This window comes from Sphaerodactylus townsendi, linkage group LG14 (assembly GCF_021028975.2).
Source record: "Sphaerodactylus townsendi isolate TG3544 linkage group LG14, MPM_Stown_v2.3, whole genome shotgun sequence".
Lineage (NCBI taxonomy): Eukaryota > Metazoa > Chordata > Lepidosauria > Squamata > Sphaerodactylidae > Sphaerodactylus > Sphaerodactylus townsendi.
Window position 1 is genome coordinate 9047057 of NC_059438.1, and position 71890 is coordinate 9118946.

The following is a 71890-nucleotide window of genomic DNA, read 5'->3' on the forward strand; positions in this document are numbered from 1 at the left end:
TGCTTCTTCTCAGAAGCTGAGACTTAGCTTCTCCCTAGCTAGCAAGGTAGTGGCAAGCTATCTCTGTTCCTCCTCTTTCCTATCTGAAATGTAGTTCCCTAATAAACATTTACCTTTAAACCTTTTCAGCAGAGTCTTACTGCTTCTCTAGGCAGTAATTGGCCAACACTGGGCAGTAATTTGCCAACACTTAGTCATTTATAAGAAATAGCTGGTGGGTATGACCATCAAAGTTGTCATACTAACTTGGAAGTCTTAAAGGAGGAACCTGTGCTTGCACAAGAGACTGTGAAAACAAAAGTACACTATCTAATTTACCATATTTTATTTCTTTGTACAAAAATATTTCATTTATTCATTTATTCATTCAATTTAATAGACTGCTCTCCCCTACAGAAGAAGAGTTTGGAATTATATCCCCCCTTTCTCTCCTGCAGGAGACTCAAAGGGGCTTACAATCTCCTTGCCCTTCCCCCCTCACAACAAACACCCTGTAAGGTGGGTGGGGCTGAGAGAGCTCCGAAGAACCATGACTAGCTCAAGGTCACCCAGTTGGCGTTTGTGGGAGTGCACAGGCTAATCTGAATTCCCCAGATAAGCCTCCACAGCTCAAGTGGCAGAGCAGGGAATCAAACCCGGTTCCTCCAAATTAGAATGCACCTGCTCTTAACCACTATGCCACTGCTGCTCAGAATATAACACAAGAAGCCTGACATCATGTGACTGTCACAAGCTTGGCTCCTAGATCTTTTCTGCAATCCATCTCATTGATTTCAGGGGGTCTAAGAATGGTTAGGACTGCTAATTCCCTTGTAGTACAAATGAAAAAGACAAGCTGTCTTCTGACCTTCAGACACAATTCAGACTTCTTTGGAAGTTTTCCAGGCAATCAAATAAGTTATAACAAAACAAATGCTCATACTTTGATACTAAAGTATAGCAATTTTATAGTTTCCTGTTATGATCAGCCCATTTCTGGTTTGATCCTGCTATGTCTCCTGCCCGGGACGTGGGATCCTGTCTCTCCTCGTTCCCCTCCCTCTTTACGTCCGTGGTTGTACTCCCTCACTCTTTATACTTTTGCTTCCCGGACAATGCCTTATCAGCTCATTAGACACTTGCTGTTGTTGTCCGATCAGTAGTGTGGAATGTATGTTGTTTTGACCCCAGAGCAGACTGCATCATCTCCAGACCATGAGACTGGAGGGGTGCCATCCTCCCTTCGAAACTGGCAGTCGGGGTGGTGTTGTGCGACGTGGGGCATGACATGGGGTATAATGGAAAGCGCTTTGCTGCTTATTCTTCATTTCTGGCAACAGAAGTCTAAATGCTTATTCCTGATGCTGTTTCATAATAAAGAAATCGTACGGAGCCTCGTGATGGAACAGTTCAGGGGCTTGACAGTTTCCTCACAGAAGATTTTTTAATTGGATACTCCTCTGGCCTCTGTCAACAGTATTCATGTGAGTTCTTCTGATTTCCTCTTCTGTTGGATCCAAGTGTTCAGGATCTGACCCTGGCAACCTGTTCTGCTGAGGATATTGTGACACATACCCCACTTTAATCATTTACACACTGCCTTTCTCCCCAGTGGGAAACCAAAACAGCGTACAGGGTTCTCCTGTTCTCCATTTTATCTTTACAACAACCTGCGGCTCAGCATACGTGACTAGCCCCAGGTTACTCAGCCCGCTTCCGCAGCCTCATGATCTAACCACTACACCACACCGTCTTTCACTTCTCCAGCTAATGAGAAGTTTCAAGGGTAATGCTAATCAAAGTTTGTTCCCTTAGGCAGAGGCGTAGCAAAGGAGGGAAAGTGGCCGGTGCACTGGCATGACCTCTGCCCCGCCACACTCGCATAGGGGCGCGCGCCTGGTGTGTCCCACCCCCTGTCCCCTTGGAGCTATGCCTCAGGCAGTTTTTTGACTATTTGGTTCATTTATTGGGAGAGCTGTACCTGGATGGCTATGGTTACCAACTCCAGGTTGGGAAATACCTGGAAAATTGGGGGATGGAGCCTGATGTAGGTAGGGTTTAGGGAGGAGAAGGACCTCAAAGGAGTATAATGTCATACAGGCCACCTTCCAAAGGGACCATTTTCTTCAGGTGAACTGATCTATTTCGCCTGGAGATCAGCTGTAATCCCAGGAGATACTGAACCACCATCTGAAGTTTGGGAGCCCTATGGATGGCCCACAGTAGTCTGATCTTATCAGATCTCTGAAGCTAAGCAGGGTTGACCCTGGTTAGTTTTTGAATGGGAGACAACCCAGGAAGTCCAGCGTTGTGACCCAGAGGCAGGCAATGGCAAATCTGAACATCTCTTGCCTTGAAAACCCTATGGGGTCACCATAAATCAAATGTGACTTGAAGGTTCTTTCCACCATTAGTTGGAGAGCACAGGTGGAGGCACATGGACAGTCCTTTGGAGCAGCCCCCTCCCCCCATTTACCTTCATCAAACAATGCAGGCTGGAGAAGCGGCTTGTTCCCTTCAGGCTGAAAACGGCCTGGTGGAAACTACGCTTCCCAGGAGACCTTGAGAGCCCCAGGGTCTCATGGGAAGTGTAGTTCCCACAAGGCTGCTTTCAACCTGAAGGGAACAGGCCACTTCTCCAGCCTGCACTAAGGTAAGGTGTGGGGGGCGGGGCACTGTGGAGTGCACACTGGGTGCACTCTGGCCCAACAACGCCTCTGATAGGTAGGCAAATCAAATGCTGATTTAGCAATCTGCTTCTAGTGGGTTTCCCCCCCACAAAGCACAATATTTACATTAAATATACATTTACACATATATTTTTAAACAGGCAAAATCCATGCTGAAAGATAGAGAAAGAGCTTCAGGGAAGGAGGAGGAAAGTTGCTTGGAGTCACTGCTGGTTCCCGGCCATTCAGTAGAATATTGATTTACTTACTTAATTTATAATCTGCCTTTCTTCCCTGCAGATATCCAAACTGGCTTACGTCACTCTTCTCGCCTCCATTTTGTTCTCACAACAACCCTGTGAGGTAAGTTCCTCTGAAGAGCATATTCCTCTGAACCAGACAGAATGAATGGATGTCACCCAATGAAATCTCAGGTAAAAAGTATTGTACATCAGATGCAAAGGAAGTGCGTGCCTGCTTCCACACTGGGTTAGGATTCTGCATCCTTAGGAAACTAGATTGTTCTTATCCTGGATGATGCTTGGCTCCATGCTGCCACTTACAAGCTGCAAGTACACACCATTGGCGATTGCATCATCGTTCCACTACTGCAATAATTTGCAACGGGCTGCTGCTATGCAGACAAGGCAATCTTGTCACAGTTAATTGCTAAAGCACAATGATGATGCCGTAGTAGCTATTTTAAGAACAATGCTGTCATCAGTTCCAAGGAGCAAAAAAGGAAACCAAAAGACTTCCCAATAATTAGGGTTCCTTTTACGTCACTGGATGATAGCAACTTAGGCTCATTCCACACATGCAGAATAACGCACTTTCAAACTGCTTTGAAGCTGTACGGAATAGCAAAATCCACTTGCAAACAGTTGTGAAAGTGGTTTGAAAACGCATTCTTTTGCGTGTGCGGAAGGGGCCTTAGATAAGGGAAATAAGACCCATGTGCCCTCCCCTGTGTACTATTCTCTATGTGTGTAGTCCCAGAGATACTGGGATGAAAGCAATCAGCCTTGCTGGATTAAAAAGGAAGTAGGCAGCCAGAAGGATGGAAGTTTGCTTCCGGTCGAGTTGACCTTTCTGTAGCAGTATTCCTTTGTGAAGATGGATCTACAACAATATTTGTGAAGCGATGTGTTCTGTCATCAGTGGCCTTGGAGAGAAACCCTGTGTTATGGATGAAAAAAAGCTCAATAAAATTGGTGAAGTAAAAAACCAGACGCAACCCCTCCTCTGTTTCCTATGCAGGGTGTGATCATAGGCAGGTTTGCTGATTGTCTTCTATGAGAGGAACTACGAGGACATCAGACAGGGCCTGTAATCCTTTACTTTGCAGGAGAGAAAGGTGGGGTATAAATCCAAACTCTCCTCTTCTTCTCTCTTCTTTTTAAAAAATGTAAACACCACAGTTCCGTTCTTCTACTTTTGCTTTGATCAACATGGAATTGCGTAGACACTGAGTGAAATTCTCCCAAAGAGGAAAATAAACAGACTGTTCCACTTCAGGGAGAAATTGGACCAAGGGGAATTTTAAGAGAGTTTCTCTTAACATCCCCAGTTGGAGGTGACACTCACTGGAATTAAGAAGCTCCCTCTAGGGGACCGAGGTGGGATGGAAGACCAGAGCACATCTGTCACCAATGCCCCACAGACAGCCAAGACATACCTTGCTCATCCCTGTTAGATTGTCTCTGCGCTCGTCAAAGCCTCCTCTCTTCCTTCTATGACAGACAGTTCTTTTGTGGCTTCCGGCTTCATTCCTGGACTTATCTGTTCAAACAGTTTGGACAGCTTGGCCAATCTCACACTGCTTTGGAAGTTCCTGGCCGCAAAGGCATAGAGCACGGGGTTTATGCAGCTGCTAAGAAACGCTACTGAACCAGCAATGAAGGTTCCTTGGACCGCAATCTCCTCCAGAGCTTCAGATGCCTCCTTGTATGAGTCTTCCATCACGGCTGAAGCAATACTCATCAAGTTGAAGGTGTGATAGGGAAGCCAGCAGAGAGCGAAGGCCACCACCACGGAAGTGACCAGCCTGGTCGAGCGTTGCTTTCGGGAGCCGGTCATGTGGCTGATGCGTTTGGCGATGCACACATAGCAGATGGATATAATGGCAAATGGAACCAGGAAGCCCACAAGAGTCTCCAGCAAGAGAAGGCCCACCTTCTGAGAGTTTGAGACGTAGCTGCGAGAGGTACACTGTGTGCCGATGTCTGTCTCGTCTGTTTCTTGAAAGGGAAGGATGGCCGCTCCAAAAGCAATGGCGAGAAGCCAGATGAGAAGCATCACGATGCGGGTGGACGTGTTGTTTGTCCTCCGTTGAACGACAAAGGGGCAAAAGACGGCCATGACCCTTTCCAAGCTCAGGGCGGTGATCAGGAAGATGCTCGCGTACATATTGCAGTAAACGACAAAGACCATCGCCTTGCAAGCGGCGAGCCCCAGCAGCCAGGCATTGGCAAAAGAGTGGATCCAGACAGGCAAGGTTACGAGGACCAGCAGGTCAGCAACAGCGAGGTTAAGGATCAGCATGACTGCAGGAGACCGTTGCTTCATTCGTCCACAAATGGTCCAGATCACAAAGGTATTTCCTGGGACCCCGACGGCAAACGACAAACTTAGTACGATGCACACCAAAACCCTTCCAGTGGACAATGCCAGGTGATTCTCGCTTTCTTCATACAGGCTCATTTTCCTGAAAGCAACTGCCTTTCTTTGGCCCAAGTTTCTAGCTTCTTGGTTGTGCACACACTGCTCCGTTCCTGCAGCAGCAAAGAGAGTCCCAGGGCTGACAGATAACACAACCACAAAAACACAGCTTGTGATTTCAGCATTCATACTGACGGTAGTTTCACATCCTACTTTTTTTTTTTCTGCAGAGTTCAGACTTTTAGGACTCGATAATCTAGATGCTTCATGTGCAAAATTCTGTGGGGGATTTTTTTAGTGATTCCTGTATGACCCGAGGCCTAGTATCAGAACTAAAGATGATAGAGGCAGCTTTGTCCCTGTTCTATACACTGGTGTTTTCTGGTCAAACGTGACTGGTAGATTTTGCAAACTACTCCAAAAGCCTCCAACCCTGATTTTGACAGAGGAGGACAGGCAAGACAAACCGTGCTAGAAATGATGTCCTTACCATGTCACCGTCTTGTCTTTCAAAAACCCTTTGACTCGAGCCTAACAAGGACAGAAACACATTCAGTGAATTCATCAGAAGAGCATCAGAAGAGCCCTGCTGGATCGGACCCGTGGCCCATCTGTTACCTGCGTCCTGGTTCACACAGTGGCCAAGTGGTGGCTCTGGAGGGCCAATCCATAGGACGCCTAACAGAGGTTTGCCTAAACCAGGAAAGGAATGATGGCATATGAGGAGAGGGGAGGTGAAGCAAGCTCGAGGCATACTCCCAATGAAGATGTTACGGTTTGCCCACTATGTGAGACTTGGGTAGGGTTGCCAACCTTTATGAAGTACTTGAAGATCTCCCGCTAATACAAGTGATGTCCAGGGGACAGAGATCTGTTCACTTGAAGAAAATGGCCACTCTGGAAGGTGGACTCTATGGCATTATACCCCACTTAAGTTCCTCTCTTCTCAAACCCACACTCCTCAGGCTCCCCCCCCCCCTCAGATCTCTAGGTATTTCCCAACCTAAAGCTGGCAATCCTAGATGTGAGGGTCTAGAACAATTTGGCCCTAGGACACATTTTCTCCTCTCACACATCTTGCATGGGCACACATGCACTGCTTGCACTCTCTCATGCAGGCATGCACTTCCTTATGATCACTCATAGATCTGTACACATGCCTCTTACACATTCAGGCTACAGTCCTATGCATGCTTGCTGGAGAGTAAGGCACACTGAACTCAGCGAGAAGCAGTTCTGAGCAAATAAACGCATGAATTGCACGAACCATCTTCTTCTCACGCTCATGCTTTCCTTTGCACACTCACACACAGTCACTTGTGAAAATAGGTGACCTTGAACCAGCTGCCGTCTCTCAGCCTAGCCTACTTCACAGTGTTGTTATAAAGAGTAAAGGAAGGGAATAGCACCAGACATGCTGCCTTGAAACTCTTGGAAGACAGGTGGGATGAAAATGTACTAGACAGCTTTGCCTGACTAAGAAAGGGGGGATTGAGACACTAATGTCACTTCTGGCTTAAATCCAGAAGTCACCAAAGCTCTAGGATCTTGTCAGTCTCTCAGGTTTACCTCGGAGATTGCTGAAATCCTAGAGAGTCAGCCAGGAGAGAAGACACATAGGCCCCTTCCGCACATGCAAAATAATACTTTTTCAAACCACTTTCACAACTGTTTGCCAGTGGATTTTGCTATTCCGCACAGCTTCAAAGAGCACTGAAAGCAGTTTGAAAGTGCATTATTCTGCATGTGCGGAATTAGTCATAGACACTGTATCCTGTCAGGGATGCACCTAGTTGATTGAGAAGCATTCCTAGTTTACTGAAGCTGTTACAAAATATATGGCCAGGGATTGTATCTAATTGATTGAGATGCATTCCTAACTCAGTGTAATCGCTACAAGATATATATGTTATTGCTATTATAATGGGACATTTTTTCCTGGATCTCCTTTTATGGCTTCACACGCTCAGTAAATAACTAGGCTATGCCTGACACTTCTGATCCCATGGGAAACTGGGATGTTTCTGTTGTCTTGTGGGGCAGGAGGCCAGGTGGCTCTACATCTATCACCGACCTTGGGGTGCCTAGGCTCCGGAACAATTCTTTCTCACATTATTTGGGAAAACGGGAGGGGGGGGGTTTACTTTTGAATAAAGGGGATGGCAAAAGCCAGGTTTAGTAGAACTGGCTTTCACAAGCTGGGTGCTTCGTTGCCTACCAACAAACACTTCTGAACAACAATACAAAGTTTGTTTATTGCTTCAAGGTTCGAGACCTAACACCCCGCCCCCTGTTTTCCCCACACCACTCATTCAAGCAGTGGCTTGACCAAGAGGCGCTGGCAAGAAATTGCCTGCAGTGGCGTAGTACCAACGGGGCAGGGGGTGACGTCCTGGGCACACACTGGTCCGGGAGCATGGCCGGGGCATTCTGGGGGCATTCCAGGACATGGTGGGGGGGGGCGGGGCATGGGGGGGGCACAGAGCACGTGCATGGCCCAGGCACAGTTCACCCTTGCTCCACCCCTGATTGCCTGCCATACTGGGTAAGCTAGCATCCTTAATTGACAATGCACCTTCAAACTCTAAACTTCTCTTCCATTAAACAAAGGGTTCCAAGCTGCTTTGTGCATCTGATAAAGTAGTTGGTAACTAACAAAAAAACTGGTGCTACAGTCACTTAGTTGCACTTTAAAATCAGTGCTGTTGCCTTTTCTTTCTCTTCTGTGCCAACTCCAATTTTTTACCGATGTGCACTGACAAAATGTCCGCATGTTTAGTTGGATGGATGTGTACTCCCCTCTAGAGGCTGTCCTGAAACCTGCACCAAGACTTTAAAATCAAAATAATGGTTGTATCTGCATGTAACAATTCTCTGTTGCCCTGATACAAATCTGAGAAGCTGCAGACAAACGTTAAAACGATGCCGATAACATTAGGCAACTGTTGACTAAGTTGAGTTCCTTTTAAAAAACTATTTGGGGATGGGGGTGGGGGTGTGAGAAGAAAGGGCAGCACAAAACAATTCCAATATATTGTTGACCGGCTTGCTAAGTTCTAACCTGGCACTTCTGCCTGTATCTTCACTTTGCGTGATGTAGTGATTGAGCAAGCAGCCCCGGCTCCTCCTGGGCTACTATGTGGTGCTCCTAGGCCCCTTCCGCACATGCAGAATAATGCCCTTTTCAATCCACTTTCAATGCACTTTGCAGCTGGATTTTAATAGCCTTCAACAATATATCAGGATGCAAAAACACAATGCAAACTGTAATCAGCTTGATTAGATCAGGGAAGAAATGCTATGGAGCAGAAAATTAGTGAGATGAGAATCCTGTGGCCCCTTTTTTCAGCTCTGAGGGCTGAAAAATTTGTGAGGGCTGAGGGCCCCTGAGGGCTGTTCTGAATTTGTGAATGAATTCAAGATAATGTCTTGAACTGTACTCTCTTTTTGAAGTTTTCCTGTTTGAGGACTGCCACTCTTGTTACCGCGCTGCTCTTGGTAACTTTTACAAACTCCGAGGTACCCAGCTCTCGGCAGCGCCCAGGAACCCAAGCAAGACCCGACACGGCGAGTATAATAAAAAGGAAGGTTTATTGAGATGCTGACCTAAGTGTCAGCACCTCCGTTCCACAAGGCCACTGCGCTGCCTAGCAGCCTTACAACCTCTTAAATACACTTTGTCCCGTCAGGAGCCCGGGAGAACTCAAGACAGCCCACCACCATTCATTAACAAAATTCAAAACAACCAATCATACATTTGCGACATGCAGGAACCAATCAGAGTTCGATAGGCATCTCCTTCTTGGGTTTCATACAGAAGTAGGGCGAGGTGATGACATACGCCCTAGCGGGAGAATCACAAAGGGTCCTTCAGGTGTTTGGGGTCAGGAAATAGAGCTTGATGACGATGGCCCCTTATCTGTCTGCTGACAGGATTTGGCAGGGCGAGGTGCCTTCTCCGAGATCCTCTTTTGTGTACGCCCATCAGGGACCTTTACACGTGAAAGGACAGGCTAAGGTGGGGCCGAGGTGGATTCCTGCCTTGAGCCAAGGAGGTTCCACGCAGTCACAGATACAGAGAAGATTATAAATCCTATTTCCTATCTAATACAGTTGGCTTCTACCTAACTAACACAGAAATAAAATATAGTTTAAACCTTAGTCAAACAAAAATCCAGAAGTGGAACGAGTTTACTTCTGGCTCCGCTATCACTCTTATATCAGCAATGCAATGCCCTGGAAGAGTAAAATATTTTCCCAGTGTTTTTTTTTTTAGTCTTGTGATTTTGATGTCAGATTTATGTAAGTTCATTCATTTGCAAAGGGACTGGCCTTTTTTCCTGTGTGGCGCATTTATAACACTGGAAGATGAACAAGTGAATGAACCTGAGAAGGTACAGCTGATGTTGTTAAGTCTTGTGATTATGTTGTCAAAATGAATATGGGGACACTGCTGGCATTTGGGTTTAATCCAGGGTCAGTATAGCTATGGACCGAATTAATGTAACAAAAATTGGAAAGATGTTAATTACACTATATAGAAGTTATACTTTTATATATGGGTATTTCATACTATTGTATTTGATTATAGAACCTCGATTACACAATATGATTAAAAAGGAATGAGGCACTGATGAAGGGCAACGAAAAGCCAAAATAACGCATGTTGCTTTTGCTACTATCATTCCTATGGAGATATGAAGTTTCCCTGGATGTATCGGTATTGCAAGATATCTTTTCTATGGCAACATTACGTTCATTGAAGAAAAAGGCGATACCTCTTTAAGGCAGACAGGAACGGACATATAAGCAACAAACCTAAGTATATATTTGGCAGTCATATTGCATACAGAAGAAGTACAACAAATAGACAACAACAATTTGAAAGTTCATTGACTGTGCTGCAAGAGGAAAATGTGTCATCAAGCTGAATTGTTATAAACAAATGTATGGTCTGTAACTGACAACAGATGATGTTTGAGCTTTGAGAAGTGATCTGGGGTAACACTGCGATATCTGCAAATGTAAAATGAGAGGTTGATACATGTTCAGCAATATTGCTTTTTAATCTGTTTTGTACATTAGACTAAAGGGGGTGTTTAGCAATAAGACAATAGAAAAGCCACTTTGCAGCAAACATGTGTTGCGTTTTTTAAAAAAAACATTTGGTCCCTAGCTATACTGGTCTAGTTTCATGCGCACTGATACAATTATTGTTTAATCCAGAGTCACCTGCTTTCCTGGCTGGTGTAGATTTACAGGTGAGTTATCCAGAAAGATTGGATTTACCTTTCTGCACATATTTTGAGATGAGCATACTCAAAATCAGGCAATGATCTAAGGTGGACTTCCCTTTCATAAAACCAATCTGTTCAATGCCAATGATCCTTTCTACCGAGATCCAAGAAAGAAGGTGATTTAGTAGTAATTTGGCATACAGTTTGCCAGAAATCACCCAAAGGCTGATTGGTCCACAGTTAACTGGCAGATTATGATCACCTTTTTTAAACACGGGGATAATAGTGGCATTTGTCCAAGAGGAAGGGACCTGACCCAAGTTATTCACCATAGTGAATAGGGTGGCTAATAAGGGAGACCACCAGTCGACAAACGATTTAGAAATTTTGGCTGGGATGCCGTAGGTGCCTTGTTAGATTTAAGATCATTCGTTAGTAATCTTATTTCGTCTTTGGTGACTGGAAGCCAGCAGGGGACATCACCAGTAAAAGGTTATCCAGAAGTACACCACAAGCAAGAAAATCCCTTCCTGCTATGGTTGCGCCCACTACTACGACTGATTTCCTGGTGCCAAGAGGTCAGTTCACCACGAGAAAATGGCCACCCCATTGAAGTCTCTCCAGAGGTGTAGCAAGGGGGAATAGTGCCTGGTGCACTAGTGCATACTCTGCCCCCGCCCCGCCCCGGAACGCCCCCACCCTGCCCCGGAACACCCTCACCACACCCCCAGAGAGGCACACACCCGGTGCATCGCCCCTCCGGTCCCCTTGGAACTATGCCTCTGAGTCTCTCCACTCCCCAAACCTCTACCTCCTCAGGCTCCATCACCCAAATCCCCATGTGCTTCCCAACCCAAAGCTGGCAACCCTACCGACCGCCCCCCCCCCGCCCCCGAGACATTCTTGCAAAGATTTGCTATCCTGGCTTTTAAACCAGTGACAAAGAGGGAATCGCCAGGCATGAAAAGGGAAAGCAGAGTTTTCAGCAGAGCATAATAGCTGGGTGGGGTTGGCGCAGTGATCCTCCAATATTGAGAACTGGCATTTTTACCAACATGCCTCTATTTTCAGCTGTGAAGCATCAGCTGAGATGTGTCTGTGTCCTGGCATTGCTGAAGGTTTCTTCACTTATAATTTTCTGAGTTATTATGGTGATTGTATGGTTGAGATTGTGTGACTGATGGAAGCTTTAATAAATGTGCATCCCAGAGCTCTAGGCAAGCACTAGCCACACCTTGCTTAATGCAACAGACTGTGTAGGTGGGTTGCCCTGGGGCCTAGTGATGGCTCTAATTTCTAAGCTTTATTGCTGTACCTTTATAAACTGGGGAAATTATGTTTGCCCAAGAGGGACTTAACTCTTTCTCCACCTAGCAGGCTGATTTTTCAACCAGTTGTTCTGCTGGTAAAGAAAGGAGGACCAGTCTGGAGCTGGGGGCCCTGGACTTCCACAGCTACCCTGATCTGAGCAACCTGGTGACAACTTACCTGCGGGGCCCAGCTCAACATGGCAACGAGAGGTGGTAGGAAAGCATCAGCAAGCCACAAAACAGGCAGACAAATGAGTGAGTGACCTGACCGTGCCAAAGGACTGCCCAGGCAGTGGGTTAGATGCTGGGAAAAGGAGGGCCCCTGAATAAACAGCCGGCCAATGAGGCCTGACTGGGGCAGTGTGGGAACAGTTCACAGGCCATGGGCAAGAGGGCAGCTGGAAGAGCCCTCAGCTGGCTGGAAGGCAGGCCTAATGCTAGCTCGGTGTGCTTTGGAGGGCCGACTGACAGGAAGCCAGTTCACCAATGGGGGCAGCCCCTTCTCCCCGGTTACAGACCTGTGGAGGTAATGGGGCACTGTGGTTGGGTCAGGCGACAGTTCCAGTCACAACATTGTGGTGGAGAATGCGGACACACCAGACCCACTAGATGACTTTTGAGGCCTTCACTCAGGGGCCAGCGTTATGGAATCCTGACTTCCAGCGACCCTTTATGATCCATGCTGACGTCTTGGGGGCTGTCCTTTCGCAAAACTGTGCAGGGGAGGAGCACCCCATCTTGCCTCTTAAGCACAAACTACAGCTGGTCAAATGGAAGTCTGCCACCATCAAAAAGGAGGCCTTGATCATCAAGTGGGCAGTTTTATCTTGATGGGCAGCCCTTTGTGTTGATCACAGCCCATGCCCCTCTTACATGGTTGAGTCTCATGATGATATCTGCTGCTCTTGCTCTTCAGCTTTGCCAGCTGGCACCAGCTGGGCTGACTCCATACCGACACCAATTTGTTGGTATTTGCAAGTGTCTGTCACAATTCAAACATGAAGAGGTTAACTGTGTGCATGCTAATTAGCTATTGAGGTCAGAGTGTTATGGCCAGTCCATTGATTAAGCTATTGTTCAGCTAACCCCAGCATTGCCTATGTGAGACTAGTCACGTAGACAAAAGTCATAAAGTAAAGTATATAATAGGGTTTCCTTTTGAGCAGACCTGGCTATAATTGTGTCTTTATGCACCCCTTTCTCTATTTTCTGACTATCAGTTGCTCTTTTCCTGTAAAAAAGAGAGGGGTCATTGGGACATCTTTGTATACATCTGCATTTCATGCGCGGGTTGGCCCTCAGTGATATTAATTTACTAGTGTTTTGATATCTTAATTGAACATCATCAGTCATTGTATTTTGTATTGGGAAATTTAATTGCACTCTGCTTGACAACAGCGTAATTGAAAATGAAACTACCAAAACAAGCAGTAATTGGTTGGCAGCCATAACCTTTATGGATCAAGAGACAGAGCTGGATGGGGGTGGGGGGAGGATGAAAGGGACAGATGCCCTGGGCGGCTGGGAGAGAGGGGGCAGCAGGAAGGGGGGGGGGCTCAGTGGCCCAGAAGAGATGTCTTCTTCTGTAGCATGTGCATCTGTTAGGCGGCTGCTAGGAGGGGAGGGGTGCCATTGCCCAGCAGAGACGGATCATTCTGCAGCATGTGTCCCCCATTCTCCAAATTAGTCTGCTGCTAGGAGGGGGGGAGGGAGAGGGAGACCCCAGACCTCAGAGCAGACTCGCTCTCTCTTCTGATAGGCCTGACCTGACACCTCAGGAAAGAGGGGAGGGAACAACAACAACAACAGAGAGCTGAGCATCATTCATGTGTCATCATTTCCTGTTACACAGCCGCTGTGCAAGTGTCGTTCTCATTTTGCACACCTACCTATTGGTCAGACCACACTGACGTTTTAGGAAATCTTGGGTGCTTTCCACAGGGCGTTTTGACAGGCTTGTGTGGTTTCAATCGTACTGCTGTTTCAGCTGCTGATACCTCACAGCAGCATTGCATCGTTCACATGACTGATTTCCCCACAATTGCAGTGCCCCAGGACCTTGAAAGCAGCTATTTTCCCCGCACACTCTTCAGGTAACGATGCCAACCCAAGGTTCCGAAATACCTGGAGATTTGGAGGCGGAGCCTGGGAGAATGGGGTTAGGGGAGAGGTGGGACCTTGGAAGGATAAATTGCTCTGAAGCCCACCTGCCCAAGCAGCCATTTTCTCCGGGAGAAGGGGAGTAACATGCTTTAAATGAATAAGTATATAAATAAAAACTGATTGATGTAGTCTGCTGATCAGCTGTAATTCCTGAAGATCTTTAGCTCCCACTTGGAGGTTAGCAATTCTACCCCTAGGCCACCAGGGATTTTTTAAATTTTTTTTTTTAAAAAAAATTCAGGAATGTAATATTATATTTGTCACACGTTCTCTGTGTTATCAGCTTGCTTTCTTTTCTCCCCCCTCCCCCCCCAAAAAAAGTTCATCTCTAGCACCTTCCATTATGGAGATAACTCCTTTCTCTTTATATCTCTGCAACAGGAACTAAAGAATCTGTTACAAATACTGCTATAACGTGATATCAATATAACAACATTCACTTGCCATTTGAAAAATGTCTGCCTGTGGCAGGGAGAGGAAATGGCTACATGGGAACAGTGTAAGGTTGCCGATGCCAACTTCCAGGTCGCATCTGGAGATCTTCTGCTATTTCAGCTGATCTCCAGATGACCGAGGTCCGTTCCCCTTGAGAAAATAGCTTCTTTGGAGGATGGATGGACTCTCTGGCATCATACCCCCACGGAAATCCCTCTCCTCTTTATGCCCCACCCTGCCCATGCTCCTCTCCCAAATTCTCCTGGTATTTCTCAACCCAGAGCTGGCTGTCGGGGTGGCCTGAGTACTGGGGGATGGTAAGTCTGGTCTGTGTGAATCTGCTGTGTGAAACTATTCTTTGGTTGCTTCCTGACTGCTTATCTCTCCTCTGCTCAGCTAGTGAAGGCCAAATACTTTGGTCTGTAGTGCAGCTGAGGGATGATTGTATGGTGGGCGGGGAAAATGGGCATGTTGGTTGCTTTAAAACAGATACGTCCTGGCTGGGGCAGCCAGAGACGTCTTTGTACTAGATTATTCTAACCTGCAATAAAGGAACCATTGTTCATTAACAACTGTTTCAACTGACTAATTTAAAGATGTTCTGACACTGGCAGCCCAAGGAGGAAAAATGGCTGCCGTGTGGCCAAGAAAGTCTATAGCTCATAGAATCATAGAGTTGGAAGAGACCACTAGGGCCATCAAGTCCAATCCCCTGCCATGCAGGAACACACAATCAAAGCACTCCCGACACACGATCATCCAGCCTCTGTTTAAAAACCTCCAAAGAAGGAGACTCCGCCACACACCGAGGCAGTGAATTCCACCATCGAACCCCCTGACAGTCAGAAAGTTCTTCCTAATGTTTAGGTGGAATCTCTTTTCCTGCACCTTGAATCCATTACTCTCTCAATTGCCCAAGAGCAGGAAGAAGTGGGGGAGGATGGGCAAGGGTGGGAGGCGGCTTGCAGCTGGCTGCTCACTGGTACTCTTGGCAGGAAACAAACACATCAGCGTGCCCTATGGCACCTCTGGAGCCACATGAGCAACTCAGTCACAACTGACACAAAGCGACCTCAAGTGTGGAGTGTCCAAGGAAGAAAGGAGCAAAAATGGCTTGCTACTGTCTTTGTCTGTGCACCAATCCCAGCCATCTCCCATCCAAGTCCTAAATGTAGCTAGCCCAGCTAATCAAACGGGGATAGAACGATTAGTAATATGCAGCGGCCAGAGATGCTTTGCCCAGTAATCCTTGGTATAAGAACAGATTTCCTCTTAATTGCATTTGTTACAGGTTGGAAGATATGTTTCTACTGCCATCATGAATAGGGTTACTGAGGTGAATCTCTGTTGTGATTATTATACCACACTTTTTATAGATGCAGAGTTTGTGCAATAAAAAAGCAGAGGCTTGCTGTAAATAAAGTTTACAAACTATAACATAAGGGTAAACTTGGATACAAAACAAGAAAATATCTTTCTAACTGGCTAGCTCCATTAGCTAGCTCCTGCTTGGCTATCACAGGGCTAACAAGCTAATCGAGAGCTTGTGCAGAGAGAGAACATAGAATATATACCTATATCAGTGGTGGCGAACCTTTGGCACTCCAGATGTTATGGACCACAATTCCCATCAGCCCCTTCCAGCATGGCCAATTGGGAATTGTAGTCCATAACATCTGGAGTGCCAAAGGTTCGCCGCCACGGACCTATATCCTCCATGTGGACCTGCATGTATCGCAATTACCTGATCACTGACTTCTGACCTCACTGACTAATTAGCATGTATAACATTAACTCCTTCCTTACTGGATTGTGTGACTGGCACTTGCCAAATACCAACAGTTACCAACTGAGTTGGGAAATACCTGCATATTTGGGGGTGGAGTCTGGGGAAGGCAGGATTTGGGGAAGGGTGGGACCTCATTAGTATGCAATGCCATAGAGTCCGCCCTCCAAAGCAGCCATTTTCTCCAGGGGAATTGACCGCTGTCATCTGGGGATGACTGGTAATACCAGCAGCTCTCCAGGAGGTTGCTTGGAGGTTGGCTATCTCTGAGGCTGAAAGAGAACACCATGGTGATACATTCCCCAGCTAACTCCCTCAGGTTGATAAACGGGTAATGGATAGGCTGCTTGGTACATTCATAAGTTGTGCAGGCTGGACTTCTTGTAATGCAAATCTGATTTGCAATTACAGTGCTGAAGGAGGCTCAGGAAAGGCAGCACTCACTGATGGGCAGCCGGGCCTCTGGAGATGGGAGTTATTTCCAGCAAATCATACTGCAGAAGATTCCCCAGGGAGAGTGGAAATGAAGATCAAATCAATCCAAAAGAAGCAGAAAGAGCAGCCCCCATCACTCTGTATTCCTAACCTCTTCTATTTGGGTGGAGCTCCGTTTGTTGCTTTCGGCAAGCTGAATTTTGTATATGTGAAGTATAGATATGCTGTTTATAAATGTACCCTTCCCCTCTTGCTCACTCTTGTTAGGTCTATGAGCACTCAATGAATGAATGGACACAATACTGTACTTCGGGCAAGCCAGCGTGGTTTAGTGGTTAAGAGCAGGTGCACTCTAATCTGGAGAACCGGGTTTGATTCCCCACTCTGCCACTTGAGCTGTGGAGGCTTATCTGGTGAATTTGATTAGCTTGTGCACTCCAACACATGCCAGCTGGGTGACCTTGGGCTAGTCACAGTTCTTTGGAGCTGTCTCAGCCCCACCCACCTCACAGGGTGTTTGTTGTGGGGGGGAGGGAGGGAGAGGAGATTGTAAGCCCCTTTGAGTCTCCTTACAGGAGAGAAAGGGAGGATATAAATCCAAACTCTTGGGAGGGGGGACACACAAAACTTATTAGACATATTTCAAAGGAATGTAACATTAATGTATCAATTAATGGTATAAATCCAAACTCTTCTTCCTTATCATCATCTGAAGAGTCAGACTTAATGGGAGTTTTGGAGTAGAATGCACAGTTAGACAAGTGGTCTTTCTACTTGCATGCATAGGGAAGGGTAGCACACAGGGACATTGTGCACAAAGTTCGGGCAATGGAAATAGAGATATCCCTTTTTCCTCCCTGAATGCTGTCACAGACCAACAACATTCAGCGTATGTTCACAGCAATTGTTTTCTGAGGACCAAAAATGGGGGAAGAGAAATAAAACGAGTATTTTGAGATACTGTACGCTGTTCTTGTTGCCCAGATCAACAGAAATTTTTTCCTGTGAAGCAAAATCTGACAGGAGGTTGCTTGTGTTGCTGCATTGGCACCCACAGGGGGCCCACGGGCATCACGCTGCTGGCACTGGGAGTTCCTAGAGGTGGCAGAGTGTTGGTCATCTTCAGATTGAGAACTCACCATCACGATGCCAGTCTTCGTAAACAATACTTGCTCCCAGATGGCAGGTCAAGAGGGCTAAATTTTCCTTCTGTGCCTTTAACAGCAGACCGCAAAACTCTGTAATTTAGGAGGTAAAGATGGAAATAGGTGGTGGAGTTTCAACTGCTACCGTTCTGTATGTCAGGCTGGTCTATAAAGTACAGGGGTTGGGCCATGAAAGGAAGACTTTCCCTCCTAAAATGTGTGGCAAAGGCCAACTCTGGTTTCCAAGTGGCTGCTCAATTTCACAGTTAGCTACATTCCCAGGGTTATATCTGTCTTTCCCAAATGGGCCTGTTGATTCCTGCCCAAGTGAATTTCAGTCTGGAAGGGCTGCCCTCCATCATGCCCCGGGGGTGGGATGGGATGCTTTGAAGTTCCTTCCACCTTCTATTATCCATATGCAACAACAACAAAAAAAGACCAGTCAGACTAGATAGAGGTTGCAGAACAAGCCAGCAGAAAGACTCCAGAAGGTTTTGTTGGGACAAAATGACGCAAGTTGGGATATCATGAAGGGACTAGTACTCACATAAGCAAGTGTTAGGGCTCCCAGGAAGGGCTGCCTGCTTCCTTGTTTCTTACCAGCTCCCTGTATTTTAACCGAGTTTATTGACATGCTATAGCTTAGTGATGGCAAACCTTTTTGAGACCGAGTGCCCAAATTGCAACCCAAACCCCACTTATTTATCGCAAAGTGCTAATCCGGCAATTTAACCTGGCTGAGGTTTTAGTTTTTTAAAAAAAGGTTGGCTCCTTCTTCCTCCGCCCCACCCGCTCAAGCAGGGGCCAGCCTGCTCTAGCCTCCAGCAAGTCCTGCATGCACCTTTCTGTACCTCTCTAGCATCTCTGCCTCCTCTGTGCCCCCCGCCCCTCAGGCAGCAGCCACCCGGAGCACAGGCACTAGGCCCACCAGCTGAGTTCTCCCTGCTCACCGTGGTGCGCGCACGTCATGCTCAGTGGCCCAGGCCAGCCTAGATGTGTGTGTGTAGGTGGGGTGATTTTCCACCCCCCACATGACGAACTCTGTGTGTGTGTGCCCACAGAGAGGGCTCCACAGAGAGGGCACCCTTGCCATAGGTTCGCCATCACTGCTATAGCTGTACTTCTGTTTCCAATGGAATAGGGGAAAAATATAATCTAAAAGGTCCACTCACATGTTTGGACATCAAACAGAACAGAATAGGTCAGTTACTCTGGTTCAGAAAGTTCAAGAGCATCAGAATGAGTTTAGGGAGAGCTAGGTTCCCATCCCCAGCATGACCTTGGACTAATTCTGCCTAACCTACTTTTCTGCAATTATTGTGAGGACAAAACGGCTGTGGGATAGGATTGCTGGTAGGCTTTGAGATTTGGGTGCACTGAATCCTGGATTCGGCCTGAATCTGGGCGCATTCAGGCATATTCGGGCCAAAATCAGCCGAAAATGTCCGACTCAAATATGACCAAATCTGAATGCAAGGCATTTGAGCTTTTTTGGGGTATTATTTTGTGTTTTTCTTGTTTCTGCTTGCAGGGGGTGCATTTTTAGAGCTAGCGGCACCATAATTTCAGGGTCTCATCTGGAGACTGTCCTGATGATACCATCCAAGTTTGGTTCGGGGGGGGGGGAGCAAAGACCAAAGGGGGGGGCTAAAGGGGGTGTCCCATCCCCTATTGTTTCCATTTGGAACTAACAGGAGATGGGGAGACTCATTCCCATTTTATAAGGCATTGCAAGGTAATTTGACAAGATAAAGAAAAGTGGAGGCTTGTCTGAGCAAAGTAGAACTGCATGTTTGGACAGCTGAAAAGTTTTCATGTTCCCTTTCAAGCTGCAGATTATTGCTAATGTTGAAATTCAGCATGGGAAAGAGTTGAATTACATTTTGAAAGAAACATGTATGTCCTTCTTGTATCTTTCCTTACAATAATTCAGTGTGGTTGATTTCTTATTTCTTTCAGCCCCGTACCTTCTGAAAGTCAGCCTTGTGCAGTGGACTAATATTGGGCACACCCATATCCAAATTTCCCACTCGTGGAAGCCTGTTGGGTGACCAGTCATACAGCCCAACCTACCTCACAGAGATGTCACTGTGAAGATCAAAATGGATAATGGGAAACCGCTGATGTTAGTGACAGGGGGGCGGGGGGAGTAGAATGTAAGTCTTTAGAAAGAAATAAACTTACAAGGCAGAAAACAACAGGAGAGATTAAAAGCACCCTGCTATTAAAAAAACCCAGAAATATGCAAGTGTTGTTGCTATTGCTCAGTGAATGAAATCTTGGCCTCTCCCTCTGCCCTTCTGGGATTGATTGGCCATTGATGGAGTTCAAAAGGGCGTGGCCAGGTAGCTTTGCCCCCCCCCCTCCCGATAGTATCCCATACTTTCTCCAAGGAGCTTAGGGTAGCATATGTGCTTCTCTCCAGTCCCCGTTTTCTCTTCACCGCAATCCTGTGAAGTAGGCTAGGCCAACTGATCCATGGCAGAGTTGGGAGTGAAAGCGGCTAGGCCTTTCACATCTCAGTCTGATATTCTAACCTGGGAGTTCCTAAAGCCAATAGAACCTGTAGATATTTTCAGCATTTCTAGAGTAGATACAACAAAATGGCGGCTAACAGAAGTGGGCTAGAACCAGTCATAAAATGGCTGCTGGGGTGTCGGTACAATGCCCAGAAGTTGAGAAGGTCTATACATTGTTGTTGTGCTTAATGTAGCTACAGTTGCATGGCCTGGCAACCAAAAAAAGACTGGGGGGAGGGGGAGTGGTCTGTGACACAATGACTTCACTTCTGGAAAACTGAGAAAGGGCATTTCCTGGAAATGGCATGGAGTTTCCAGCTATTCCTAAATGTCCTGCTGTCACTGATGGTGTTTATTACTTCTTCTTCTGCCGGCTGTTGGAGTGTCATGGTCATATGGAAGTGCTGTGGAGGGGGAGAGGCAAACATTTTTTTTCCTGTCTGCAGAAATGTTCTACAACGTCCACACCACTTTTTCTTAGCATATGCTCCCTCACAGGGATATTATGGGAACAAAAAGCGAGACATGTGCAAGTCACATTGAGGTCCTTGGAGAGAAGGGTTAAAAGCCCAAATAAACATACTTGAACAAATTCTGCAATTTACCACTGTTGGTCTGGGAGAGAGAATGCAGCTTTTAGGGTTGCCAACCTCCAGGTTGGGCCTGGAGATCCCCCCGAATGACAACCAATCTCCAGACAACAGAAACTAGTTCCCTTGGAGAAAATGGCTGCTTTGATGGGTGGGCTTTTGGCGTTATACCCTGCTGAGGTCACTCCCCTCCTCAAACCCTGCCCCCCTCAGACTCTACCCCCAAATGTCCAGAAATTTCCCAGGGGGGAATTGACAACCCTAGTTGATTTGGCCCTGTCCTACCATTTAATCTGCCTTTAAACCCAGCTGTGCAATTCTGGCTAACTGTTGGGTCATGAGAACGAAAATCTTCACCAGCAAGAAGCTTGTCAGTTGATTAACAGCAATCGGTGACCTTGTTAGCTGTCTTCCTGGAAGGATGATCTAATAAGCACTGCAATTGGTTCCAGTTTATCTGTTTGTGGTTAAATGAAAAGCCACTCAGCAAACTACAGATTAAACCAGTCACATGCTGCAGAACATTCTCTTCCAGAGCTTTTGCAACAAAGCTCCAACAGTCCTTGACAGAATGAATAGAATGGGGGTTCCCAACGTTTTTGAGCCTATGTCTTGTCGAAGGCTTTAATGGCCAGAATCACTAGGCTAGGGTGTTGTAGCATCTTCAGAGGATCCTCTGAAGATTCCAGCTGCAGATGCAGGTGAAACGTCAGCAGAAAATGCTACTGGAACACGGCCATACAACCCAGAAAATGCACAACACCCTCGTTTTTGAGCCTGAGAGCACTTTTGGAATTTGAACAATATGGTGGGCACAACCACAGAAGGGCTGCCACAACTTACCCGAAGTGACACAGTGAAGACTCTTGTGCTGTGGTGGCATCTGCTATCAAAGCAACAGTTTTAAAAATCTGCCCAGTCAATTAAATCTCCAATCAGGAGCCTTGCTGGGCAAAAGCCCCCACCTGACCCCACCCACTTTCTAAAACCATTTGGCAGGTCCCTGGGAAGACTCTCCTGGATTAGAAGAAGAGAAGAGTTTGAATTTATACCCCATTTTCTCCTGTAAGAAGACTCAAAGGGGCTTACAAACCCTTCCTCTCCCAACAACAGAGATATTGTGAGGTAGGTGGGATTGAGAAAGTTCTGAGAGAACTGTAACTGTCCCAAGGCCTCCCAGCAGGCTTCATGTATAGGAGTGAGGAAACAAATTCAGTTAACCAGATAAGAGTTTGCTGCTCATGTGGAGGAGTAGGGGATCAAACCCAGTTCTCCAGATTAGAGTCCACCTGCTCTTAACCACATCATCATGCTGACTCTGCGTGATTGGAGCAATACTTCTTTTAGAAGAATTCCTGGAAGAGGTGTGTGTGAAGGGTATCAGACTGGATGGCCAAAAAAGAGAGGACAAGTACCCTTAAAAAAAAAAAGAACAATGCAAAAAATTGCACATCTAAGTTACATCTGTAGCTTCAAAGACAATTTTTCTTGCAGTCACCTTGTGGGGTTTTCAAGGCAAGAGAAGGTTTGCAGTGGTTTGCCATTGCCTGCCTCCCTTGAGCAATCCAGGACTTCCTTCCAAAATCTGACAAAATCGGGTTATCCTGGGCTGCCCAGGTTTACTATAATTTAAATAGGTGCATAGTGCCAGTCTTCTCTTGATCAGCACTGCAGATAGAATTGGGCTCCCTGACAGTCAGCCTGCCACTCAAATGTTTACAAACTGCACCTTCAACAAACAAAACAAAAAACCCTTGACTGATTTTTTTGTGCATAAGTAGAAACTGAACATTTTGGAAGACAGGCTTCGTAAAAGGGGACTGTCTTATGAAAGAACATATCTGGCCACTCTCACACTCAGGAAAGGAATTCAAAGGGACATGGATAGAGAAAATATAACCCAGCTTTCCGAAAGGGTTTAGATATTTGCCCTGCAATCTGAAACACATTCCACAGTAAAAGGGCACACAAATTTAACTGGAATGTTGGCACTCCCAATGTTTTCGAGAGGTCCTCGGATCAATTGTTGCAGGGTGTTTGCATTGTCTGGATATTCATAGAAACCTCTCGCCCTGTTTTTTTTTTAGGCCAACGTTCTTAAGGCTGACAAGATCTCAAAGGTTTCAGGTTTCAAGTTTGCTTTCTTTGTCATCCCAAGCAGCATCTCAATGCTCAGTGTTTTAGATTAGCCACATGGTCAGGACTTTAATATGTCTTTGGTAGTGTCTCCCTTTCACAAGTGTAGTTTCGGAGTCTCTGGGAAGAACTGTTCTGAGTGGGTTTGAGTGAAGCAATTTACCCAGTAGAAAGACTGTTCTCCCCCCCCCCCCCCCACCCCAATATGCCATAAAGAAAAAGTGCGGGTTGTTTTGCATTCATATACAAATTCCAAGTGTGCACAGCAACAAAAAGTGCTTTGCGTATACTATTTTGGGAGATCATTTTATATTCAGAGTTGTTTTCCTTTCTGGTTAGTATGGGTATATAAAATGTAATGATATTTAGAATGTACAGTTAGTTGAACATTGTGTACCCTACTAGTCTTAAGACTACAGAATATTAAGACTGCATGGAAGAGTGTTCTTTTCAGTCTTTAAATGTAATCCGTTACTTGCTTAATTTATTCTTTGCCTTTCTCGTTGAGAGGGATTCTTTTTACCTTGGCCTTCATCATAGGCCCAGTTTAATGATCCTTGACTACAACCTATCAGTCATGTAATAATTATGTTTAGCATGTACAGAATAATTTCAGTTCAGTTTTTTATATGTATTATTTTATTGTGACCTTTAGGTAGACTGGAACTACTAGTCCTTTATTACTACCTGGTGACTTCTTAATGACAGGCTATTCCCCCCACCCCCCTGGTCAAATTGGGATTTGGGATTTCCGTCTCTCTATAGTGATTAGCTTATTTATTTATTTTGTTGGACTTATATCCTGCCCTGTCCCTGAAGGAACTCTCCACCCACTTACAGATGATATATACATGTTTCTTGACTAGATTGTAGGTTTATTTCATAATTTACTTCATTTATTGTCATCCTAGATCAGCCGACAATAACGTAAACAACAGAGGCATGTATTACATTTCACCTTATATTTCCTGTATTTCAAATCTCCTTGACCCTACAGGGAATTTTTTTTTCTTTCCATACTTCCTACCTGGCCAAATTACACAGCAAGATCTTCTTGTTGCATCAAAGAAACAACAACAACAAATTCTATTTATATCCCACCCTCCTCCTGACAGTCTGGGCCAGGGAGGCTTACAACAAAATGCATACAACACAATTTACATTAACATTTAAAACCACAGTTAACATTAAAATACTAATAATATAGACTATTTCTGGATTGGCGTTAGTCCCGAAGGTGACCCCTCAGGAAGATGGTCCAAAAACAAAGAGGGAAGGAGGAAAAAAAAGGGGGGGAAGAGTTGGCTGCGGTCAACAAACACTTATGTTTTGTTTTTAAATGTGCATTTACATAAATTATCTGCATAGCAAAATTCTTATATTATTAGGGGTCCCTTTGAAGCAGTGGTCAAAATTTATGCTGGATATTTTTAAAAGTCTTTAAGAGACCACCACAAGACTCTCATTTATTCATAGTAATAGAGCGAGGCATTGGAAGTCTGGTCCTCCTACTCCCCTATGACCAATACTGACCTACCTTGCGGGGCTGTAAGCCTCAAAATAAGGGAGGGGGGGGGAAGAAACCCCTAGTCCACAGGTGTCAAACTCGCTGCCCTCCAGATGTTATGGACTACCTCCCAGGATGATGGCAGTGGTGGGATCCAAAAATTTTAATAACAGGCTCCGATGGTGGTGGGATTCAAACAGTGGCGCCGCAGCACACACGCACCTCCAGTCCCTATTGGGCAGGGAGGTTGCTTTAGTAACCCCTTCTCGGCACTCAGAAAAAATTAGTAACCACTTCTAGAGAAGTGGTGAGAACTGGTTGGATCCCACCTCTGGATGATGGGAACTGTAGTCCACAACATCTGGAGGGCCGGGAGTTTGACACCTATGCCCTAGTCGATCTGCGATTGCTTTTCCTGGGGGGCGCAGAAGGAAGAAAAAGAGGGAGGACACGTGACCGTGCTCTTTCCCCCCTGTGTTATGTTTTGCAATCGATTTATCCGCACTCCTTTCCCTACGCTGAAGCCAGCTGGAAGGAAATGAAGACGGTAGAGCGCCCTCTCCCCGCTCATTGGCTGGAACGCAGCCGGTGAGGCGTTGATTGGCCGGCTCCTTCCAATATATACGCCGACGGCCGGCCGCTTGTTGCCTTAGCGAGGCTTCGGCCGTGGTAGGAACGTGGGTGGCGGTGGCTGTTTAGAGGCGCATGAGCCGAGGGGATGTTGCCGAGGTGGCGACGTCTGCTGCCCTTGAGCCCGGCGAGGGGCGGTGATCTCCCGGCCTGCCTTTTCTTCCTGCTGCTCTGCTCGTCTCCAGGCACCTGCCTACGACACGCATCTGGGGGCGGAAGGACCCCGGGGCCCCCTGTCTTGCTGGGTATGGATGGGCCGCCTGCAGAGGAGTGGGTGGGGAGGGGTTGGCAGGTCCCTTCCATTGTTTATGGGCTGTTTTATTAATAGGGTGTGTGCGTGCTTCCTTTAGCCCAAGAAATTAAGGAGAGGGGCTTGCTTGCTTATAAGTAAGTGCCATTTGGGTTCTTGTACATAATGTTGCATTTCATACTTGCCTGAGCCTCTCATATTTCCCCTTTTATTTATTTCGCCCTTTCTGCTTTGTTTTCCTCCCCTAATGGAGAATTAAAAGCAGCACACAACATTGTTTTCTTTGCGTTTTAAGTTCACAGCTGCCCTGTGAGGTTGGCCAGGCTGACAGTGGGTGACTGGCCCAAGGTCACCAATTAAACTTCCATGGTGGTATGGGGGTTTGAACCTGAAGTTCCCAGATTGTAGTTATACATTAATGGCTAAACCAGGTTAGTTCTCCCATGGTCCTGCTTTAAGATCAAGCATAGGCCAGGCTCCTTATTTATCTATGTATGTGTACTTTTCTTGCCAGTGAGAACTAAAAGTGGTTTGTGAGGCAGCATGGTGTAGTGGTTAATAGCAATGGACTCTAATCTGGAGAGCTCTAGTCTGGGTTTGATTCCCTCCGCATGAAACCTTCTGGGTGATTTTGGGGCCAGTCACAGTTCTCTCAGAACTCTCTGGGCCTCACCTACCTCACAAGGCATCTGTTGTAGGGAGAGGAAGGGAAGGATTTGTAAGCTGCTTTGAGACTCTTTATGATTGAGAAAAGTGGGGTATAAATCCCCCCCCACCGTTTTAAACTCACAACTACACACTGTGAGGTAGATTAAGCTGAGAGTATATGACTGGCTCAAGGTCACCCAGCAAACTTCCATCATAGCAGAGTAGGGATTTGAACCTGGGTCTGCCAGATCCTAGTTAGGCACTCTAACTACTGTTACTTTGGTTTTCATAATGTAACATATCATGTCTGCCCACATCTAGTGCACGTTCACATGTTTCTGCCTTCTAATGAATCAGATCTTTGATCTTGTATGGTCAAGTCTCTGTCCTCTGGCTATGTCCAGAAGCCTGCAGACCATGTTTTGGCCTTTTCTGAATTGGGGATGAAATGGGGTACAGCTGTACCATGAGTCGGAAGTGACTTGACAGTACTTAACACACACTGCTGGTTTTTACTCTTTTTAAAACGTGTGGGGTATCCATTCACAAGTTTTGCAGTGTTAGGTCCAACTTTGCCCGTAGTCTGTTGGACCAGAACCACTCAAAGGAACACGTCACTCCAGAATGTGTGGAAATTGATGTAGTTTTTTCTGTGCAGGTTCTTGTGTGAGTTCCACAGTCCCTTAGTATAATGCTGTTATTTTCCAGAAGTTGGATAAAGTGTAGAAACAAGATGTTACGGTGCTTTGCAGGCCGTAACAAACTTTGAAAACTTGTTTCGTTGGATGACTATATGGCTGTAATGACTATTTTTGCATTTAACAGTAAATATAATGTGGTTTGGGTGGATTCAAAACTGCAGTTACTAAGTAGCTTTCTTGGCTGGGATGTATATCAAAGTGGTAGGAAGGTAAGATTTTGGGTCAGTAGTGAGTCTTATTTTTTGTTGCCTTTTAGATACAAAAAGATTCTCAAGTTGACCTATATGAAACACAATACAGTAGTAAAGATTGTGTAGGAAAATCAGTGCATATTTGCTAACACAACTTCTAGGTAATATTGCAGGGTGGAAGAGTCCTGGTTCATGTTAGTGATTTGGCTGAGTAGTAGTTATTCCTGACTAATAGTGTGCTGATGGGTTTATTGTATAGAGTGTTAGTGAACTGGACTGGTAGGATATGGGATAGCTAGATTCAAGCAACTTAGCAAACCTTGGAGTTGTTAGGGTGAATGTTGGGGAAGAGAGCCCTAAGCTCCTTAGATGAATGGTAGAATATTTAATTTTATTTATTCTATTTTACTTATACCCTTCCTTTCGCTTCCATGGGGATGTCAAGTGGCTCACATAATTCTCTTCTCCTCCAGTTTATCCTCAAAACAATACCGTGTGTTGTGTTAGGCTCGCCCTGACCTGGATGACTCTGACTAGCCCAGTGTCGTCAGATCTCAGAAGTTAAGCAGGGTTTGGCCCTGGTTAGAGAGCCAGTGTGGTGTAGTGGTTAAGAGCAAGTGGATTCTAATCTGGAGAACCGGATTTGATTCCCCCACTCCTCCACCTGAGTGGCTGAGGCTTATCTGGTGAACCTGATGTGTTTCTACACTCCTACATTTCTGCTGGGTGACCTTGGGCTACTCACAGTTCTTCGGAACTCTCTCAGCCCCGCCTACCTCACAAGGTGTCTGTTGTGGGGAGAGGAAAGGAAAGGAGCTTGTAAGCCACCTTGAGTCTTCTTACTGCAGAGAAATGTGGGCAGTGGCGTACCTAGGCAAACTGGGGCCTTGGCAAAACCTGAGTTTGATGCCCCCCATGGGCGGAGCAGCCTGGCTGTGGCACTCACCCTTCCTGGATATAAATCCAAACTCTTTTCTTTTTCTTAATATGTGAATGGGAGACCACTGAGAAAGTCTAAAGTTGCTATAGCAAGATGGGCAGTGGCCTTGAAAACAGGCACTGTATGGGATCCCTGGAAGGCAGGCACTGTATGGGGTCACTGGAAATTGACTCTGACCTAATGGCACTTTCCGCTACCATGTTAGGCCGGGTGTGCATGATTGGCCTAAAGTCACCCAACAATCTTGCACAGCCAAGTGGTGGTTTGAGCCGGAAACTACCTGATCCTAGTCTAGCACTCTTAACTGGGACCCCGCACTAGATCTCTGAATCAAAAAAATATGATCGCATGTTGCATTTGTGTGTTTGGAGAGACAGAGTGTGAGGGCCAGGAGCTTGGTGTTTGTGCAAGCAAAGTCAGAAGACAAGATATAGAATTTCCTCTGAAAGGCTGGCTCGGAAAGCAAGTGGGTATGTTTGAGTGATGTGTGAAGGTGTAAATCAGTGCAGACTTTTTTCACAGTGCCTGTAGGTGTTTGTCTAAAAATGTAGTGGGGACAGAGGACGCACGTTGTTTGTCTTTTCTATCCCTAGGAATTCTAGGGTCAGAAATAGCACTGGTGTGGGAAAGCTCTGGGGGTTCATTGAAGCAAAACCTGGGAAAGTGAATCCAGAGGAAGCTTTCAGACATTGGAGAGACACGGGAACTATTGGGTGGCCTATGAAGGGGGAAAAAACTGAATGTTAACAGTAAATATTAAGCCTGTATGCTGTTGAAAGGTAATTGTGCTGAGTAGAAAGCCAACCAGTCCTGTGTGGAGACGTCTGCCTGTCTCCTGGGAAAAGTTTTGCTGTGCTGCTGTGTCTGCTCTGGGCTGTTGCAGGATTAGGGGCAAGCAGATCTCCCTCCAGTCAGCCTTTGTATACAAATGAGAGCCAGTGTGGTGTAGTGGTTAAGAGCAGGTGGATTTTAATCTGGAGAACTGGGTTTGATTCCCCACTCCTCCATCCGGGTGGCAGAGGTTTATCTAGTGAACCAGATGTGTTTCTCCACTCCTACATTTCTGCTGTGTGACCTTGGGCTAGTCACAGTTCTTTGGAACTCTCTCAGCCCCTCCTACCTCACAAGGTGTCTGTTGTGGGGAGAGGAAGGGACTTGTAGGCCACATTGAGTCTCCTTACAGGAGAGGATGGTGGAGTATAAATCCAAACTCTTCTTCCTTCTCCTCCTTCCTCCCCTTCCTCCTCCTCCTACTTAATAGGAAAAGAAGCCAGCTAGATACCCAGCGACATTCTTGGCCTCTTGGTTTACATGACCAAGTAATAGATATGAAGATGGCAGATACAACTTTACAAAAAGGACAGTCTCAGTAACAGACGTCCGGAGCAGTAAAAGTGCTGTCTTATCAAACTGCTATGTTTTCCAGTGTGGATTATAATACTTTTCGACAGAAGCAGTTGCTCAAATTAGATTTTAAGAGACTCCCAGAGAATCAGAAGGGGTGGGGGAAGGCAGACACTAGGACTCACCGGAGCATTCAACATAAACAATTCAACATACCGGTAAATAATTCACACATCTCCCGAGTTCTTTATGTTGAAAAGGGCATAGATAGAATCTAGACTGCTCATGTTAAGGATCATGCTTGGTAATGCTTGTGGAAAGACTTGGGGACTGTGTGTCTTTTCTGGTAGACTGGTGATGATCATCTGTATAATCTGATATAGGTCTGATTTGGTTTAATGTGGAGTTAAACTGGTACACAAATGCCCCATTCTTGTAGTCACTGTGATATTGACAGTGAGGACTTGACATTAAAGTTCTGTCGCTAACTTGAGTATTTTAGACATCGTCATTTGGAAAGCTCAGGTGACATTTTACATGTTATCCCAATTGGTGGCTGACCCTTAATTGCCAGGTTGGTTGCTTTCCCATATGTTCACTTAAGCTTGTAAATAGCCATTCTGTTGTGGGAAATGAAAAATCACCTTTGGGCGTGACTAAGCAAGAAGCTATGCAAAACTTGTTTTTTAAAGGCCCCAGATTGCAGCTTTATATGTAGAAAAATACACTTGTGAATAAACATATACTTTGCTTAGTGCTGTGTTTGGAATTTTCTGATTAACAAACTTGGAATTTTTCCTTGCTGAAACTTATACCACTTGCATATTAGAGAAGTAGAGATTTTTGATTCCTTTAAGGTTTTGCAGTATTTACAATTAAATTTAGATAAACAGATTCTTAGGTATGCCTTTCAAACTGTTTAGAACATAGATGGGATAGTGGAGTACGCACAGTTTTGTTTCAAATAGGTGTGTATTGCACTATACCTGGGGTCTGCAACTTGCGGCTCTCCAGATGTTTGTGAACTACAAATCCCATCGGGATTTGTAGTTCACGAACATCTGGAGAGTCGCAGGTTGCAGACCCCTGCACTATACGAAGTTGCAGAACTAATTGTACAAATGTGCATCACCTAATTGTACAAATGTGCATCACCCAATTGACAAAGAATATCATGAAGGTTCTGCCAAGACATTTGAGGGAAAGATTATTATCTTACCTAGTAAGAAATCAGACTTTGGTTGTAGGGTTGGTATATAGCCACCTTGAGTCACTTGGGAGATTGGCAGGGTACAAATTCAAAATATAAATGAATAAACAGTGAGGCTAATGACATTTAATAGGAAATAATACACTTGCTGAGTTTATGGAGCTACAGATGGTTTACCTCAACTTCTTTATGGAGCTGAGCGGGACTAAACTCTCCATTCTTACTTGTTTGGACAACTGATATTCTACTGAGAGGGACAGTGCAACACTGTGCCCACGGACAGGGGACCACTAGAGAGCCCCCCTCCCCCAGAGTTGAAGGCGGCCGTGACTGCTAGGTTTGGGGCTGAATGTTCAAGGCGAGCCTTACTCAGCAAATGCTATCCCCTGTCTTCTTGGAGCAATCTCTGCTTGGCAGCTTAACCTGCATCTCATTTCAGTCTTTTATCTTGGACAGCATGTTCGGAGTTGCCATATGGTTAGGTGTGATTGAAAGGCACCCTGAAAACAATGTCCTTTGATGTATTTTGAAATGTGCAATTATACCTCATTGTTAACTGGTTTCAGTATTAGGTTTCAGTTTAACCTTGGGAAAAGTTTTGCATGGAGAGATCCTTACAGATGTCATCTGAATATTAAGCTAGCGGAATGTCTAAGAGTAAAGTGACACTGTCAGTATTCTTTCTAACTCAAGTTACACACCACTTTCCTATTGTTGTAGAACAGAGGTGTCCAACTCTGGTGCTTCAGATGTTCATGGACTACAATTCTCATGGCCAGGCCAGTAGGGGCTGATGGGAATTGTAGTCCATGAACATCTGAAGCCCCAGAGTTGGATACCCCTGCTATAGAACAAGAATTGGGAACAGGAAGTGCTGTTAAAATCACTGCAAACCTATGATGACTAAGTAGTGTTTTCAAAACAAGAGATGAACAGAGGCAGTTTGCCATTGCTTGTTTCTGCATAGTGACCTTGGACTTCTTTGGTGGACTCCTGTCCCATTACTAATCGTGGTGGACCCTGTGATATCATGAGGTTGGACTAGCCCAGGAGTCTTCAACCTGTGCGGCTCTCCAGATGTTCATGGACTACAATTCCTATCAGCCCCTGCCAGCATGGCCAATTGGGCTGATGGGAATTGTAGTCCATGAACATCTGGAGAGCCGCAGGTTGCAGACCCCTGGACTAGCTTGAGCCGTCCAGTTCAGTATAGCACAGCAACTAGTAAACTATTGTTTTAAAAGTGACACTGAGACTTGAGGTTTTTGTTGAATTTGTAAACATCAGCTCAGACAAAACTTAACCCGTCCTCAACCTGAAGTCAAATATCTACCAGTTTACATTGCAGCACACCCAGTGCAATCAATTATGTGGCCATTTTGAATACTGGGTGTCATCATCTCATATGGTAGGTTCTGAATCTGTTACCCTTTCTGTCATATGCACATGAGCACAAGTTCCCCTTCTGTTGAGGTACTCTGCATTGGAACTCTGCCCAACTCATCTGCTGGGATACAAGAAGGCTTCTTTTGCTACTGAGGTTAGTTCTTGGCCTTCCCCAAGTCCTTTAATAGCTGGAATCACTTGAGTGACTTGCTGTAAGAACTTGTCCATGATCTGCTCTATCCGTTCTGCCTGTTTCTTTGAAGCTGCTTCCATAATTCTCAGACTGGCCTGCTTGGGGCTGAAGCCTTGCTGGCAGTAACTGTGCCCGGCCTGGAGGCTGGTTATGATGATATGCCAGCCTGCAGCTGTGGCACATTCAGTACCCTGTTGTTGTTTTTTCATTATTCACTTATGTACTCAGGCAGAAACTGTTTCCCTACTACTAGAACTTTTCTCAGCTACAGAAACTTCTCCCTGTCATATACGAGTCAGTGGGCCACATCCGCCTTTGGTGGGATGGCACACGTAAGTACCCACAAGCTACATAATTTCATCCTGGGCAGAATACATGAATGGACCAGGCTGTACTTCAGCGATTGTGCTTCTGTTGGGCTGTCAGACATCTCTTCGGAGTTGCACAAGTTTCCTAAAACATGAACTACAACAGTGGTTTTTTAAGGATTTCTAGCCTCCCAGTGTCCCAACTGCTTGTCCCTCAAGGAACTTCTGCTTATTTCTGAAGATGCAGAAACCTATTTCAGGATTCACATGAGTTCGGGAGGCGCATCGGCCGATTCTGCTGAAATGTATCTTTGGTGCCACATGAGGACTGCAGTCGAGAACACACCTGGCACTTTGCCCCCAAACTTAAGAGACTGAACTCACTGTAATTTCAGGTGGGTCTGCAATAGAAGAACGAGATCTGAGTCCAGCAGCATCTTAAAGATGAACAAGGTTTCCAGAACATAAGCTTTTAAGAGTCAAAACTCCCGTCATCTTATTACTCTTTTAAGGTGCTCCTGGACACAAATATAACAACATGTATGTGCAAATACATCACATACTGTGCCCCTTATTTGTTTGTTTCACCATCTCATTTCTTCCTGCATTAGATCTGGTGATGCTCTGCTGCTGTTGGCAAGAAGTATGTCACGCCTACTCTTAAGCCAACTGATTTCTCTTTTGATTGGGTCTTACAAACATCTCCCCTGTCCCTTCTTCTGAGTATTGAACCCAGACTGATAGATGTACATTTCTGTTCCTCTGAGGAAGCGAGTTCTAACAGTCTGCTTTTCCAGTGTGAAATGCTTCTAATTCTTCGTTACCATATGACTTGTCTCAATGCTAAGCCATATCGAAACCAAAGGGAGTAAAGAGGAAGAGCTTATTACGTACTGACTCCCCTCCAGCACCTCAGTCTGTTTAGGTTGATGCTGTCCTTTGGGTCACAACATCTGTAAAGAAACTACCAGCCCTCTATGGTGTTAACCCCCTGTGGTGCTGGCTTTTGCTAATTGGAAGAAGAATGCTATTAGCAAATGCTCGTTGGGTGTATTTACTGCCTGTCTGGAGGTGGAAGGACAGGATTGTTATCTCAGTCAGAGAAACAAACATAGATGAGAAACGATAAGCCTAGTCCCGTGGTGGCGAACCTTTGGCACTCCAGATGTTATGGACTACAGTTTCCATCAGCCCCTGCCAGCATGGCCAATTGGGAATTGTAGTCCATAACATCTGGAGTGCCAAAGGTTTGCCACCACTGGCCTAGCCTCTGTGCCCCATTATCTTGTAGATAATGCAGAACACCGAAGGACCTTGAAACCATGTCTTGGATAAGGTTTTTCTTGTAGATTGACTAGTTGATGTTTACTGACACGCATACGCATTGTTCTTTGTACTGTCCCTGGTGAATTTCCAGGACCTTCATTTCGTGAGAAGCCTATTTTCCTGGAAGGGAAGAGTTTCTGGCTGCATGTTACGCTAATACTGCAGAATCTGTTCTTGCTCGCAGTTATTTTCCACACGCAATTCAAAGCGTTTTCTTCAGGAAAGCGTACCATCTCTTCAGTATCCAGCTTACTCTGATGTTTTGAAAAAAGAATACTGTTTCTTCACACTTCGTTTCATGCAGTTACTGCTAGGTGAAGTTAATGTTTACTTCTCAGCAATTTGAAATGGACGGGTCATAAGATCTCTGCTGGTGGAGCTTTAATAACCAGAACCAATAGTGTACTTGTAACGTTACTAGTAGGGTGATTCTTCATGTATGCTGGAACCACCAACAAGAAACAAACTTCCTATTATGAGCTGAGAAGCCTCCTTTTCAATGGGCTAACCAAGAAGAATGAATTATATTGTGATGTTATGAGATACGGATGGTAAAAGAATTTTACATGTCTTGCAGTATAAAAGTAGCTATTTTGCCACACAGAATGAAGTATTGTCGAAGGCCTTCACGGCCGGATTCAACTGGTTGTGGTGGGTTTTCAGGTTGTGGTATGTGGCGTGTTTTCAGGTTGTGGTGTGGTGGATCTTGTTCCTAATATTTTGCCTGCATCTGTAGCTGGCATCTTCAGAGGTGTATCACAGACTTCCCTCTGTGATACATCTCTGAAGATGCCAGCCACAGATGCAGGTGAAACGTTAGGAACAAGATCCACCAGACCACGGCCACACAGCTTGGAAAACCCACCACAGCCAACAGAATGAAGTATTCTTGAGGTGGCATTCTAGCGTGCAGGCAGTGAAAATATTTAACGGTTTCTGTAAATTAGGATTTTACCCTTTTAAGTTGGCGTGGAACTGGTTTTATTTATTTTATTTATTTTATTAAATTTCTATACCGCCCTTCCCCGAAGGGTGTGGCAGTTCTGCTTCGCCACTCACTCTCAAATTCACCCAAAATGCCACATAAAGAGAACCTGTTAGCACTGAAAGTATAATTGCATTTAATCACATTTAGTCATATTTAGTGGCATTTATTACTCACTTATATTCAATAATTATGATAAGCTTATTCCTATGTTATACTAGCTATTTTGAGTTGCTCATTGTGGAAAGGCCTTCAGCTCTCAACTTGAGCTGGATGGCGGAGAGCTAGACAACATGGATGTCTACACTTTCTGCTGATTCAGCAGACTCTAAAGGCATAGGTAAAACATAGCCTAAAAGAAGCCCCTAACACATAACAAAAGGAGGCCTTTAAGGGTACACCAGCCAAAGCGTTCAGCAGTAAATCCTCCTGACTGAACCAAGGTCGGAGAAAGGGTACTAAGTTAAAGGGGACACATATTATTAGTTAGGAATACACTTGCCTCTCTCAGTGCATTCCTCCTGTCAATTCTGTGTTTTGCCATCCATCTAAAGGGTGAAGGTAGGGGCACTGAGATGGTGCCAAGGTGTCAAGAATTCTGTGATGTATAGGAATTTAATGACTTAGCATGTGATGCTTTTCTATGGAAAGGGACGGTCCCCAAAGCCAAAGTTGAGTCTTTCCTCCCAGGGTGCTATTGCAACCTGTTCCTTTCTAATAAACTTACTAACTTCTTGAAATCATTTTCTTTGTCTGTCTCTTTGATACTCTAAATCTGAATTGGGTAACTTATCCTGTTCCCTCTATTCGGGGTAACAAACCCATTCCCCAGATTTGTTTCAGGGATACACCACTGGAGGCCATTTGGCTTAGAAGTAAAGCAACTCTACTCCTAAGTGTATTATCAGATAAGAAGTCCTCCCAATCCCATTGAAATTGGATCACAGGCTAAACGTTTCTCCCTGAAGGGGACCCAGAGCGGCATGTGCTCTTCTCCAGTTTATCTTCCCGTCAATCCTGCCTGGTAGATTAGACTGAGAGCTTCGACGTGGCAGGCGAAGCTGTTTTTGAAAGAGTTGTCGGACTGCACAAACTTTTAAAAAGCCTTCCAGGCAGCTCAGTGGAAATAGTAAAACGTGACTATCGGTCCTGCAATATTGTCTGCGTGCATCCGAAACTCCTAATGCTGGTCTGAAAGAGAATGCGGGGAGCGTATCAGTCTGATCACAGGCAACAATGATCTCTTATTAATTGACAATTCAGAAAATAATTAGCACATTAATTCAGCTCGAAACCAGTGACTTAATGGCTACAGTATGTAATTATCATCTCATGCCCTGTGAGCTACAGTCCTCTTGCCACACGAGATTTCGCTTTTGTAGATACGGGATTAATGTTCAGCCTTTAATCTGCATGCATTACGCTTGTTAATTCTGCACAGTACAATTAAGAATATATCTATATAATGTGATGGGAGTTTCTAGGCACTGGAGTTCTTACGCATCTTTCGGTGCTGTTGCTTTTTTCCATCTTGATTACATTTAACAGTACAAAGAGCAAAGCAAATCAGTGCCTTTTCTCTTTCACTGAATCTGAGGCACAGCCACCAACCATTCTACTGAATGTGAACACAGAGCCCTCTGCCGTTCCTGCTCCGGACGAAGTTCCTTTACTTGCCTCTGGTGCCAAATGAACTTCTGAGAGTGATGATGGTCATGAATTCCACAAAAATCACAAGCGGAATACTGCTGTCTTAACGTTTTAATTCGGTCTGGTTTCATAGCCAGTTGAGATGGCGGTGTGTGGCGCCTGGTTGTGAACAGAAGTGTGGCTTTTTAACGTTAAAATGCTGTTTGTGTTTGCCCAATGCAGACATTCTGTATCACATCATTACTGAGGTTGGGTGAGGAATCAGATGTTAACCAGAGCCAGCGTGGTGTAGTGGTTAAGAGCAGGTGGTGAATCAGATGTATTTCCGCACTCCTACATTCCTGCCGGGTGACCTTGGGCTCATCACAGTTCTCTCGGAACTCTCTCAGCCCCACCTATCTCATAAGGTGTCTGTTGCGGGGAGAGGAAGGGAAAGGAGCTTGTAAGCCACTTTGAGTCTCCTTACAGGAGAGAAAGGTGGGGAATAAATCCAAACTCTTCTTCTTCTCTTCTTTGAATCTTAAAGGGCAACGGTTCCTCAAAGGAGTATGAAGGGTAAGGTTTCTGAAGCTTTAATTTTTCCCTCTGCATTGGATGGCCAGCTTCATTAGCAGGATGTTATGTGGGAAATTTAACCTTCTTCCATGTCTGCTATACCACATCTCTTTACTTCCTTGTTTAACTGACAAAGGATGGAAATACTTTGTGGCCTGCTGTGATCGCTAATTTGACACAGCTTCACAAAATCCCAGGCAAAGCTGACTGACTTTTTTTTTTTAAAAAAAATGCCCTTACTTTGAAGCAGTATGTTAAGGTGTGTTAAACCAATGAGCTAAAGTGTACTCAATGGTGCCACATTTGAAGAATAAACATGGTGATCTGCTCCGGCTCACAATAGCAGTCGTTTCAAAATGAGTGTGATTTCCCTCAGATATACCTTTGTGAAGCCAGTAATTCTTTTGTGCAGTTGGGACCGTGCCACGTTGAACATAGTGAACCTTAGTTCCATGTAAACATTCATAGCACCGAGTTACTAGTTTGCAAGGCATACACATACTTGCATTCCATTCAACTGTTACTTTCAAGACGGTATATGCAGCAGTGCAAAGCTGTATTCCATTCTTTCCCTTGTCAGCATAAAACACCCTTGAAGACAAAGATGAATTTGCAACAAAGCAAATACTATGCTTATTAATAATCTAAATGAGCTAAATGTAACGTAGACAAAAGGTACCTTGAAGAAGTTGTAGAAAAAAGATCTTCCATTTCAAGTCTACCAGTGAAAAAAACTTTTTTAAAAACATTTTTGTGTGGTTAAAATGAAGATTAGCATATGAATGAGACTTTGACTCAGCTTAACTTGCATGTCTTGAGATACCAGCTCCTCCCCCCAACACAATCTGTAGTTTAAAGTAATCACATTCCTTAAAATTTCAAGGTTTAGAAGTGTGACAGAGTTGTTTCAACTAGGTCTTTGAAGATCAGCTGACTCATTTGGAAGTTAAGTCAATATCAGCCTCAAGTAAGGTAAAGTTTCCCCTTCAGTCGTGTCTGACCCTGGAGTACCACTGCGAGCAGTGATTTCATAGGCAAGCCTCTTTTGTGGGCCAGTTTGCCATTGCTTTCCCTGGCTATTCTTTACCCCCTAACTGTGTGCTAGGTACTCATTTACCGACCAAGGAATGGATGGATGGCTGAGTTGACCATGAGCCAGCTGCCAGGATATCTGACCCACAGGGGGCTTGAACTCCTGACCGTGTGAGTGGCAGTGCAAGCACTTAACCACTACGCCACGCGACCCTACTATCAGCCTACTCTGCAGTAATACATGTGCTTTCTGCTCATGGCTTTCTGGTACAAAATGTGGCAAATTTAATGTGAATGGTTTGTATTCCAGTCCTCTAAAGATGTATGAAAAAAAATTGGGTGAAGACTTGCTGTAACTTTCTTCCCTTTGTTCTCATTTCAGTGCCAGGGGATTTGGGTAACCAGCTAGAAGCGAAATTGGACAAACCTTCTGTAGTTCATTATGTCTGCTCCAAGAAGACGGACAGTTACTTCACATTGTGGCTGAACTTAGAACTGCTTCTTCCTGTGATCATTGACTGCTGGATTGATAATATCAGGTGCGGCTGCCGCAGTTTTAATAAGACTTAACCAGTGGTGGGATTCAAATAATTTAACAACTGGTTGTTTACAAGCACCATTTTAACAACCGGTTCTGCCGAAGTGGTGCAAACCTGCTGAATCCCACCACTGGACCTAACCCTGGATACAAGAGAGAATTAACTATTTTGATTGGTGATTTGTAGATAACAAAATGGACATAAGGACTAGTGTTCATTTTACTTATTTATGCAATTTCCTATTTTTCTTCCTAATGGGATGTCAGAGCGGCTTACAACAATCTCCCCTATTTTATCCTAATAACAACCCTATAGGTCAGGGGTGGGCAACTATGACCCTCCAGATGTTCATGGACTACAATTCCCATCAGCCCCTGCCAGAATAGCCAATTGGCCATGCTGGCAGCGGCTGATTGGAATTGTAGTCCTCAAACATCTGGAGGGCCATAGTTGCCCACCCCTGCCATAGGTAAATTAGGTTGATTATGTATGACCTGGCCCAAAGTCAGTCAGCGAACTTTCATGGCAGAGTAGTAGGAATTCGAACCTGGGTCTTCCACATCCTTGTCTGACACTGGTCACTGCACCATTCTGAGTTTATGGCGCCATGTGGTGAGCAGGTTCAAACAGGGTGACTTTGTACATCAGTGTTTGCATAACGTAAGGAATACCTTGTTGAAGCAAACGGGCAGGGCAGGCAGTTGATCTGCTAGATATGTGGCAAATTAAACCAAGCACATCTCTTAAGAGTTATATTCCAGCGGCTTTCTTTGCAAGATCTAAGTGACGACGCGGAGTTGACATTCAGTTACATTAGCATAAACAGTGTCTCAGTTCAGATGTCACGTGATACCGCATTAACCACAGTGGTTTGGGAAGCTCAGATGGTGAATTGGCATCTTGTCCAAATTGATCCAGTGGCTGGAGTTCGAAATTGACCAGAGGCCAGCCTTGACACATGACCTGCTTCAGGAAAAGAGCTCCACTCCAGGGTTTAAATGACTGCCGAAGTATGTGAAGAGCCTTGGCAAGTAGCTTTGAGTTCTGTGCGTTGCTCAACCTGCTTTGTGCCTTTTACCACTTAATCGCTGTCTTGTTCGTATGTCAGAATGTTAGCTCATGAGTTAGTGGTCAATTGACTTTGCTTTGTAAGACACAAAAGTCTTCCTAAGAACAATGGATCTGTTGGAAGAGACACAAGCGGGGGCACTCTTGTTGTCGAAAAGCTGCTGTAGGTCAACAGAACCCATATTGATGAGTTTAACTGAGCAACTGTACATGCCAGAAGAAAGCAGAGTTATTTATTACTTCAGTGGCTTATGACCAAAAACTAAATGCCTGGCACTCCAGCGATGAGTGCCAACTCAAGTTATTAGAAACTGGCAAACATCTACCGTGCTTGTGACTTAACTGCACTATGCAGAGAGGAAGCAGGAAGATCTGCCTAGTGGCTACAAAGGAGCCAACCAGTTACTTCCCAAGAAGCATCTACATCTGTCAGGTTTGACTTCCTCAAAGAATTTTTTATGGCTACTCAGCAATTCTTCTTGGGCTTGCTGAGAGCTTGGTTAAGATATCTGTCTTAAAGCTGTCTGTTGCTGCCTGAGGACGGAACCACCCTTTCTCTGAACCCCTTAACCCAATGAACACGCAACACTCATGGCTGGGGAAAATCACATGGCCATAACCAGCGAAGCATGGGATTCTGATCTGCTTTGTAACACTGGGCAGCCCCTCCACAGGGGTGCCTCCAGGGCAAGCTGGTCTTCCCGCCGCTCTGCTGGCTGATGGATGCCCTGGCCATTGGAGCAGAGCTCCAGCGGTCAGTCGGCCTCTTACTGGAGTTTCGCTGCCATGCTCAGCTGTGCTGTCGGCCTCTTGCCAAAGCATTCATATCATAACGGAAAGTGGGGGGGGGGGGGAAGAGGCAGCTCCCTAGTTTCCTCCCCCCAACCCCTTCTGATCAATTCCCATGCCCCAAACCGTGACTGGCTATGACAGAGAAGCATTCATTAACATGACCAAAGTATGGAAAGAGAGGGAGAGGTGGGTGGGCGAATTGATGGCCGCCCAGGGCGCGTGGTCAAAGCACAAAGGCCGGTTCTGCCTTATGTAAGGTCTGGCCAACCTCCCCTTTTTGACGTGCTCTGCCCTTCTGAAGTATGGCCGAGAGGCTTTCATCTGCCCTTACTAGAGCAGATGCCAAAGGTCTCATCAAGCCCATCCCGGGCAGCAACTGTGTCCGGGGTGATTCCAGATCGCTCTTTTAGCATCTATCTGCTAGCTTTGTTGCAGGCACCATTTATGGATGTGTTAGCCAAACAAACTTTGTCTCTTCTCTGTGGAGTGCAAATCTGCCCTTTGGACTGGATGGTGTCCATTACTCAGTAGTTTGTCCTGAAGGAGCTAGACAACTTGTTTCAAGTCTGTTTGCTGTTCAATTTCTGTGCACTTTTTAACTGAACAGCACTAGTACCGTAAACATGACGGTGTTCATCTTTGTCGTTATCCCTTTCCAGGCTGCTGTACAATCGAACAAGCGGAACCACTGGACCACCCAATGGGGTGGATATCAAAGTCCCTGGATTTGGGCAAACGTTTGCCTTGGAATTCCTTGACCCAAGTAAAAGAAGTGTTGGTAGGTACTCCTGCGAAGTCTGACCCCAGTAGGGCTTCAGACCAGTGGCCAAAATGTCCTGGAATTGTGGACACAACACAAAAAAGCAAAAGACGACATTCCCTGAAAATCCTTGAATTCAAAAGCCCAGCAGCGAAATAGTTCATGGGTTGCTTTTTTTGAAATCCCTGGCTGGGTTGGATTACACCGAATGTGATGGTGAAAACAGAACCTTGAAGCCCCTAAGGCAGGGGTTCTGCAACCTGTGGCTCTTCAGATGTTCACGGACTACAATTCCCATCAGTCCCTGCCAGCATGGCCAATTGGCCATGCTGGCAGGGGCTGATGGGAATTGTTGTCCATGAACATCTGGAGAGCCGCAGGTTGCAGATCCCTGCCCTAAGGCCACTCTTTAATTATGTAGGGCTCAAACATAAGACCTGTGTGTATTATCCCCCTTCCCCTCTTCCATTTGGTCAGTGATGTGGCCAGTGATGGGATTCAAATAATTTAACAACTGGTTCTGAAGGTGGGCTTCAAATAATTTAACAACTGGTTGTTTACAAGCACCATTTGAAGTTCTGCCGAAGTTCTGCTGAAGTTGTGCGAACCTGCTGAATCCCACTGCTATCACGTGGCCCTGTTGGGGCTGCCAGGCTCCACCTTCTCTCGCCGGGATTTAACAGGAGAAAGGATGTGGGACTTAGGGCTTGTCCATATGACTGCACTGAATCCCACTGCTATCACGTGGCCCTGTTGGGGCTGCCAGGCTCCACCTGATTAGCCCATGAACCAGCAACCATTTCCTTTACTGCCTGTATTCCATGTGGTCTACAGGTGATTGTGTGGAACAGGTCTGTAATATATAAGCAGTGGGAAACCCCAGAGTATATGGTACGGTGATGCCAAATGTTCATTGTTTGCCTCAAGCCGGTTGGTTGCCGACTCGTCATAACAGCTAAAATTGGTATGACTTCTGCAACCTTTGGCTTTAATCACCCGTTGCCTTGCTGGGGTGGAGCTGCCTGTTCAACTTCTTTGGCCATGTGCTGATTTGCTTGTTTTTCCCTCCTGACCTCTGTCAATATAGGAGTGGCAGTTGCTTCGCTTTCTTTAAAAATATCATAGATAGTTTTGTCTCCAAGAAAATCCTATTTTGTTTCAGTGTCATAGATTTTATGTTGTTTATGTTGTCTGTATTCTGGTTTTCTTTATATTATATTCCATTCTGTTCAATTTAACCTTTATTACAGTCTCTATATTGCAGGGTCTGAGGTATTGGACTGAGGTTGAAAACAGCAGTTTGTCTAAAGCAGGGGTAGGGAACCTGCGGCTCTCCAGATGTTCAGGAACTACAATTCCCATCAGCCTCTGTCAGCATGGCCAATTGGCCATGCTGGTAGGGGCTGATGGGAATTGTAGTTCCTGAACATCTGGAGAGCCGCAGGTTCCCTACCCCTGGTCTAAAGCCACCAAGTACATTTTGATATCCTCCTGAGTTTTTTAATGATAGCCTATTTTATGTATTTAGGGAGCCGTGTGGCGTAGTGGTTAAGTGTTTGCACTGCCACTCACACAGTCAGGAGTTCGAGCCCCCAGTCAGTCAGATATTCTGGCAGCTGGCTCATGGTCAACTCAGCCATCCATCCATTTTTTGGGGGGTAAATGAATAACTAGCTCATATCTAGGGGGTAAAGAATAGCCGAGGAAAGCAATGGCAAACTACCCCACAAAAACGACCTGCCTAGAAAATCACTGCTTGCAGTGGTACCCCAGGGTCGGATACGACTGAAGGGGAAACTTTACCTTTTACCTTTTATTTTCTGTATTAGTGGAATTGTTTAAAAATATTTGTGCAGTGCCCAGAGCCCAACTTTGGCTGGGGGGGCCGGATTATAAATGTAATAGATAAAATAAACAAATAAAATAAATAAAACCTTTTCATTGTACTACAGATTTGTTGCAGAAAGGATAGCTTTTCATTGTAATGTTTTCAAAGGTCTCAAAACAGAGCCATTCTGAAGTTTTCACAGGGAAATGGGAACAGGACGTAGCCTAAACTCTGGAGCTCAATAGGCAAACTGAAATAGAAAAACACTTTATATGGGGTTAGCGAAGGGAAAAAATAAACAGAATAGCTGAGAAGGCCACAAAAAACACTTCTTAAAATTAGAGGTTGAAATAAAGGAAGGAAGTTCAGATTTTGAATGATGAGAGAAAAGGCTTTGGCCTTTCAGAATTAGAATATTTTATTGTGGTCATTGACCAGTATAAATCAGCATAAGTAAATATAGTTCACACAACTGAAAGAAAGCAAAAGGCTTAAAGCTAAAAAAGAATGGGCATGAGGAGACAATGAAATTGACAAAGTATTGTAACTATAACTATCAAATCTAAGGCCCCTTCTGCACGGGCAGAATAATGCACTTTCAATGCACTTTGCTGCTGTGCAGAAAAGCAAAATCCACTTACAAACAATTGTGAAAGTGGATTGAAAGTGCATTATCCTGCATGTGAGGAAGGGGCCTAAGCCTATTTTATGGCACGGGCCATCCTATGGTGTATTTCAAATGCTGCTGCACAGAACTGATTTGCTTTGCTTTGACAAAGCACATGGTTTTCCCAGACCTAAAAATACGTGTGTTACATACCCCAGAAGTCAGTGCTTGATGTCCAGTCTGGGCATGGGGGTTTGTGGGCCGTCACCCAAGGAACTGATGGCAGGTTGTAAAAACAGCAACGACTGTGCTTGAAGATTTGGCCTCTACCGAGTCACACTGTTGGTCTATCTCTACCTCAAAATTGTCTTCTCTGATTAGCAGCAACTCTCCCTTGTAATATTCATGGCAGGCTTAGCGCAACATTTAAATATTTAATTAAATAGTCCGCTATATTCCAGATGCTTATCTAAAAACATCTTAATAAATGTTGAAGTATTGATGCGGTTAATTGACGTTGCAGTATCCACGGCCCGCACTAATGCTTGTTCAGTGGGAACAAATTCACTGATAACACAATACTACCTTTTTCGTTTGCCCAGTCTGCGTTTTGTCCAAAGCGGGCTAAGTTTGGAAGTTTTGTCTCCTCTTTCAGTGTAAGGTTTGCAAAAATCAGAATGTCACAATCTGCACTTATCCCATTTCTGTATAACAATCTAACTGATGCTCTTAAGATACCTATGCTTTTGAACAACATGGATCCCACAGTGTGTGAGAATGTAGCAAAATTTCTGCTAACAATAATAGACGTAAGTCTAGATGAATACCAACCAATGTCTATGTATTATGACCACATATAGCCAGCAGTAATTTTGCTGGCTTCTGTCAGTGTCCGATGACGTTTGGGTGGGTTAACTTAGCTGAAGGAATGTCCTATAGTTACAGAAGGACCATGTATATATTTTAGTATTTAGTATTTTAGTACCAGTGTCTATAATTGTGAGCAATAATGGGCAAATTTTGTATGCTGATTTTGTATGTTTATTTTATGCCAATAAAGGCTTGTGACTGTCCTCTTTCAGTGCCAGATTATGAAAAAAGTCCTGAAATTTCTAGGATTACTCTGCATGAAATTCTTGCTGTTTACTATTCTTCTTTTATCCACAGGCACCTACTTTTATACCATTGTGCAGCATCTGGTAAACATGGGCTATCAGCGGGATTACGACATCAGAGGTGCTCCCTACGACTGGCGGAAGGCACCAAGTAAATAAAATACCTTGGTTGTGATTAGGAGTTGTGGCAAGACGAATCTAGCATCTCATTTGAAATGCTTGTCTGAAGCTATAGCTCATGCAGGCTTTCCCAGTTATTGCAGAATAACAGGTAGCATAGTCGACGTGAATAACTTCCTGCATCCAGAAGGAATTTGTTCATGCTTACAGTGCTCCCCATTTCCAATGTGTTCCCTTTGCTCATTTCTGGAGACAGAGGTGAGGGATTTCCCAATCCAGTGTTTTTCTGCTCAGGAACGGTTCTGTGAACTGCACACAGAATTCTTGGAAGCTGATGTAAGTTCTCCTGGCTTCCTGTTGCGCTCATGATGCAGCTGAAATCACCTGATAGTTAAGAAAGTTGTTAAACAGATTGTGGTGACCTTTGTGCATCAAGGCTAAGATGTTGCAACAGGCCAAACGATGACCTCACCAGTTATTCCTGTAGGAGTTGCTACAGTTGAGATTGCTAAATTGCTTGGTAGAATGAGCTGTCACTCTCAGGATGCCCTCATAGATAGAATCAGCATATCTTGGTCTGCATGTTGCTCAGAAGCTGGCAAGCAAGGGCTGGCATTGGAAGTACAAGGGACCTGATCTTCCTTTGTGCATCTCCCCTTGTGGCGAGATGGATGAGTCTTCATACATCTGGAGCTTGCATGCCATATAAAATGGCAAGTGTGATGTATTCTAATCTGAGGTTTTATTCCCCTTTTCTCCACATGAAGCCTGCTGGGTGATCTTGTTGTCCAGGAATCAGCTTTCAGATAAATTAGGAACTACAATTCCCATCAGCCTCTGTCAGCATGGCCAATTGGCCATGCTGGTAGGGGCTGATGGGAATTGTAGTTCCTGAACATCTGGAGAGCCGCAGGTTCCCTACCCCTGGGCTAGTCACAGTTTTCTTAGAACGCTCTCACCTCTACCTACCTCACAAGGTGTCAGTTGTAGGTAGGGGAAGGAAAGGCAATTGTAAGTCTCCTTCTGATAGAAAGCGTGGGGCATAAAAACTAACTCTTCTGAAACGCAAGTTGCTGCTTAGCATCTTAGGAAGCGTACTTCCTTGATCCACACTCACCTCGTATATAAAACCATCCCCATGGTTCACACTTGTCTATAATGTATAAAACCACTTTGCCAGAGAGCATCAGGGCAGTTGCAGTGATTTCCCAGTTGCGGTCATTTCCCAGTTTTGGGGGGGGGAAGACTGATAACGAACTCACGATTCCAGTAATTTCATAAATTATCTATTTTGATTCTTCTAGATGAGAACAGAGACTACTTCGTGGCTCTCCGGAAGCTGATAGAGACAATGTACGAAGCGTTTCAAGAACCAGTGGTCTTAATTGCCCATAGTATGGGGAATATGTACACTCTGTACTTCCTCAGCCATCAGCCTCAAGATTGGAAGGACAAGTACATAAGGGACTTTGTGTCTCTGGGTGCTCCGTGGGGAGGTGTGGCTAAAACCCTCCGTGTATTGGCATCAGGTAGGTATCAGGGGTGTATTCTGGGCCTAAACGTGTCGAGGGGGGCATTAATGCAACTTCGAATGCTGTGGATCCTTAATTGTTTTGCTTCTGGTGTAGCTTTGAAGATTGGGTGGCATTGTACCAATTGTCCTTAATATAGTGAACGTTCCATTAATGTGGTCCTGGCAGCCAGGTGCTGGTTTAGGATTTGGGACCATGGTTTCATCTTCTCTCTGCCATGATTCTTGCTGGGTGACCCTGGGCCAGTTCCCTCTCTTTCAGCCTAACCCATCTCACAGGATTGTTAGGGTAAAATAGGGCGGTATATTAAATTAAACAAATAATAATAATAATAATAATAATGATGATGATGATGATGATGATGATAATAATGATAATAATAATAATGATAATAATAATAATGATAATAATAATAAATGACAGGCGGGCTAAAAATGAATGACAAAATATACTTGGCAGGCTTCAGTGGATTGTTTCTGTCCAGTGTGAAGTGGTCATCAGACACGGATTTCCCCTTTTGAGGGAGGACAAACAGTAGGGAATCTACTTTAACAATTTTTCAGCCTCCAAAGTTGTTGAGGCCTTTTTTTTTTAAAAAAAAATGTTTGTTCATTTTTATTGAAGGAATCGAGCACCAATTCTGGAAAAACAAATGCAAGGGAAGAAATATTTGTGGTGCAAACTGCTGAAGGTGTAAACCGTCAACACACATTTCTTTTACGTCAGGAGGAAGAGACCAGCCAGGGAGGCGATAGGATGTTTAGATGGCAAAAACATGACACATGTACTGAAAAGACTATAGAGAAACTAAATGTCTTCTTTGTATCAGCCTTCACTGCGGAAGATGGAGAAGAAACAAAGAAACAGAAGAAACCAAGGAAAGATTTAATTTGGCCAGTTAATAAGTCCGTATGGGAGAGATGACTTTTTACCCAAGAACTTGCATGTGCGATTCCTTGGGATGATCTTTTACCAGGGACAGGGGGAGGTGCTACAGATGAAAATCTGTGATTGCTTCCATTTACAAGCTAGGTGGAGTTGCAAAGACCTGAACATAGTCCCGAGTTACCGTACTTTAGATTGGTCTCTGGTTGCTTTTACCAGTTCGACAAGGCATGCACTGGTGAGAAACACTGCAGCATCCTCAGAGTCTGTTTCCAGCAAATGGCTGTGTTGGGATTTTTTTCTTTCTGCTCGTCTGAGGAAGGTGAGCAGTCACTACTGCTTCTGCTTTTTATGGAACTCAGCTGGAAACAACGAAGGGAAGTAGCAACTTTAGCTGATGGCAGGCTGGCCCCTGTTGAAATATTAGTCATTTCTGGCAGGGATCATGCTGATGGGAAGGCGCGGGAAGAAAGGAAAACTGGTGTCTGGCATTGAAAGGAATGATGGGTGCGGGTGAATTCAAGGATCACTGTCTTAGAACAGGCTACATCTTACAGTAGTGTTGTGGGCCTCCGGTTGGGAGGGTTCTGTATCTCCACTTCAGAATCCAGCCTGCTTCCATTTGTAGCTTTCTGAAGAACCTGATGGCAATTTCCGGGCTGTCATGTAGTGGGTGTGTTGTGTGAATGGACCCAGAAGAAGTATGTGGAAGGTGAATGCTTCGCAGCAGAAACTGCCAGGCTTTTGATACTGTGTGTAGACTTAAATGATGTTGAAGGCAGCTAGGGCTGACGGTGATGCCAAATGAAACAAACGGAGCAAAAATATCCACTGATACAAGTCATTGTGAAATATGTCGGTACTAGCTTTGACTGCTGAAAGCCAGATAAAGATTGGAGCAATTCTGGATAATAGGAGTTTGAACCTGCAGGAGGATTGAATCCCTTGATTGTGAGACAGCGGGAAGCCGCTGATGGGCTTAAGTGCTCCAGTTAAGTGCATTTTCACAGCTAGAATTGTCAAAGTGCTCAAGCAGGGAGATGTGGGGAACAGAAGCAGTCTGAGTCTTTACTGTCAAACTCAGGCCCTCCAGGGATTCATGGACTACGATTCCCAGCAGCCCCTGCAAGCATGGCCAATTGGCCCTGCTGGCATGGGCTGATGGGAATCATAGTCCATGAACCCCTGGAGGGCCTCAGTTTGACACCTGTAATCTAGAGCAATCTGTTAAATCAGGGGTCTGCAACCTGTGGCTCTCCAGATGTTCATGGACTATAATTTCCATGGCCAATTGGCCATGCTGGCAAGGGCTGATGGGAATTGTAGTCCATGAACATCTGGAGAGCCGCAGGTTGCAGACCCCTGTGTTAAATCAACCCAGTCTTCTCCCAGAGAAAATGGTGTAGCTTGGGTTAATGGACATTCCAAATGCTAGCTAGAAGGGTGGTATTATTATTGGGTACCGTGGATAGTATGTTTAAGTCTGGGGAGACCTGGGTTTAAATTTCGATTCAACCATAAAGACTGCTAGGTGACTTTGGGACAGTCATTCCCACTATAATGTATCACGTACAATTGTGAGGAAGGGGCAAAAAGAAACCATGTATGTTTCCCAGAATTTCATGAAGGAAGGGCAAATATACATGGATGGATAACTAGTTATTTCGCTCAGCAGCAGTGGCGTAGGAGGTTAAGAGCTCGTGTATCTAATCTGGAGGAACCGGGTTTGATTCTCTGCTCTGCTGCCTGAGCTGTGGAGGCTTATCTGGGGAATTCAGATAAGCCTGTGCACTCTCACGCACTCCAGCTGGGTGACCTTGGGCTAGCCACAGCTTTTCGGAGCTCTCTCAGCCTCACCTACCTCACAGGGTGTTTGTTGTGAGGGGGGAAGGGCAAGGAGATTGTAAGCCCCTTTGCGTCCCCTCAGGAGAGAAAGGGGGATATAAATCCGAACTCTTTTTCTTCTTCTTCACTTGTCCTGTCAAAGATGGAATCATTTTAAAGTTTGTGCTGACTCATTTTTCATATCAAAGATTGGCTCTACTGTCCTCCATTTTGTGACATCCTGAACATAAATACATGTCTAGTTTCAAACAATACTTATGGTTTGATTTGTGTCGGGTTTTTTTACCTATGCTGACCCCCGCTTGTTATGACCCACGCTCACTCACGCTCACTCCTTTTCATGCCGCAGGAGACAACAACAGGATCCCTGTCATCAGCTCCCTTAAGATCCGGGACCAACAGAGATCTGCCGTTTCCACCAACTGGCTCCTGCCTTACAACTACACGTGGCCACCCACCAAGGTCTTTGTCAGCACTCCGACTGCCAACTACACTCTTCAGGATTTCCAGAAGTTCTACACAGACATCGGCTTTGAAGACGGCTGGTTCATGAGAAAGGAGACTGAATCCCTCGTCTACGAGATGCCTCCCCCGGGGGTGCGCATACACTGCCTTTACGGCACCGGGGTAGAAACCCCTGACTCGTTCTTCTATGAAACCTTCCCAAACAAGGAGCCAAAGATATTCTACGGCGACGGTGACGGAACAGTGAATGTGGAGAGTGCCTTGCATTGCCAGAAGTGGGTGGGGAAGCAGGAGCAAAAGGTGATCCTTCACCAGCTCCCAGGAAGCGAGCACATAGAGATGCTTTATGATGCCCATACCATTTCCTATGTAGAAGAGGTTCTCTTTGGCTCGTGACACAGAGCGGGAGTTCCCATTTTATTCAGAACTGGGGGACAGGGGTGTATTCAAAGCAGGGGAGTGTCCTTTTTTCGGCTCCCTCTTTTAAAATCCCATTTACTAGACTGGCTGGGAAGCTGCTTTGATTTTGAGGTTCATTTGTCTTGGATTAGTGTTCGTGCTTGGGCCAACACCCTCGCGCGAATGTCGGTTCACATGAGGAATGTGCTGCTCTCCGGTCTCCAGATGTGGGGAGATTTCTCCCTTTCCATATATCTTGAGCCGTAACGTGAGGGGAGAGGTTTTTAGAGTGCACGGGCTGCCCGGTCCGCTTCATCGGTCCTGGGAGGGAAGTCTGTTACAAAGTGAAGTCCCAGCAGCAGGTGTGACAAACCCACACAAACGTTAATACTACCGTAGCTTAGCCACGTTCAGCCAGACCCGTTGGCGGATCTTCTAGTGCTGAGCAGATTATTTTCCTTGGTCTTTACCTGAGAAGTAGAACGAAAATTCAGAGGCTGTGAATCGTGATGTCTCAAGTAATACTCAACCTAGGCGGAGTTCACCGCTTGGAGGGAGGCTGTAGCACTGCAGATTTTCAGGTGAGATGATTCACAATCTTAGAGGGGGCTCTGTGCCTTGCTGAGAGCAGTTGGGAGCCACTAGGAATACTCGATCTTTGCTGCATCCAAAGGTCTGGGTGATAGCAAACACTCTTCCAGCCAGATGTGATCCCCCAAATGCAGGCTACCTTCCAGATGTATTCCTCTAAGTTGCTCTTGTTGGTGGAGGCTTTTTATGGAATTAAAAGGTCTTGTGGAGAGCTAATTCTTTCCAGAAATCTTGCAAGTTCATAGGTTGGAATCTCTTTTCCTTGTTAATTCAGCGCTCTTCCGCAAGGTTCTTACAGAAGGAGAAACAGAAGAGTGAAACAACAGGGCATGCTGGTTAACTCATGCTGTAGTCCAAGGGCTGTAATACGCAGCCAGAGTCTTGTGACGTGTTTGTAGATAAAGCCCTGTCCAGGCAGTGAGAAGTCTGTGTTGGCCTTGCATTCTTGTCTGCCCGTGAGCTGACGGTTCTATCCCGTACAAATGGTTTTCAGAATCTGTACACGTTCCTGCTAATCTTCTAACGAAAAGCTCACTTCCAGAAAAACCAGAAAACAAAACCGGAGCCTGACAGCTACAAAGCAGAAGCAGACCTCCCTCCCTGGCTGTGGAATATGGTTTGCTTCATGGTGTTGTGAGCCTTAAAAGCACAAAAAGGGAAAGTTGTTTCAATCAATGACTACACAGGACAATAGGAGAGGGGGCGGTTTTCCTTTGAAGCTTGTTCTAAAACCCAGTCGGAGGCTAGATTTACTGTGGAAGTTTTGATTCATTCTGAGTAAGTTATGGTCATTCTGGTTCCTTCAGTCAGCCAGGAAGTGAAGCAACAGTCGTGGACGCACTCTGGTGTTCATCGTCGTCAGGGCTCATCCTGGCCTAACTGTTGGAGCGGGGTGGAGCGATTGCTCGCAGGCCGCACATGGAGTGCTGTTACTGGTCTTGAGCCATTTTACCTCAAGCTTTAAGGTTGTCCAGATCTCTGACGTTACGAAGTGTTGCTACAAATGCACTATCTTTAGCATAGTTGTGGTCCTCTTAGAAACCAAGATAGTTAGGTTCAGTGTGTGTTTCTTGCCTTACGAAATGCGCAGTCTTGTTCAGTTTCCTGTCCCTCAGCAACTGATGTAAGCAAAGCGACAACCGTCAGCTCTGTGGATGTGCACAAGGAGCTGTGCGTGTTCTTCCACCAGATATACTTTCACACCTGGCCAATGCCTTTGAATGGTCAACATAAAACTGGCCTGGTTGTGATTGTATTTCTTAAGCAGACCACGATCTGTCTTTTTGTCTAAGATGGTCTCCATCTGACTTGTGCAGCTTCAGGGTACCAATGTATTCAGTGCCACGCTGTGAGGCAGAGCTTGTGTTATACATGGAGCTGTTTGATTTTTGGCCTCAGCCGATCCAAAGGTTAAGTCTGCAAGTCCAGTACCCTGACAGCTTTCGTGTTGGGCTCTGAAAGCTGGTGTTGATGTCCTGGTGGGAAGGTGGGTGGATATCTATTGCTGGAAACAAGGAGGTAACTTTTTTTTTTAGCCATTTGCTGATTGTGCCTTGGCAGAATAATCTAAACCAGGGGTAGGGAACCTGCGGCTCTCCAGATGTTCAGGAACTACAATTCCCATCAGCCCCTACCAGCATGGCCAATTGGCCATGCTGACAGAGGCTGATGGGAATTGTAGTTCCTGAACATCTGGAGAGCCGCAGGTTCCCTACCCCTGATCTAAACAGAAAGGCAGGCCTTGACTCAGGCAGAAGAGGACGATGCAGGCAGGAATCATGGGAAGAATAGGGTTCAGCTAACTTGCACAATTGTAGTCTCAGTAGGGGAAGAAGACTGGGGGATTGTGAGTAGCTTGGTGGTGCCTGCTACTCTCTCCTGCCATTATCTCTTTGGTGGATCTCCTTCCACTATGGCCGCTGGCTGGCATCTATTGCTGCTGTGTCTCATTGTTTGCGGGGGTACCACAAAATCCCTCTTTGATCTGGTATCAAAGCTGTTGTGTGGCCCCTTCTCATTGGTCCATGCCATGCCTCCTCTGTTCTATCACAGTTTCTCCACTGTTGTTCCAGCTGTTGTGAACCATTTACTAGCATTGGGTGGATCCCATCTGTGTCTCTGCTGGTGACATGACCGTTTTCCTCTTTTTCTGCATTTGGCTTATAAGAGAGTCTTCTAAATGGCTTTTTATTTTCTAATGTTTACAGATTTTTGGATGTAAGCTCTTCTTTTCAGCTGTTTTTAGCCTTATTTGTACTTCAAAGGTGTTTGATCCCCGCTTTCAGTCGGATAAACGACAACTCTTCCCTTCCCCTCCGGTTAACATCTTCCTGCCACAAGCCCAACTCCAGTGTACTCAAGTGGATTGGATGGCGCTACCCGTTCTTCTGACTTCTGCTTGGCATCCTAATTGGGATCCTTCAAATTCTGTAGCTAAGCCCACGAGATTTTGTTTTTCTAGGACAGCATCTGCCAGGACAAACTGCCTTTGAAACAAAGAGAATTTCATAGCATTTTGGGTTCAAAAGCCTTTTTTCTTTTACTGATCCTGAAGTTTTCCTTTGTGCCTGGACTGCCGCTGTTGACTCGGAGAAAATGTCCCTTGTCTGTTTTCTTAACCACTCACCTCTACACAATACCTCTTGGGTGGCCCAATGTTTATAAATGTTAGTGAGTTTTTTTAAAAAATAATGTTCTACTTGAGTGTTTCCAAAACATCCATGTACTTTTCTAGGACCAAAAGTATTCTGACAAATGTAGAGACAGTGCCCTGGATCAGACTTTGGACCTTTTCTTATAATAAGGGTAATGCTGCTCTGAGGTTTGAGGGTCACTTTGTGATTCCACCAGAAAGAAGAGGTTTCACGGCTGAACCGTAGCTTCAGAGCAGCTCGCGGGCCAAAGTGAAGGTTGCTTCCTGTTTTGCTTGCGTTTGTGGGACAGTGATGGTGTTTGAACCTTTCAGAAATTCAGGAACTGAGCAACTACATCTGCTGTTCTCTACTTTTAACAGTATTTTGTATAGAACACTGCCTGGCGAAGCCTAGCAATTTTATACACACCCTTTCTCTTTGTGAGTGATTGAGTTCAATAATTTGTTTGTTATTTGTTTACTTTATTATGTAGTTATTAAAGTTGATTAAATACTACATGTTTCCCGTAGTACAATAAATGTCTGCTTCATGCCTGACAAATGTACATTTACGAGCAGGAGCCCAGGAGACTCATTTGCACCCCTCCCGCAGGGCCCTGCTAAACTTGTTAGATTACTGCAACTTGCCGTACACGGGGCTGCCTTCAAAGACAGCCCAGAAACTGCAGCTGGTCTAAATGTAGGAGTGCAAGGTTTGCTGCTGGGAACATACGCTGCCCATTTTGAAACAGCTGCATTGACTGCCAGTCAGCTTCAGAGTATAATTCAAGGTTCTGGTTGTAACCTTTAATTCATGTCCTTGGACCTGCTTATTTGGAGAGCCAGCGTGGGATAGTGGTTAAGAGCAGGTGGATTCCAATCTGGAGAACTGAGTTTGATTCTCCATTCCTCCACCTGAGTGGCAGAGGTTTACCTGGTGAACCAGATGTGTTTCCGCACTCCTACATTCCTGCTGGGTGACCTTGGGCTAGTCGCAGTTCTTTCTGAACTCTCTCAGCCCCACCTGCCTCACAAGGTGCCTGTTGTGGGGAGAGGAAGGGAAAGGAGCTTGTAAGCCACCTTACGTCTCCTTACAGGTATTAATCCAAACTCCTCTTCTTCCATATGCTGTACAGCAACTATGGTCAACAGACAGCTGTCTATTAGCTATCCTACCACATAGGGTGGCCTGTCTGGTGTTGATCACAGTTACTCTAGACCTTTCCTGGTGGGGTATAAATGTTTTAATAAGTATAAGGAAGTGGGATGGGGAAACCACTTGGCTCCTTGGAAGCGCATGGGGACTCTCCTCTGCCATTTGAACCCAAGCAGCTGCTATTCAGAAGTACACTGCCTCTGAAAATGGAAGTTCTATTAGTCTAATGTGGCTGATAGCCATTGATGGAACTGTCTTTCACAAACCTTTCCAATCCCCTTTGAAAGCTGGTTATGCTTGGGTCATCTCACAACAGAGGCTGCTGTTTATTCTGCATTACAGAAGTCTGCAGGTAACTGGATTAGTCTTGTAGCGGGGAGGGGGTCACGCTGTGTGGGCTCCAAAGAAAGAGGGAGATTTGCTCCCTGGAATAGGTTTCATGGCTTCTTGACATGGTGAGTGAAGGGAATCTCCATATACAGAGGCAGCGTTGAAGGGGAGGCCTTGGCTTCCATGCCCTGTTTGTTGGCCCTCCAAGGCAACTGTTTGGCTGCTGCATGAAAACAGGATGCCGAAGTGGATAGACCACTTGTCTGATGCAGCAGGGCTTTTCTTAGGTTATTATGTTCCTAAGCCCAGAGGTATTTTTTAAAGGTCTCATCAAATAGCATGCGGTTGTGTCACATCCCTGCCTGAGATAAGCTCAGTTCTCTGCTAATCAGCTGATATGGAGCAATTCAGAGTTCCCTGTTCTGTTCTGCCCAATGGGCTTCAATTCAAACTCAAGCAAAAGGGTTCTAACAAATACGTCACGGGGATTGCTGCTATCTAGATGCTGATTTATGAACTGAAGTAGCACCAGGTTTAAGACGGAGAATTGGGAGACCCTATTGTAATAGAAAGCCTGTGTTTCTCCATACTCCCTGCTCTGTGCTCCCTATTCTTTAAAATTGCTTTTCTGTGAGGATCCACTTCCCCAGTCCTATGGTTGACTACATTAAATCATAAATTGGTAATGAGGGATTTTAAAAAAAGTCTAGAGTGTTTACTGCATCTCCCCATTCATACTTTGGTGGAAGTCTCAAAGGATTTGAGTTTGAATATTCGCTTATTCTATGCCAATAAAGGCTTGCTTCTGAATATTCGCCTACAACAAACACCTCCCCGCAAATGGAAAATCCGAGAACAAATCATGTTTTCCCGAAAACTCTGAGCAAGTGAGCTGAATCACATGCTGTTGGCTGTTTTGGATATGCAAATCAAGTTCAAAGCGAAACAGGATAGGCTTAGACTACCTTAGTCTCCTGAATTGTTTCCAAAGATCATTTTGCAGTTTCAAAGTCTACCATGCTGTGTTAACTGGCCCTGTTATCTGTAAGCACAAAATGTTTCTAATCATGTACAGAGTGATTTCTGTTTCACAGATCAACTGTAATCGGACTCCCTGTACATCTATGAGTAAGCTTGATCTGGAAAAAAAACACTGGAAACTTTCGGCAAAGAACATTTAAGGATTTGTGACATAAACTGCTGTGCAAGATAATGTTGGTCGACGATTTTGTAAAATAGGAGCTATGTTTTCCTGTATTTTAACAGCTGCTGCTGTCTGTCACCCAAAAGGAATGTGGAAGATTAACTCCAAAGTACCACCTTTATATTCTTGGGAATAATTGGTTTATAGATGCTCTGCTGGGCGTGGGAAGGAAGAGGAGTGCGTTTATGTCTTTCAGGCACATCTTAAGTAGAGCACTGTATGTAAAAGTTTGAGGTAGAGTTTGACTCTGGACGACCTTGTTTTGACTTAAGGTATTCCAGAGACAAGGTTAATGTAGTATATTTTTGGAACAGAGTGTGACTGATTTCGGCAGGTGTCAGTTCTGTTGCCTTTCTGGAAAAGGTTGTTCGCAGAAAGTATATTTTCTGGCTGTTATTTCTTGGGTCCTGATCTGGATACCCCCGTTAGCCTGATCTCATCAGATTTCAGAAGCCAAGCAGGGTCAGGCCTGGCTAGTATTGGGATGGGCAACCTGAAGAGAATATCGGGGTGATGATTTGGAGGCAGGCAATAGCAAACTACCTCTCAGGTCTCTGGTCCTGAAAACCATATGGGTTTGCCATAAGTCATCTTTGACGTGATGGCAAAAAAGCGTGCCTTTAAGGAGAAATGCTTCTTAGCTACGTCTTTTTCATTCACCCTTCATTGGTGAATGCTAATTTCAAAGGGTCTGATGTGCAAACCCGGTTGAAAATAGCCAAGGTGTCAGGGCCGGATCTCCATTTTCTTTTGAAGGGGAGCAAAAGTACAAAACGATGCCCCCCTTATATTACATACATATTTTCTTCATGGGTGTATAATCAAAATACCGGTATATAATATACCAATATAACCCACAACTCTTTAAATGGTAGAATAAATTGAGTTCATACCTTCGTTCTGCTGAAGGTATGAAGGCTGAAAGAAAAAAGTCTTCTACAGATCTGATCAACCAACCTCATTCCTGTTCTCACACAAGAATGCCCCAAACTTCTGGTTTGTTCCCATGGCTAAGAATAAAACAGGACAAAGAACCCAAATGGCTTTCTAAGCATACTGATGTTGAGACATTTGGGCACAAATGTAGGTTAAAGTGAGATATTTTCTGTTTGTTTTCCAAAGAGTTACTTTGTAGTTCGACTTACTACATTGACTAAAAAAAGCTGGTGCTACAAACCTTGAGAATGAGTGATATTTGTAAATGACGTGTGCCTATTTTCTTGGTGTAGACTGAATTAGTTTTACACAGCTTATTTGATTTAAATTTGCAGAGAGATAAACTTGTCCACAGCCGCAGGGGAATATGTTTGAGGAAACTTAAGACAGCTCAGTTCTGTTCTAAGCTCTAGACAATAGATATGGACGCCTTCTCCCAAACCAAATTTTGTGTTGGTGTACAGATGCACCCTAACTTGAATTGACCCACTTGGATTATCATAATGTGTAATTGTGTAATGTGCCTTGAGTCTCATTGAGTAAGACCAAATAAAACAATCATACTTAAGATCTGAAAGAAAACAAAGCTTAGCATTGTCAAAGTACTCCTTCAGCAAGCAGTTGTGCCTATCCGAGCTGAGGTAGTGCCAACACCCTATAGGTGTGTTAGGAAATACACAGGCACAATATTACACCAATTTCAAACCGTTTCAGAGTCTCTCTGCTATCAAAATCAGGTCTTGCCTTCCACAATCAGTGGTAGTAGCTGTTGTTTGCCTCCCATTGTGAGAAGAGCATCATTTTCCAGCCTGGGTCGCTGGTTGTTAATTCTGTGTTCAGCCAGTTGGTACCGAGTGCCATAATTTAATGTTCTAAGCTTGTAGTAACCCGCGCAGAGCCCTTCGGGGATTGGGTGGGATATAAATCCAATAAATAAATAAACAAATTAGTAAAAAAACAAATATAGGACTGGGGCTGTGTTTTTAAAATTGTTTTAAAAGATCTTTATTAAGACAATGACAATTAAAACAAACAATCCATACAAAAAAGAAACAACAAAAAGGAATAAACATCAATGTTTCTATCTTTAACAGAGTATTGAACACCACCTACAACATTGGTAGACTTAATACAACATGATATCCTTACACTTTTATTAAATTATTATTTTTATAATCCTTAAGTTTTTCTCGGACTTCCCACTAAGCCTTCACAAATTAAAATATTCCCAAATCATAAAAATTCCAAAATTCAATACTCTTTCCCTTTATGTCCCTTACTTTTAACTTCATTTCTGTTCATAAAGAGGAAATAGCAATTTTTAACATTCACAATCTATATATATATAAAGCTAACTGTGTTTTTGTTGATGATAGTATAACTCAATAACTGCTGGGCCAATTCCTCTGAAAATTCCCAGTCACTATAGTCAGCCAGGTGAGAGTGTGTTTAGATGTTCACATACCTGACATTTCACACCTGGCCCAGGTAAAACGCCTTTTTCCTGGCACTCCATGGTGAAGGACATGCAGCTGCCTGTGTGTAACTGTCACCCTTAGAATGTTCGTGCTGCTTAGAATGTTCACTCAGATGGCCAGAGATGAGCAGTGGAAACAGTACATAGGCAGTAACTCAAGTGGAAGTGAAACACATACACACACATACACACGAGAGAGAGGGGAGGGAGAGGGAGGGGTGGCATGCTAGGGAAGAGAGGGAGGGAGAGGCGTGCAAGGGAAGAGAAGTGAGAGAGTGGAGACAGTGAGGGGTGGCATGCAAGGGAGGGGAGGCAGGGGGCCCAGCATCTTGATATGACCCACCCACCCTAGCAGAGGGGAAGGGAGGGATGGGGTGGGGTGGCATGCAAGGGAAGAGTAGTGAGGGAGGGAAGAGAGTGAGGGGCCAGACACCCTAGATTGCTTGAATACTGCAGTTACAGTTAAGAAAACCAGGCACACATTACTCAGGAGTAAGCTCGGTACAGCAACCGTGACATACTTTGAATGGCTGTGTCGCGCCCCTCAGAGGGTTTCCTCAGAAGCTACACCCATTGCCACCAACCAAGCTTACTCCCAGGTAAAGGATCATGACCAGCCAGCCTAGATGTGTGGGAGGGGTGCCTTTCCACCCCCCCCCCCAGGAATGCAGGCACACACTGACATCGCACAATATAAGGCTGCGTGTTTGCATGAGCACGTACTGCTGGCCTCTGCAATTGATTTGCTGCTACTGTTCCTTTCCCATTTCACCACAATAAGCCACAGCAACGCCTGGCCGGGCCCCGCTAGTATTCTAATAATTGTGTACATTCTGATCTATTTTCTATATAAGTTATCAATGGTTGCCAATCTTCCATAATTGGGATTGTTGCTTTGATACAGCCCTGTTTCCTTACTTTTTTATGTCTGACTATGTGATACACTGAGGGGTCTCAGTTCCGCCAGTGGGATGCAGGTTCTGGTCTCGCTGGGGCTTGTAGTCTTCGACAGTTCTCACCTCTCTCAGTCTGATCAACACCAAAAGTCCACAGCCGTCTCTTCAAGCAGCCTTGACTTCTCAGTAACATTCAGGAGGAGAGCACTTAGCTCTCATGAGGCAGAAGAGGGGGAAACTCTAATTAACGTCCTCATAATATATCATTCTCTATTAAACTCAGTGGGGAGGTGAATACAGATGCCTGCATGAGGCAAGCATCATCTCCATATTGAGACCTTAAAGGCAGCTTTGAGGGATTTCTCTACAGCTGGGAAATAGTTTACCAACTGTAGCCTTCTGAGATGGCTAAGGTGACCAAGGTGCATTAATAAATCACATCTAACCTTTGCCCTGTTTCCTCCCCCTAGCCTTCTTCTTCCTTGTGCAGATTCCTTGGCAAATCCATGATGAAACTCAAGTAGTTGAGATCTTCAAACAAGTTGACATCTGAAACTGCCCCTGGAGAAAACGGCTGCTTTGGAGGGTGGGCTTTTTTGGTGTGGTGTCTTGCTGATGTTCCTCTCTTCCCCAGATCTCATGCTGGGCCCAGATAGTCTGGAAACAGGCCAGAGGGATCCCGGGGAATCCCCTGTGTGGTGCAGAGTGGCTAGGTTGGCAGTGATAGCATATCCTGCAAATCAGGTTCAAATCCAAATGCTGTCACACTCTGGGGACCTGGACTTGAAAATCCTGTAGCCCAAAATCCAATTAGTGACTCCAAAGACTTTAAAATACAGATTTTTCTTGAGCCATATAAGAAAAAGATAGGAACAGGCGTCAATAGAACCAACTTTCTAAGAAGAAGAGTTTGGATTTATATCCTCCCTTTCTCTCCTGTAGGGAGACTTAAAAGGGTTTAAAATCTCCTCTCCCTCCCTGCCCCCCACAAACACCCTGTGAGGTGGGTGGAGCTGAGGGAGCTCTGAAGAACTGTGACTAGCTCAAGGTCACCCAGCTGGCATGTGTCAGAGTGCACAAGATAATCTGGTTCACCAGATAAGCCTCCACAGATCAAGTGGCAGAGCAGGGAATCAAACCTGGTTCTCCAGATTAGAGTGCACCTGCTCTTAACCACTACACCATGTTGGTTCTCCTACACCACGCTGCCTCTCCCTAAGAGAAAATGAAGTGAAACAAACAGACTTTACCTAACAAATAGAGTTTGTAACAGACTTTACTTCAGGAACTTTCTTTCTTGCTGCAAAGAACAAAAAGGCACAAGTACAGCTTATTAGCTTTTTGCCCCAGCAGGACCCCAAAGGCCTCCTGCCAGGCCACAGCGAAGCCCAACTGCATCTTACAACTTCCCTCCAGGGCCAGGCTGCAAGAGGCAGGAACTAAGCTCAGACCTCTGCTTTTATACAGTTTTGGGGGTCAATCATCATTACATCATTGTAACGTAATGTTAGACATCATCTAAACCAGTGGTTCTCAACCTGGGGGTCGGGACTCCTCTGGGGGTCGAATGACCCTTTCACAGGGGTCGCCTAAGAGACTCTGCATCAGTGTTCTCCATCTGTAAAATGGATAAATGTTATTATTTATTTATTTATTTATTTATTTATTTATTTATTGTTGTATTTATAAACCGCCCTCCCCCGAGGGGCTCAGACCTTGGACTAGTTAGGGTTGGGGGTCACCACAACATGAGGAACGGTATTAAAGGGTCGTGCGGCATCAGGAAGGTTGAGAACCACTGATCTAAACCCAGCTTTTCACAGTTTAAGCCAGCATTATGCTTCCACTAACAACGTATGGTCTCCAGTTGGTGAGTTAGTGCCCCCCTGTTTGGAGCTTTTAACATTTAAATTGGCTGTCTGGCACTGTAGAGTTACTCCAGGTCTACTCTCCGGTGGAAAAGGGAGAGAGCAGTGTCTCATTTGCAGGTCACATGGGTGACTGCACAGACCAAATTTTTTGGCAGTCCGACAAGACATTCCTCCGCTTCAGAGACACTCAGGATCATGTGACCTTTACAGCTTAGAAAGTGCAGCGAAGCTTATAAAGATTCAAGATGGACTTTTGAATACAAAAAAACCATTTTAAACATAAATTCTCAATCTAGACAGCAAAGTCCAGACCTTATATCCTATCAGCCCTTATATCTTCTTAAGCATACATCTTAAACATTTACACTGACTATATCTTTAACTTAAACCATACTACGGGTAAAACGAGGTACTTAATACATCTCTGCTCAAAATGCTATTTCTGCTGTATCAATTTCACCCCACATGGGCCAGAAAAGGGGCAGGGGCAGGGGCAATGATTAGCAGGGCCTCTTATGGAGCTGGAGGAGGTGCCTGTGGCTGAGCAGCACTGAGGAGACCTTTACACGGGGCCTCTCCGGCCAGGTCACAGGCTGTTGTCCCTGGTATCCGCTGGCCTTCATACTGGCCAGAGTTGGTGGGGCTCCTGGGTGAGCTGGTGCATCATATGCGCAGGCAGCTCACTCCCAGCCAGGCTGGCTCCGCCAGAGGCCAAGTGGGAAGGTGGCACGCCTGCACCTGGCCCTGCTCTGGGCACAAGGTACACTGAGAGCCAGTGTGGTGTAGTGGTTAAGAGCAGGAGCACTCGAATCTGGAGAACTGGGTTTGATTCCCCACTCTGCCACTTGAGCTGTGGAGGCTTATTTGGGGAACTAGATTAGCCTGTGCACTCCAACACATGCCAGCTGGGTGACCTTGGACTAGTCACAGTTCTTCTGAGCTCTCTAAGCCCCCCCTCCTCACAGGGTGTTTGTTGTGGGGGGGGGGGGAGGGAAAGGAGATTGTAAGCTGCTTTGAGTCTCCTTACAGAATAGAAAGGGGGGATATAAATCTGAACTCTTCTTCTTCCTGGTGGTGCTGTCTTGCAGCAAGTTGTGTGGGCAGAAGGAAGGCACGCTTGGCCAGGGTGGTGCACATATTAGTCGGACAACTGCCACAACCTCTGAGCAGTGGCTGCCGCCCCAGCCTGTGCCGATCCCTCTCTGCTGGCTCCCTGGCAGCTGCCTCTCTAGGCCCCCTATAGATAGTGCCCTGGATGGTGGTGGCTGGGTTTCCTCTGTTGCATTGTAATAATACAGCTCATTGACGGGCCAGAGCTTGAAGGACTTCTCTGGCTGCCTGAAATTACTCTGAGCCCTGTATGTTATCAAGCACTGGGCAGGTAGATGGGTTGTGTTTGGTTCTATGGAATACATATTTTGCTGGATTCAGCTGGAGAGGAGCTCTCTCTTAAAAACTGCACACACAGGAGGTTCCAGGGTCAAGCGGTGTCCCTACTGTTAAAGTTTCTAAGGGGGTGTTGAGAAAAATCAGACAGTTCTGGGGGAATTTGACCCATAGTCTGACTTGGTAGAGGGCAGCTACAGATATAGCACAGCTGACCACTTCCTGATTTTCACAGGGTTTCCTTCCACATCTGATCTTTCCAGTCATCACTGTCTGGCATTCCTAAAATTCAGACTTCAAAAAATATATACAGTGGAATCTGCTTGAAGTGTGCAAATACCTAAAACAGAACAGTAGAGGGGGCCATTTCACCTCAGGATGCAAAAACTCTGTTCTCTTTCTTCCAATTCAAAGCTATTGCTTCTCATACAATAATCCAGCAGACCCCATCCCTACAGGTATGAATTCAGGAGATTTGTCCTAGCCAATAGCATTTTGTTAAATCCCCAAGTCTAATCTGGTGTCGTCTTAAAGCCAAAATTTAGATCCAGCGAGATGGTCCTTTCACAACCATTTTTACAATTTCTTGTATTGTCTGTTTTAAATGTTTGCAAGGCAAGCCGGTATAAGTCCAAGATACTTCTTTGTCAAGGGGATTGCTGTGAAGGCTTGCTATAAATTCTCATCTCTAACCAGCAGAAGGCAGCACCTCCTCAACATTGTTCTAAGATATCTGGACTCTAAAATGGTCAAGGGGGCATCACAGTCCAGTGGCGAGGGAGGATGAAAAGTTCCTGCTGGATGAAAGGCTAATGAAGTGCCTCTTTGCATGGCATCTCTGTCCAAGGCCAGTGTAAACATTACATTCTGTTTCCTGCAAGGCTATGACCCAGGGTCTGTCTGGCAGGTGGCTGAGGAGTGTTGGCTGGGGTTGGATTATGATATGATAAAGCCCTAAATTATCTGAGCAATCCTAAATAGCTCTACTAAGTCTCACGGTGCTCAGTGGGGCCAGAAGCCCTGCTAGGATTGTAGCCTGAATCTGATTAAGTCCAGATGTTTTAAAAGAGGCTGGGGATGTGTTAATTGTCAAAAATAAGCTTGTTTTGTTTACAGTACCCTTAATCCACTTTTCTCCACTTAACTGTGGACTCAAAAGCAGCTTACAGTATGACACTGCCACCCACACACACGCAGGGCTGCATTAAGGTTTTCATAGGCCCTAGGCACTCTTGTATTCAACTCCTAGCTCTGCCCTGACATAACCACTAGGGACAGACAGACATCATTAAAAACCTGTCCTGTCGACCTCCACGGACCTCAAAATGTGCATATCCGCTAAAAAACCTAGACGTTGACAATTTTTCCAATTCTTTAGTCTTGCGTGCCCTTCCTTCCTCATATTTTCACATGGAATATGGTAAAGTTGGGAAGGGCCCAAAGCATAAAAAGGAATGATGTATTCTAAATGAGTAAATGAATATGTTTGTTTTGAATTTTTGTCTTTCTTCCCAAGTGATCACAAATAATCCTGTTTTTGTAGCTCCTAAAATTTTTTTAGGCTCTAGGCACTGTATCTGAAGTGCCAAATAGATAAGACAGCACTGCGCACATGGCCAAAGTAGAAAATATGTAAATGCAAGTTAACAGATCTACCATGACGAAACTAATGTTTTGAAAGGGTGGAGTGGATGATATCTATTATCCCTGATGGCCACAGACTCTTTCCCTTGGCTGGCAGACATGCAACTTGGAGAGATCTCTCATGTTGGCTTGAATCCAGACACATTGTTTTGCCAACAGAAAGAGGTGCAGGACTTGAAGGAGAGTGAGCAAGCTGCCTTGAAGGACTTCCTTGGTGTATCAATGTTCTCCCTCTTCCAAATAGCGGCCTTCGTGGACAAGGGCATGGGCATTATGTAATACTTCCTGTGAAACGGCCTGTCCTAAAGCAGGTAACATGCCAGATGTGACTACGGCAGCCATGTTTGCTTGTTTGCATGGCTACCTCGTTTATTAAGCAGGGGAGATAGGTTATACTTTTCAGTCCTAGGATGGTGTAACATGGAAGCAACACCCTGGCATCTTGTGCCCCTTTCCAAGTGCGTACACAAGTCAAGATGTCTCTCCCATCATCTCTCCCTCCTCATCAAATAATTAAGGTATAGACTAAACAACATTGTCCAAAAACTTCCTACATTTTCTCTGAGGACCCAAACAGACTGTGGATTAGCAGGGGGAGGTTGCAGAAGGTACAAGCTGTCTTGGGTACAGGAAGAGTTGGGGATACATCTAAATAAACTTCTTTTTATATGCATTTAAATTTATGCTAACTTTCCAGGATGCATCCCACACGTTGTTTCTTAGCTACTTATGTAGTTTGCCGTTAGTTACCCAAGAATTCCTCTCCCTTGTAATGTGTGGGATGTGTCCTGGAAAGGTTCATTACGAGTCTAAATCATAACATGAAATGCTATATCGCTGCAAATTATAAAGATCTGAGGGCGGCACGAAGCAGCCTGCTGGCATCTTCTTTCGAATAGACTCCGGAGCACATCTATTTCAGCCCAGATGCCTTTGAATTAATTAAAACTTGAACTTTGATAAGGCAATTCCACTTGGGAATTTGACACCAGCTGCAACCAGGAGGGGTGAGTGGGTCGTGTTTAAAGCCCAAAACCAATATGAAATTGCCAGGTTCCTCCCAGCTCTAATTTGTACACCTTGGAGCCTCGTCTTGGCCGACACTTCCAATAGAAACTTAGCGTAGCAGAAAGGGAGCCAACATGTTCAGGAAAACCTCAGCCTGATTAAAACTGAACGGGAGTAGAAATGAAATGCCATCGCTGGCCTTGTGAGGCAGCTGGATTTACCCAAGCGGCAAAGGCAGAAACATAAAGGTGAACCAATTCTTATTGGGAGCTGTCAGATACTTGGTACACTATACATCAGAGAGACTAAATGTGCTCCCTCAGCAAGCCCTTGGGTTCCTCTACTGTTGGTGTTTTTTTGAGGGAAAGAGGAACTGAAGAGCCTGTTAAGTATAGACCTGGCTGGAACCAAAAGCGAATTTCATGTTGAATATTCTCCCGAATGTTTTCTGAAATGCTTTGCCGAATATTCGTCAATTCGATATCAAATGATGTATCAGATCAGTATTGGATATTTTCCTCAGCATTATGTCAATATTGCCCTATTAAAAATGTCCCAGTTGTCCAAAGACACTTCCATGCTGTTTCTGGGGTCAACTAGCCTGCCCACTCTGCATGAGCAAACTGTGAGAAAAGGAAAAAGGATCTTTAGATGTCTGTATCTGACCTCTCTGGATGACAATGTGGCTCTTAAGTGGTGGCTTCAAAGGCTCTTTGTGTCTGGAGATTCAGGATAGACCATGTTACCTGTGCACATTTCATTTTGCTAGACGGAGGTAGACCAGACAATCCTCAAGCTAGCCTTAGAATGCACTAGCAAAGTGGGAAACCTAAACAGAGGTTTTGTTTTCCTGCCTTGCTATTCATTTAGAGATTCAGATCTCAGACCTGAAATGTCATGACTTCAGTTGGTTGCAAGTTATGCAAATGTTCATTCATGGCCATCTTACCAATGTTACCTCACTGAATGAATCCCACTTCTAAAATGCTCCCTTCTCCCTTATATCACATTTCTTTCCTTTTCAGGTCTGCATTTTGCCTCCTCCTCCTCCTCCTCCCTTCTTTTTTTTCCTTCTTTTTCTTTTTCAAGGAATTTAAGGGTTTTTGTTTTGGATGAATATAATAAATACAATTAATAACACTTGTTGAAATTGGTTTATTCTCTCTTCTTATCTTCTATAAAAGCTCCTGGAGTTCCTTTGTTAAGACAGCCCAATATTTTATTTATTATAATTTGCATGCTGCCTTTCTGCCTTAATGGTTGCATTTATTTATTTACATTATTTACAGTGTCTTTCTCACCAAGGATCAAGACAAATCACACAGATTGATTCAATGCAATGAACAGGATGAGATATCACTGTTTCCTCCTGTTTCACTGTTTTGCAAATTTGGGGTTGGGGGTCCCCTTTGCTCTCTGAACAGTCAGTTGTAACTAGGTCTGGGCCCATGTTGCAGATTGCTTGAGCCGCATGGGGTCACCCGCTGGCTAGTAGATTTAAGGAAGCTGATGTACACGTTTGCAAAGGTTCCCCCCCCACCCCCATGCATTCTGGTTTCTTGCTCAAAGTGGCTCGCATGGCTATTAGCACCACCATTGCATTATCAACCCAAATTTCTCTTTTTCTTTGCAAGCATCTCTTTTTCCGCAATGCTATTTAGGTGTCACTTGGAATCACTGGTGGATAGTTTGACACGCCGGCGGGGTGACTTCTTCCCTTGAAAGTGAGTGACAGTAGAGGCTGGCTGGTGAGAATCAGTCATAGGCTGGAAGACCAGAACAATTCCTAGAGGCACATTTGGCATGATAGGAAGAGACAGGGATCCAAGTGTTCATTGTTTCATGAATGACTGGAACTCTTTCCTACAAGAAGAAGCCTCTGAGGCCTTCTCTTTCTCTCTCCTGCCCCCAGAGCTTCAAAACCACGAAACACAGGAACTAACCTCAGGTCTTAAAGTAAATGGAATGTGAAAAAAATGTAACTTGATATTAAAAGGAGAGCGGCCTTGGAGTTACCAGCTGCGGCTTAAACATCTCAACCATTACCTTGCCCGTTTTGATAGCCTCGGTGTATTTTCCCTTCCTGCTCATTTATTTAATCTGACTGCCTTCTCCAAAATTGTTCAGTTTTACTCTCTCCACTGTGAAAGCGGATGTGTTTCGTAGCAGTCAAGAAAGTGCATTTGGACACTGTTATTTAAAGCCCCCACATATCATCCAAAGAAGCTGGTTCCAGAGTCTGACCATCTATACTGCTCTTAACCTTATGTTCTTGTAAGTAAGACTTCCCTGCATATAGAGACCAAAGGGAAAGGTTGTATACTGACCCTTTTACTCAAATATACATTTTCTACTGGAAGAAGAGTTTGGATTTATATCCCTCCTTTCTCTCCTATAAGGAGACTCAAAGGGGTTTACAAACTCCTCTCTCTTCTTCCCCCCCGCAGCCCACAACAAACACCTGTGAAGTGGGTGGGGCTGAGAGAGCTGCGAAGAACTGTGACTAGTCCAAGGTCACCCAGCTGGCATGTGTTGTAGTACACAAGCTAATCTGGTTCATTAGGTATTACATCCACAGCTCAAGTGGCAGAGCAGGGAATCAAACCCGGTTCTCCAGATTAGAGTGCACCTGCTCTTAACCACTACACCACTCTGGAGAATTTTTTCAGTAGAAGATAACAAAATGTTATTTCCACTTATGGTCTGAAATGATATGGAGCCTTCTACCTTCTCCAGCTCTTACCCCTTTAGTTTGTTGCTTGTGCAAACAAGGACTTCCAAGTGTGAATCTTTCCTAGATAGGACATGGCTAAGATTGTCAACCTCCAGATTAGGGCCTAGAGATTGCCTGGCATTAGTTTCCCTGGAGAAGATGGCTGCTTTTGGAGGGTGCACTCTATGGCACTGTACTTTACTGAGGTCCCTCCCCTCTCCAAGCCTCACCCTCTCCAGGTTTCACCCTATAGCGCACAGCCCGCAGTGGGGGCAAGGAATCTCCTGCCCTCAGGTTCTGTTGCCCACTGCTGCTTGAACCGGCAGCAGGAGAAAAATTAGAAGAAAATTAAGTGCTTACCTATTTACAGCAAGTTTTTACCACAGAGTTTCTGACAAATCCTAGAGCTACCCACAAATGACAAATGTTAGCTCTAGGAATTGGTGGAAACTCTATGACAGCTTTATTAAAGAATTTCCGGCAATTCCTAGAGCTATCATCTGTCACTTCTGGGTAGTTCTAGAAATTACCAGAACTATATGGTAAGAACTTCCAGTAAATTGATATTAGCATTTATCTTGTTAATTTTTCTCACAAGGATGCTTCCCCCCATGTTATTTTGGGTCCCTTAATCAAGAGGACTCTATTTTTATGAGTTCTTATCATCCCATTTGGGTACACAACTGCCAGTAGGAAGATGCAGATTCCCAAGTGTTATTGATATGAATTAAACGGTTTATTTATTGCACAATACACAAATTGCAAACTGAATCAGATGCATGATACAGAAACACATATAGAAAAAAAACCACTGATAGAAAACCATTAGGAAGATCCACGTAGTTTCAGAAATTAACATAAACAGATAAACAGGCTGTGCTGAAGCATGAACAAATAAATCAAGGAAATGCTAGACAGGGGAGAGATGAACTACAAACCACTAAACCTTGTAAATACGCTAGAAACAGAAAATTGCAAACATGAGAGCAAACTTAATGCATATTAAACCTTAATGTTAAACCATTAATTGCCACTCTACCACCTTTTTGCCCTTATAGTTTTTAATTTGGTTTCCTAGTGAGCAAGCAGATGGCATTTCATAACTACCAGGAAAGCTGAAGAATCATGACCCCACAGGCTTCTGGGGCTCTCAACCCTCAAAGAAGAGGGCAGGGTGAGGATAGGCCTTCAGGGGCCTCAATACAGCCTCAAAGCATAAGGATCTTAAACAGAAAAGCTGCTTCTGTCCAGCAAAGAAAAACTGCTATTAAAGAAAAACTACCAACAAACCTACCTTCCTCCGGGGCAGGGGTGGTTCCATGATAGCACACCACTCCTATGAGGTGGAGATAGAACTGTGATTTATTTTTCCCTTGTTCAGAGGACTGCCACACCCCATACCATAATCTTCCCTCTATCCCAAAACAATATGTTGTTCAGAGAATTCCTTATCGGCCACGTTTGTCAAGTTGTGTTTGCCAGTCCTCATGTTTGGTCAGCAATCAGCAGGATATTCCAACGACAAGTTTCAGGTTGAGATTCAAGAAATGGACTCCTGAATCACATGATTGTGCATGCTAATAGTTGGCGGAGGGGATCTTTTCCCTGTGATGTGTGATAACCAGTTGCGTGTAATCTGGTTCTCATAGCATCTCTACAGCTGCTTGTCTTGGCATAATTGGCAAAGTTGGCACTGCAGTTAACATACCAGTTTCTGGCAACCTACACAGAAACAAAATCTCAAAGCCACTTTGTTTAAAAATGGAGACTGTGACTGGACCAGTTCAGGGCCAAAAATATACTGAATTAGCACCTGACAACCTGACTGCCAGTTTCTGGGCACTACCAGGGAGCCCAACTTCATCTAGAAATCTCCAGGACTCCCCCAATTTGGAGTTGGCAACTGTAGATCCAGCACAAAACCATCTTTCTTAGAACAGTGATGTGAGTGCGTTTGGGGGCACTCCTGAGAACCTTCCAGCCATTTCAAAGGGAGATTAAATAATCCTGGAAAGGGCTAGACAAAGTGACCCCTAACAGAGTTTCAATGGCCTTCTAGGCTATTTGGCACAGCTTGTTCCTGGCTCCATCCCATCAGGAATATCCCCAGTAAATTAATAGGCCAAGTCCACTTCTATGCAGCATACTGGAAAGCTGAGATTAAGGCATTCTTCTCAGCAGTCACAGGACAGAGAGGCCTTCCTGCCCATGGCATTTCCCTTTACATCAGTATCTGCACCAGCCCAACCTTGTCAAATGCTTCCGACAAAGTGTGAAATCACATGTTTGTAACAGATGCAGGCTTCTGACAACAGCTCTGGTGGCACAGAGTGAAAACACAGCAGAAAATGCCTTCAGGCAGGTCTGTTTTGCCTTCCTGGTAAGCAGCCCCTCTTTTCTGGGTAAACCCCCTCATCTGGCAGGGAAGAGATGCCTGGGATTCAGTATTTTCCCCCACCTGACTGGTTATGCCTTAATTTGTACCAACATTTTCAGAGGACACCTGCTGTCTTCCTTCCTACTCCCAACCACCAGTTCAGCCCATTTGTAACTCAGTGCATCTGCTGGTCTTGACAGTGACTGGAGTCCTGGGAGGGTTTTGGTTTACTAGCGGAGAATCTGCTTCACACACAGACAGTGGCAGGTTCAGCCCCCAGCACTTTCAGTTAAAATGACCAGGTTGCAGGTGATGTGAAAGACTCTGCCTGAGACTATGGAAAGCTGCTGCCATTCAGATACTGTCAAGGCCTGGATCAGGGATTTCAATCTGCCTTTATTGACAGATGACAGCATGGCCACAGAGAAAGCCAGTTCTGAGAACTGTCTTTCCCAAATACTCTTTTTATGACCAGCACTCTGCTCCCCTTCTTCCCTCTCCCCAAGATATCAAAGCAAAGCGATACAGAACCGGAATGCAGGAGCTGTTACTCCTGAAGGCTGTGTGAAGAGATATCAGGAAGATCCGGCACTTGAGCGCATTCTAAATCACTACATGTTACAAAGCATGAAGAGCGGGAAACTGAAAGTAAAGTGAGGCTCATTACCATGACAGAGAACAGAACCACTTTTGATGTCTGAAGGCCCTCCTGACAGACACTGAAACCTCAAGCTGCTGGACCTTCTCTCCCAACAGATCAACCAACTTGCACTTGCTGCAAGTATACAACTAACCCACATCGTCCGGCAAAAAGACGAACATACCACAGCTGTTGTAGATGACAGCAGCAACTCCCTGGCCATCTGTATTTTAATCTTAAATAGTATAGAAACAGATTTATGGGCTTTCCTTTCAAAAAGTTCCCTACTGAACTCACCACAAAGTGTGTGTTAGCCTTATTTGTTTAGCAAAGTCCCTGTTCACTGAGCTCCAAGGAATAAGACCTAATGGCTGAAGCCTCTGCCCCCAATAAAGTCTCTAACACACCTTCTATTCTCTCCTAAAAGATTGGTTATTATTAATAAAACTGCTGCCTCTCAAAGAGTGCTCAAAAGAGCTGGCTGGCAGTTAAATAGAGCTGGTGACTCTCCAGAAGATCCATCTCTCAGAAGTCTGAGGCAAGCACATGCCCAAAAATCAAAGCAAACCCCCCACAAACAAAAGCCCTCCCAAGTCCTCAAAAAACACACACAAAGGCCCTCAAATCACACAAGTTAAAGATAAGGTTTTAAAGGCTAACTCCCCAAAAACAGAGCTCACCTTTTGCTCTTTGTTCAGCTGCCTTCTGCTGCCTCTCAGAGATTACAGTGCGTAATTCTTCTATTAATGTTCAGTATCATTGCATTTTGAAACTGGCTGCAGCAGGCAACTCTTGGGACCCATGTGCTGATGTCACTTCTAGTGAAAAGCAAAGTTACGTCATGGGAAATTCTAGGATAAAACCTAGAGCATGGGAAATTCTAGGATAAAACCTAGAGCATCCCATGAATGTCACTTAGAGAGATTTGCAAATCCTAGAATGTCCCAAAATGTCACTTCCAGTTTTCACCAGAAGTAATGTCAGCGCATTGTTTCAATGCTATTATGTGCTCCCATTTCCCTTTCCAAGTCCTCCCATCAGTGCTTCCGGTATCAACGGGCAACAAATTGGGTTGGCTGGAGGTCTCCTTCTGCAGTGGAAAACTTGGCAACCCTGTTTTAAATCAAACCTATTCTGTATTTAAGTCCTCTCT

General features: G+C 44.9%; 2 protein-coding genes across 2 annotated transcripts; one reads left to right on the top strand and one right to left on the bottom strand.

Annotated features, from left to right (window-relative positions):
* Nucleotides 1-4340: 4340 nt before the first annotated feature.
* On the bottom strand, nt 4341-5351 carry LOC125443755 (leukotriene B4 receptor 1-like). Its single transcript, XM_048516055.1, has one exon. The coding sequence runs from the start codon at nt 5349-5351 to the stop codon at nt 4341-4343; it is 1011 nt and encodes a 336-aa protein (XP_048372012.1).
* A 19883-nt stretch (nt 5352-25234) lies between these two features.
* Nucleotides 25235-52030, top strand: PLA2G15 (phospholipase A2 group XV). Its single transcript, XM_048516138.1, has 6 exons — nt 25235-25447; nt 38304-38460; nt 40980-41098; nt 44683-44781; nt 46055-46279; nt 49362-52030. Exons 1-6 carry the CDS (start codon nt 25291-25293, stop codon nt 49871-49873), a joined length of 1269 nt encoding a protein of 422 aa, XP_048372095.1. The 5' UTR covers nt 25235-25290; the 3' UTR covers nt 49874-52030.
* The last annotated feature ends 19860 nt before the right edge of the window (nt 52031-71890 follow it).

Excerpts from the sequence above, each read along its gene's own strand:
- LOC125443755 (XM_048516055.1), bottom strand. The coding sequence starts at position 5,351 with ATGAGCCTGTATGAAGAAAGCGAGAATCACCTGGCATTGTCCACTGGA.
- PLA2G15 (XM_048516138.1), top strand. The coding sequence starts at position 25,291 with ATGTTGCCGAGGTGGCGACGTCTGCTGCCCTTGAGCCCGGCGAGGGGC. Across the intron at positions 38,461-40,979 it reads TGCTGGATTGATAATATCAG|GCTGCTGTACAATCGAACAA; the intron begins GTGCGGCTGCCG and ends ATCCCTTTCCAG. Across the intron at positions 44,782-46,054 it reads CGACTGGCGGAAGGCACCAA|ATGAGAACAGAGACTACTTC; the intron begins GTAAATAAAATA and ends TGATTCTTCTAG.